General features: G+C 35.7%; 7 protein-coding genes and 2 long non-coding RNA genes across 9 annotated transcripts; 1 reads left to right on the top strand and 8 right to left on the bottom strand.

The window, feature by feature from the left end:
- Nucleotides 1–13,809: 13,809 nt before the first annotated feature.
- LOC107917199 (receptor-like protein 19) lies at nucleotides 13,810–20,830 on the bottom strand. The gene is made up of 3 exons (XM_041086317.1): nucleotides 19,753–20,830; nucleotides 14,171–14,367; nucleotides 13,810–14,028 (listed from the first exon to the last, which is right to left on the bottom strand). Exons 1-3 carry the CDS (start codon nucleotides 20,828–20,830, stop codon nucleotides 13,810–13,812), a joined length of 1,494 nt encoding a protein of 497 aa, XP_040942251.1.
- A 122-nt stretch (nucleotides 20,831–20,952) lies between these two features.
- On the bottom strand, nucleotides 20,953–22,283 carry LOC121213533 (receptor-like protein Cf-9 homolog). The gene is made up of 2 exons (XM_041086316.1): nucleotides 22,028–22,283; nucleotides 20,953–21,965 (listed from the first exon to the last, which is right to left on the bottom strand). The coding sequence occupies exons 1-2, from the start codon at nucleotides 22,281–22,283 to the stop codon at nucleotides 20,953–20,955; spliced, it is 1,269 nt and encodes a 422-aa protein (XP_040942250.1).
- A 7,923-nt stretch (nucleotides 22,284–30,206) lies between these two features.
- Nucleotides 30,207–33,399, bottom strand: LOC121213783 (uncharacterized). Its single transcript, XR_005909207.1, has 2 exons — nucleotides 33,191–33,399; nucleotides 30,207–30,681 (listed from the first exon to the last, which is right to left on the bottom strand). It is a non-coding gene; the product is annotated as an uncharacterized lncRNA (long non-coding RNA).
- On the top strand, nucleotides 32,552–33,728 carry LOC107917023 (uncharacterized). Its single transcript, XR_001689673.2, has 2 exons — nucleotides 32,552–33,107; nucleotides 33,393–33,728. It is a non-coding gene; the product is annotated as an uncharacterized lncRNA (long non-coding RNA).
- Nucleotides 33,729–35,559: 1,831 nt separating this feature from the next.
- LOC107917200 (receptor-like protein Cf-9) lies at nucleotides 35,560–46,211 on the bottom strand. The gene is made up of 4 exons (XM_041086315.1): nucleotides 45,299–46,211; nucleotides 41,518–43,473; nucleotides 39,306–39,477; nucleotides 35,560–36,697 (listed from the first exon to the last, which is right to left on the bottom strand). The coding sequence occupies exons 1-4, from the start codon at nucleotides 46,209–46,211 to the stop codon at nucleotides 35,560–35,562; spliced, it is 4,179 nt and encodes a 1,392-aa protein (XP_040942249.1).
- Nucleotides 46,212–49,252: 3,041 nt separating this feature from the next.
- Nucleotides 49,253–51,640, bottom strand: LOC121213532 (receptor like protein 26-like). The gene is made up of 2 exons (XM_041086314.1): nucleotides 51,286–51,640; nucleotides 49,253–51,057 (listed from the first exon to the last, which is right to left on the bottom strand). Exons 1-2 carry the CDS (start codon nucleotides 51,638–51,640, stop codon nucleotides 49,253–49,255), a joined length of 2,160 nt encoding a protein of 719 aa, XP_040942248.1.
- A 5,749-nt stretch (nucleotides 51,641–57,389) lies between these two features.
- LOC121213531 (receptor-like protein 9DC1) lies at nucleotides 57,390–57,743 on the bottom strand. Its single transcript, XM_041086313.1, has one exon. The coding sequence runs from the start codon at nucleotides 57,741–57,743 to the stop codon at nucleotides 57,390–57,392; it is 354 nt and encodes a 117-aa protein (XP_040942247.1).
- Nucleotides 57,744–60,112: 2,369 nt separating this feature from the next.
- On the bottom strand, nucleotides 60,113–60,565 carry LOC121213530 (receptor-like protein 9DC3). Its single transcript, XM_041086312.1, has one exon. The coding sequence runs from the start codon at nucleotides 60,563–60,565 to the stop codon at nucleotides 60,113–60,115; it is 453 nt and encodes a 150-aa protein (XP_040942246.1).
- A 2,929-nt stretch (nucleotides 60,566–63,494) lies between these two features.
- LOC107916841 (receptor-like protein 9DC3) lies at nucleotides 63,495–67,810 on the bottom strand. The gene is made up of 6 exons (XM_016846210.2): nucleotides 66,795–67,810; nucleotides 66,000–66,071; nucleotides 64,482–65,822; nucleotides 64,259–64,350; nucleotides 63,953–64,098; nucleotides 63,495–63,829 (listed from the first exon to the last, which is right to left on the bottom strand). Exons 1-4 carry the CDS (start codon nucleotides 67,489–67,491, stop codon nucleotides 64,289–64,291), a joined length of 2,172 nt encoding a protein of 723 aa, XP_016701699.1. The 5' UTR covers nucleotides 67,492–67,810; the 3' UTR covers nucleotides 63,495–63,829; nucleotides 63,953–64,098; nucleotides 64,259–64,288.
- Between the last annotated feature and the right edge of the window lie 3,524 nt (nucleotides 67,811–71,334).

Below are 71,334 nucleotides of genomic sequence, written 5' to 3'. Positions count from 1 at the left end.
CGGATTAAAGAATGCTGGGGCAACATATCAAAGAGCCATTGTGACATTGTTCCATGATATGATGCACAAAGAAATAAAAGTTTATGTCGATGATATGATTGTCAAATCTCAGGAAGAAATAGAGCATGTTGGGAATCTTAGGAAGTTGTTCGAAAGATTAAGAAAGTTCCAGTTGAAGCTTAATCCAACCAAATGTACGTTTGGGGCTACCTCGGGAAAACTGCTAGGGTTCATTGTCAGCGAGAGAGGTATCGAGGTTGATCCAGACAAGATAAAAGCTATACAAGAACTGCCTCCCTCGCGCACACAAAAAGAAGTCAGAGGATTTGTAGGAAGGTTGAATTACATCGCTCGATTTATTGCTCAACTTACCAATAAGTGTGATCCAATTTTTCTACTCCTTCGAAAACATAATCCGGGAGAATGGAACAAGGAGTGCTAAGTGGCCTTTGACAAGATAAAATAGTATTTGTCTAATCCTCCGGTACTAGTACTGCCAACCCCTGGAAAACCCTTAATATTATACCTGATCGTGTTTGAGAACTCAATGGGTTGTGTACTGGGATAACATGATGAGTCGGGGAAAAGAGAAAAGGTAATTTACTACCTCAGCAAGAAGTTCACAAAGTATGAGGCAAAGTACCCTTCAATTGAAAAATTTTGTTCTGCATTGATTTGGACAGTTCGAAGGTTCAGACAATACATGTTGTATCATACGACATGGTTAATTTCAAAACTGGACCCAATAAAGTACATGATGGAGTCACCTGCACTCTCAGGAAGAATGGCACGATGGCAGATCCTACTGACTGAGCATGGCATCGCATATGTGAACCAAAAGTCAATAAAGGGAAGCGCAATAGCTGATTTCTTGGCAAGTTGAACAACGGAGGAATACTAGCCTTTGAGATTTGATTTCCCAGATGAAGACTTGATGTGCATTTCAGAAAAAGAGGGTGAGCCATCAAAAGAGAAATCATGGAAGATGAGCTTTGATGGTGCATCGAATGCATTGGGGCATGGGATCGGAACAGTTTTAGTGTCGCCGGAAGGGGATCATTACCCGCTCACTGCTAGATTGAATTTTTTCTGTACCAATAATATAGCAGAGTATGAAGCTTGCATCATGGGACTTCGTGCAGCTATCGAGAGGAAAATCAAAATCTTAGAGGTATACGGGGACTCGGCATTAGTCATTTACCAAATCCGTGGAGATTGGGAAGTAAGGGATTCGAAATTAGTCAAATATCGCGATCTCGTTGCAGAGCTGATCAAGGAGTTCTATGAAGTGACTTTTATCTACTTTCCACGGGAAGAGAACCAATTGGCTGATGCTCTGGCCACATTGGCTTCAATGTTTAAAGTAAACGGAGAAACTGAAATAATGTCTATCCAAATGAGCATATATGAGACCCCGCACACTGTTTTAGCATTGAGGAGGAGTCGGATGGACGACTATGGTTCCAGGATATCTTGGAGTATATTAAGAATCGAAAGTACCCCGAGCAAGCAAACGAGAATGACAAAAGAACTCTCAGGAGAATGGCAATTGGATTTGTCCTTGACGGGGATACCCTATACAAAATAGGAAAAGATCAAGTGCTCCTGAGATGCGTGGACGCTGTTGAAGCTAGAAAGATACTTGAAGAGGTTCATGAAGGAATTTTTGGAACGCATGCCAGTGGCTTCACTATGGCCAGACAGATTATGAGACTTGGTTGTTTTTGGCTGATGATGGAAAGGGATTGCATTGGATACGCACGAAAGTGTCATAAATGTCAAATTTACGGTGATAAAATTCATGCGGCTCCTTCAACCCTTCATGTCATGACTTCTCGGTGGCCTTTTTCTATGTGGGGCATGGATGTTATAGGGCCAATCTCTCCAAAGGCGTTTAATGGGCGTCGATTCATCTTTGTGGTTATAGACTACTTCACAAAATGGGTAGAAGCCACTTCGTTTGCTAATGTGACAAAGGCTGCAGTCTGTAGGTTCTTAAAAAAATGAGATTATATGTCGATATAGTCTGCCTAAAAGAATCATTTCAGATAATGCTTTAAATCTGAACAACAAGATGATGAAAGAGGTATGTGAGCAATTTCAGATAAAGCATCATAATTCTTTACCCTATCGCCCGAAGATGAATGGAGCAGTAGAAGCGGCCAACAAAAATATTAAGAGGATTATCGGGAAGATAACTAAGACATATAAAGATTGGCCCGAAAAGCTACCATTTGCTTTGTATGCGTACCGCACCTCTGTACGGACATCTACGGGAGCAACTCCTTTCTCTCTGGTGTACGGAATGGAAGTTGTTTTGCCCATCGAAGTAGAAATCCCATCCCTACGCGTCTTGATGGAGAGAAAGTTAGAAGAATCAGAGTGGATTCGAGCTCGATATGACCAGCTAAACCTTATTGAAGAGAAACACTTGAAGGCAATTTTTCATGGACAGATGTACCAGAAAAGAATAATCACGGCCCATGATAAAAAGGTACGGCCAAGAGAATTTCACGAAGGGGAGCTTGTACTAAGAAATATCCTCCCAATACAAAAAGACTTTTGAGGAAAATGGTCACCAAATTGGGAAGGGCCATACGTTGTAAAAAAGACATTCTCGGGAGGGACTCTGATTCTTACTGAGATGGATGGGAAAGAATTATCTAATCCAATGAACTCAGATGTTGTGAAGAAATATGATGCCTAAAAAAAACAAAACAAGAAAAAAAATCAAGATGAAAACCCGAAAAGGGCGTCTTGATAAACAAAAAGATTAGGATGATGTAACACTCCTAACCCGTATCCGTCACTGGATTAGGGTTACGAGGCATTATCGAACAAGACACAGTTCAGCACAGTCATTTATCACATTTCATACACCAAAGAATAACGATACATTTATAACATTATCAAACTTGAATATCCTCAATTCACTTATTTTAAATTCAAATATATAAATGATAATTACAATTCAAATGAATCATACCTTACTAAGCATGTATCACAAATAAACACATTTCAAAATTCAAACTAATTCAATTTAAACATACATCAAAGCTCAATCGAACATATTCTATAATTAACAAATTCGAACCAAACTTGTATACATCAGAGTCATATTAAGTTATATAATACTTTCAATATTCGATTTCCCTAAATCCATCGTATTAATGACATTTTCATAATTAAATCATATTCAAGCATATATCTTCAATTTTCATATACAGAAAATATGTCCGTACATAATTTCACTATCTAAATATCAAACATTACATTTCATAACTTCTGTATATGTACATAATGAAATCAATATGTATACAACTTAATGTCCAATCACATATAAAACATTAGTAACATTATATTATGGTCGTACATACCTTTGATGTCATTATATTATACACATATGACCATTTCAATGAAATCATTCAATCATAAACTATACACGCTCAATACAAATCAACTTATCCTTTAATCGACTAATCCAATAAATTTATAAAAGCTAAATTCAAACTTGTATTACTCACTTAACTATCATTACCCGAATTTGTATGTATCTTATTCATAAATTTTAAGCCTACTCTAAAATCATTTTTATATATATCATTTAAAATACCAAAAACATGCATATTTATCTATTACAAGTCTGCACATATGAATACACCATTTTAGCCATATCCAAAAATCCATACAATTCATATAATTTTACAAATATAAAATCGAATATTAAGTCCACTTGCATAAGCAAATCGTACATTTATTAAATACTCCACATTCCTAATTTATTTCATAACAAATTGGCATCCATAAATAACCTCATAAATTGTACAAGATTTAGCCATTACCTAATCAAACCATATCGATTCAAATAATAAAATCATACATATCAATTCACATTTTCCAAACCTATATCCATACACCAATTTATAGCATAAAACACACTTCCAAAACAGGTCTAGATCATGACCAAATATACACATATTCTTCCATACCTGATAACCGTACATACATATGCACATTACTAGTTTCTTTCAAATCAATTTATTAATGCAAATATACTCTTACAAACCAAATTTAACTGTCATTTCATCTATGATTTACTTAGCATTTCACCTATATGCCATAACCGAGTTCACTTAATTACTAAATTACATAACAATACCTTAACAAAGCATATCAAACAAGATTCACATATATCTACTTACAAATAAACCATAGCCGAAACACCAAGACCAAAACCAAACATATCACACATATCATATATATATATCACATAACCAAGATTAATTAAGCTAGAATATCATTTACCTCATTACTGAAGCACATGACTAAAACACCATAACATATATATACCAAACTCACTTCACTTATATGCTTTAACTAAGCTCACCTATGCTGAATTATTTACCACCTTCTTAACAAAACATATCAAACATAATTCACATAAATAAATATGCCATAGCCGAAATACCAAAATCAACATATCTATCACTTGATCAAAAGCATAAAAACCATGCTTAACAAAATATATAAGCCATTTTCGCATGGCTCATGTTTACAACCCAAAAATCAAACATATTAACTAGACTATACATGCCATAAGTTTAAATTCAAACTTAGTAAAATACCGAAAACAATCGATAGTGTGATAGACTTCTTTGACGATCCCCGTGCTCTTAACCAACTTCCAAATCTATAAAATTGAAAGCAATTACACACAGTAAGCTATTAAAGCTTAGTAAGTCATAAGCAAATAAACATTTAATCATTTACGTAAATTAAGCTAGAAAATTAGTAATAAACCATTATAATTTCACATATAATTCAATTTATCAACTTATATATCAAAACTTATATAATTTGTAATAACTTCCCTTTTTACCGAATAATCAATTGAACATTAATATAACCAATCATCACTTTCCTTAATGCACATATACATCAAAGGTCGAATACATATATATTCAAATGTGCAATCACATAATTCATATTTCACATAACTTCATATCATCAATTCAAGTATACAACTTACCTTATTTTCAAATAGGTAATCAACTATCACATACCTGGTCACTTAGCCTGATTTATACATTCGTACACAACTTATCTTTGCCCGTTGAACCATTCAGAATAAAAAAGGATACTCGGATAGTCGGAAGACTCGTACAATGCCAACGTCCCAAACGTGGTCTTACATGTAATCACATATCGATGCCACTGTCCCAGACAGGGTCTTATACAAATCAAATACGATGCCAATGTCCCAGACATGGTCTTACACATAAACACAAGTCGATGCCAACGTCCCAGACGTGGTCTTTCATGAAAACACTATCGAAATCCTAGGTCATGACATATGTATCCTAACTACTCCTAAGGCTCATACGGGGCTTTCAGACGTCGTAACTCAGTCGAAACGAATTCATAAACATAGCTGCCAAGCTTGTACACATTCGGCTAATACATATATTTATTCACATAAATTAACATCGTCTATTTGCTTATCAACTTACCTCAATATCGACGGACAGAATAGACGACTTTTCGATTATTTTTGTTTTTCCCCGATCCAAATCTGTTTTCGTTGGTTCATGATCTAAACATATTCAAATTAAACTTATTTAAACATAATTCCATTCAATTTAATCCAAAAACACATAAATGAGAAATTTACCATTTTGCCCCTGACATTTTACACTTTTTACAATTTAGTCCCTATTACATAAAACACCAAATACACAAAATTTCATAATACCCATGCTTGGCCGAATATCACTCTAGCTCATCTAAGTCCATACATTTCATTTATTTCACATTTTAGTCCCTCAAAAATTTATTTTCACAATTTAGTCCAATTTACTCAAATTCATAAAAAATCCAAAGACAAAACATGATAATTTAACACATATATTTAATATTTCATCATCAAACAGCAAAAATCTCAAACATTCATCAATGGCACATTTCAAAATCACCATCAATTCACAAAATTAAGGCATGGGTTTTGAAGAACACGAAGCAACGATCTCAAAAACATAAAAATTATCAAAAACTAAAGTAAAACATACCTTGAATCAAGCTAGATAATGCCGAAACCTAAAGAAAACATGGATGGTTTCTTTATTTTCTCCATTCGGCCAACAAAGATGAAAATAGCCATATTTTATGTTTTATTTTATTATAACTTAATTTATTAACTAAGTTACAAAATTAACCTTTTAGTAATAAATATTTATAACATATAATATAAGGCTAATTTTGACCATTGCCACCCACTAACATTAAAATGGCCTAATTGCCACATAAAACCTCCATTTTATAAAGACAACAACAATTAAGCACTTTCATATTTAACCCTCAAATTTTTACTTTACGCGATTAAGCTATTTTCTCAAATTAAGCACACAAACAATAAAATTATTTCACGAAACTTTCACACATATAATTTCACACATATTTAACACAGAAAATAATATTAAAATATTTTTCAGACTCAAATTTTTGGTCCCAAAACTACTGTTCCAATTAGGGTCAAAATCATGCTGTTACAGATGAAAACCCGAAAGGGCGTCCTAATGAAGCATATTCAGACTTAAGGAGCAAGACGACTTGAACGGGGAGTCGAATGGTGAGGTTACAATATTTGAAGCATTCTCAGAAGCTCGAAATCTTCTACACAGGAAGCCATGCTCGAAAAGATCCTTGACGAAGAAACATGGAGAATTTCATGCGTTGGATGTCTAGAACATTCATGGCCATTAAATTCACTTTCCTTTCTTTATGATGCTTTCTTTGAACTTTTCCTTGTCAATTTTATTTGTTTGTTGCTTTTGAAAAATTGAATGTGAGGTATTTCTTTCATGCCTACTTTGCCATTTTTGTCATGCATCTCGTGCTTGATTCATTTAAATGATAAATAGTAAGATGACATACTCTAAACAAAAGGAATGTTGAACATTACTTGGATGAGAATTTGACAAGTACAAGGGCCCCAAAGCAAGAACAAAGTTTAACAAGGGGGCAGGAGGGTGATATACGAAGAAATGTGGGTTACTCACCAAACTTGAAGATGAGTACAAAACTTGAGAGAAAAGTCAAAGATTGAAGCAATGGATGCAGTCTCTCACGAAAAAGGGGGCATGTGACAAACAGCCCAATGTGCATGGCATGATCATGTAGGCATAAAAGCATTTAGAACAAACACGTGCATATCATGATAACATCATACATAACGTATACAGGTATCCCAGCAGAGAGAGGAATTTTGGGAGAAAGCTGCACAAAATCAATAAAAAGAAGGCTTTTAGTTTCACCCGATATTTTTTTGAAACCCTGTTTCTTTCAAGAATTAATTTTCAATTTTTGCAAAAATCAACTCATAATGCGAGAGGTGAGTTGAGCCTCGGGCGCACGCCGAGGTATTTTTCAAATTTCTATTTTTCAAAAAAATCAACTCGTATTGCGAGAAGTGAGTTGAGCCTCGGACACATGCCGAGGTATTTCTTTTAAATTTCTATTTTTCAAAAATCAACTCATATTACGAGAGGTGAGTTGAGCCTCGGACACATGCCGAGGTATTTCTTTTAAATTTCTATTTTTCAAAAATCAACTCATATTGCGAGAGGTGAGTTGAGCATCGGGTCACATCCTGAGGTATTTTTCAGTTTCTGTTTTTCAAAAAATCAACTCATATTATGAGAGGTGAGTTGAGCCTTGGGTCACATCCTGAGGTATTTTTCAGTTTCTATTTTTCAAAAAATCAACTTATATTGCGAGAGGTGAGTTGAGCCTCGGGTCACATGCCGAGGTATTTTTTTTAATTTCTGTTTTTCAAAAATCAACTCATATTGCGAGAAGTGAGTTGAGCCTCGGACACATGCCGAGGTATTTCTTTTAAATTTCTGTTTTTCAAAAATCAACTCATATTACGAGAGGTGAGTTGAGCCTCGGGTCACATCCTGAGGTATTTTCAGTTTCTGTTTTTCAAAAAATCAACTCATATTGCGAGAAGTGAGTTGAGCCTCGGACAAATGCCGATGTATTTCTTTTAAATTTCTATTTTTCAAAAATCAACTCATATTGCGAGAGATGAGTTGAGCCTCAGGTCACACGCCGAGGTATTTTTCAATTTCAGTTAAAAAAAAGATCGCATGCCTAGCTTTTCTCGATTTCTATTTTTCAAATAAAAAGGAAATTTTGGACAAACGAACAAAATTCAGTGCTTTTAAGTCTTTGCTTTATCCCTGTTTCACAGCGATGAGCAAAAAGGGACAGCTGTAATCATTGAATTTTGTCCGGGACAAATTTCGTGTTTCTAAAAAAAATTGCATTTTGACCCCTAACTTTTTTAAAATTACATTTCAACCCCTAAACTTTCTTAAAATTGTATTTTAACCCTTGAACTTTCCTAGAATTACATTTTGACCCTAAATTTTCCCAAAATTACACTTTGGCCACATAATTTTTACTGTATTTGCAATCTAGTCCTTCTGGCAATCGCCAGCGCAAGTTGCGCACCTGAACGGGGGCGGCCGACCTAGGCCCTCCCTAGCCACCTGTAACTTGCAAAAAAGGAAGAAAATTCAACAATATATAAGGGGTTTTCAACCCCAAAATTAAGAGGAGGAGGCAAAAAGAAAAAAAATAAACAAATTTTTGAGCGAAAAAAGAAAAAAATAGCCTACCGCCGGCCATCGCACCAGCACCGCTATACCCACCGCCGCAGCACTCCCATCGCCGACACCTCGCAAAGCAAACAAGAGCCAAAAAAAAAAGAAAAAGAAAAAGGCAAAGAAAAAAATTTCCAAGAAAAAAGAGAGAAAAAAAGCTTCGAAAAAGAAAAAAAGAAAAGAAGGAAAGGGAGGGGAAGAGGAGACCATCGTGCGCACCACCGCCGGCCGTCGCACCAGGAGGCGTCACCGGTAACACAAAAGGGGGCGCTGATCGTGAAAGAAAGAAAGAAAGAAAAAGAGAAGAAAGAAAAAAAGAAGAAGAAGAAAGAAGAAGGAAGAAGAAAGGGAAAGAAAAAATTTTAATTCAGTCGGGTCAAACTGACCCGACCCCGCAGGCCATACCACCAGCAGCCCCCAGGCCCAAAAAAAACAGCAAAGCCCAAAAGAAAAAAAAACAAAAGGGGTAAAAAAAAGGAGCAGGCCAACCCACCAAACAGCAGGCCCACTTTGCGCAGCCCAGCGCCAGTAGCAGGCCACCAGCAACAGGCCCATCAGTGCCCAAGCCCAGAGGCAGCAGTCCAGAAAAAAAAGAGGAAGAAAAAAAAAGAAAAAAAGAAAAAGGAAAAAACCAAGCTCGTATTTTGGACCTTTTCAGTAATTTCGCATATTTCATTTTTAATTTAATGCACGTATTTTTATGTTATTCCGTTTTAATATTATTGGTACTTATATGCATTTTTATATTTTTGTATTTATATTTTTAATTTAATTTAATTTTATTTTAAATAATTTCAATAAATAAGGCTACGAAACGATTTAACACTAAGCCGTTGATTTCATCGCTATGTTAGGTGAATATAATCAGTTTGTGTTAAATACGAGACGCCCTTCTCAAAATTGAGAAACTTAAAAGTTCTTGTGTTCCAAAAATTTCCGTGTTTTTTTTTATTTTTTGTATTTATGTTTTCTTAAATTTTTTTAAAAAAATTAATAAATAAGGCAACAAATCGATTTGACACTAATTCGTTGATTTCATTGCTATGTTGAGTGAATATCATCGGTTCGTGTTAAATACGATACGTCCTTTTAAAAAAATTCTCGTGTTTCAAATTTTTGTGTTTTCAAAAATTTTTTGTGTTTCAAAAGTTTCGTGTTTCAAAAAATTCCTGTGTTTCAAAAATTTCCTTGTCTTCAAAAAATATTGTGTTTCAAAATTATCGAGTTTTAAAAAAAATTTCGTATTTCAATCGGATCACGATTAAGTATTAAATTGAGCTCGTATTTTTGAAAATTAAGACAACGCGCGCTTAACAAGATACCAATTTTGGGAGTCGCAAGGGTGCTAATACCTTCCTCGCGCGTAACCGACTCCCGAACTCTAATTTTCTCTGAATTTCTACATATACCTAAAATTACCTCTTTTTTAGAAAAGTTTAAGAATAAATTTTTATTTTAAAAAAAATAATTTATTAGGTGTCCGGTCACACCTAAAAAAAAAGATCGGTGGCGACTCCTCTTTTGTACAAAATCGAAACTTTATTTTCAAATTTTCAACAATCAATTTGACTAGCGCCCGTACATAAAATTTTTAGTTCACTACAGTGGGTATCAACTTTTCAAACCATTAAGACTCATTTACCATCTACCCATATAGCAAGTTTGATTTGCTTTCGATTGTTTTTTTCGTGAAAATTACATTAATGCTAACAAAAGAAAAATAAATAAATAATGAGAAATATTCACCAATCGTATTTATTAAAGTGAAAGTTACAAGAAAAAAAATGAATTCCATTAGACTATCGACTGATTTAGTTAAGGATATATAAATGTTGCTCATCTCTATGAAACAGCATCACCATCATCCTTTAATTATTAATACATGGAGCATTGATTCATTATCTTTGATCAAATAGGCCCCGCTGTTACTTACTGTGTCTTGTTTTAGTCAAGATAAGGACAGAAGATTGAAATAGGTGGTTATAATTAAGTCATCCGAGTAAACGATATTTGGAAATATATACATGTACCGTGTAGTGCTGTGCATGTCCAACCTTCATCAATAATTGTGAGGCTCATGCAGATTCTTTTATCTGCCAGGAAAGAAGGCAGTCCAGCACCGATTACGAACACCTTGGAAAGGTTAGTCTTGTTATTATTGTAGCTTCATTTAGGCAAATTAAAGACTTAGTTTGATGAAAGTCGTTGACGTCAACAATACTTGGAAAATGGAAATCAATAATGACACAAGTTTGGTAGCTTTCGATTGGTTTCTTCGTGGAAACTATATTAATGCTGACAAAGAAAAGTTAAATTACATACGAGAAATGTTAATCAGTATCTCCCAGTTATTAAAGTGATACTTATTAAAAATAAATTAAGAATATATAACTACGACTCATCTTAACGACACAACATCGACATCGTCCCTTAATTATTATAATTAAATTTCATGAATATATGGAGCATTAATTTATATTGAACTATAAAGTTTAATAGAAAAAATTAAAAATAAATTTACTTAATACTTATTTATCTTGTATGACCACATCTTGTATCGTTGGAGTCGAAGGCAGGTAAGCATATGGCGAGTATTCCCCATGAAGTTTTGTGGAAATGGAACTTTGTGATCAGACGAAAAATTTTGAATTTAGATGATGGGAAAAATGGGTGCATACCAAAGTCTTAATGGCGTTGGCTCGTAAAAATATAAATTATTCCGAATACAAAAGGGATATATTATAGAAACAGAGTATCGTTATACAAAAAGGCATAAAATATTCCTAAAAAAACCATAGAATGAAAAACTCCCGAACAGTGGTGCCTAGTCTTCGTCAGCCATATACCCATCGCTTTAATTTTACGCCTTGTAATTCACCCTAAGTCATATCAAACAATATGAAAAAAAAAATAGTAATTGCAATAGTCATGGTCATTGATCCTAGCATAGCAGACATCGACCCTTTTGGTGTGGGGGTACGTGATTTCTTGTTGCAATTTCTAAGCATTCACACTAAATTGGAAAAACAACAAGAATAAAAAGAAGGGTGACGAAGATAAAGAGAACTGACAGTCTTTAAAGAAAAAGAAAAACATGGCTAGTGTGAACGAGTGTGCTAGGATGTACCTTGACTTTGTAAAAAAAAAAAAATATGCCAGTCAAATCTTAATTAAAAATGATGACCAAGTGTGCTATGATGTAATTTCTATTTTGAGAGATTTCAATTTTAGTCTCAATGTTTTGTAACAATTGTATAAGTTCCTCAACTTACAAATTGTGTTATATGAATTTTGAAAATGATACATGTGTTTTATGAATTCATGAGTATGATTTATTGATGTTTGAAGTAGAGTTCAAATGTTTTCAAGTATTCTTGAGCTCCATTTTGTGCTTGCATGTAAATGAGATGTTTTCGGGTGATTTTGGTGTGTTTTACTCTTGCTTTTAAGTTTCCTGCTTCAAATCTCTAGACATGCATGTTTTTAGACTCAAATTTTGCTTCAAAGGTCTAAGGTTTCGAGACTTGCACCCAAGTATCGAGATTCATAGTCCAAATCCTGAAACTTACAAACTAAGTCTCGATACTTTGTTAGCTAAGTCTCAAGACCTGCAACCCCTGCACCCATACAAAGATAGTAACATTAAGTCATTTCAAATAATATGAAACAAAGATAGGAATTGCAATAGTCGTGGTCTTTCTTCCGACCAAACATCAACCCTTTGGTGTTGGGATCTCTAACTTCTTATTACAATTTCTAAGCATTCACACTATATTGAAAAAACAAGAAAAAAAAAGGTGACAAAAATAAAAGAGTACTAAGAGTACTAGTACTCTTTAAAACAAAAGAAAGGCAACCTATATACTATAACCACAACTTTTGTCCATTTATCGAAAAATCATAAGTTTTTTCATTTTAATTTAATTCCAAAAAGAAAAAGTAAAAGAAATTAAAAGATAAAATAAATTTTCCTCTAAAAATTCAAAAATTTCTTATAAAAATTCAAAGTAATTTCCTACAAAACCCCAAATACTTCCTTCTTACTGAAAAACCTAAAACTAATTTTAATAAATGAAAAAGAAAAAATAAATTGATTTTTCCACTAAAAACTCTAGTTCTTCATATTAAAATCCAAATAATTCTCTGCAAAATCTTAAGTTTTTTCCCTTCCTTTTATTGAGAAAAAAATTGAAATTAATTCTAAAATTAAAATAAAAGAAATTAAAAAGATAAAATGATTTTTCTAACCCGACATAAGTTAATTCTTAAAAAAATATATAAAAAAATTAAAAATATAAAATGAGTGACTAAAATGAAATTTTATTTAAGTTGGATGACTAAAATAATTCTATGTAATGACAAATTAATAATAAGTGATTAAAATGATAAAAATATATAACATCAATACTCATATTACAAACTTTTTAGTTTTAGTACTAAAAATAAAATTGTATAAAAGTTGTGGAATTCGCCAAATTGATACCTTGACTAATGACTTTTAACAAATTAAGTTATGATTTGTCTCAACCGTCACTTTAATTACATGATCTTCACTTTCCTGTTCTTTTCTTTATTCATAAATTTCTAAGGGACATACGTACGAAGTCTTTTCAATTCTACTTGCCCTTTAAGGATGTGTAGACGAACACATGTGTATGAGTTTAATATGTTTTGTTTTATTTTTAATTCAAGAGGTGTTTCGGTATTTTCTCTAAAAAAATTGAAAAAAAAGATGATTTTCCCAACTTTTATTAGGGGGCCTAGAAATATTTAGATGCAATGGCTTAGTACAACCAATTGAAAAGTCCTACTTTTTTTTTTTTAATAACTATAACCATGCAAAATGGAAAGAAGACTAATTATATATAAAAATAAAATAAGTTCATTTATTAAAATAAATTACATTATCATTTTTGTGTCTGCTAACAAATTCTTCTTTATAGGTTATCTATTTAAGAAAATATCAAAGACAATAATATCAAAGGGCAAATACAATATTTCCTTTGAACATTGAACATTGTTTAAATTCAAACAACTCGAGGAAAACACACCAAAGCCATAGATTTGACGAAAAAAGGAAAAGAAAAAACTAAAAACTAAAACAGCATACAACGTCTCATAAACGTAACATAGCCCAAAAATACTAATTTACAAATGCAAACACTCGTATGATCAAATTGAACAAGAAGGAATGCAAGTTATCCTCCAAGTCCACCTTGAATCCTTTCTTCAAATCACTGGACACGAAAATGAACTCCAAAAACATGCTATTTCTGGCCAAAACATACAGTAGCAAGGCTGCATCTTCCTGATCTCGAACCACTACATATGACAAAAAGAAAGAATAAGGCTTGTCTGTAAACTACAAAATCAGAAAAAAAAAAAAACTAATAGATGGTCAAAACGTATCTTGGAATTTGGGTTCAGTGCTTGTTTCTTTTTCCTCTAATTCTGCAAATCCATCTTGTAACATTCGGTTTCCAATATCTCTCAACTATTCTTACAAACCACCATGGCCTTCCAGTGGTGAACACAAGGTAGCCAGTGCTCAATCCTAGCACTACTCCACATCCGTATCCCATCATCACAAGTTTCCATATAAAGGCTACTGGAGAACCTTTAGCTTCCTTACGCTTCGGTGCAGGTGGTTTCGATCCCTCACCATTGCCGCATTGCTTTGTCAAGGGGAAGCCACATAATCCTGTTGATAAGTTAAATTAAAAAGGGGTTGAAAAGTCAAAAATGGTGGGAGGTGCAATTGGCACCGAAAGAAAAAAAATAGTTGGCAAGTTGTTTAAAGTTGAAAGGGATAATTGCAATTTTGGTTCCTAATTTTTTAGGCCATTTGCAAGTTAGTCCCTGAACTTCAACTATAAATAGGCCTAACCATTTCTCATTTCAACCATCCCAACCAATCTTTCTCTCTTAGTTTTCTCTCTTCTCCCATTTGAGAATTCTTAAGGAATTCTATTTGTTTGTAATACTTTGAAGATAGTAAAGTTATCATCTGGTGTTAGTGCCCGAGGACGTAGGTATAATTTACCGAACCTCGTTAAAACTCTTGTGTTCTTTTTTTGTTCTATTTTTCTTTCAATATTTGAGGGTATAATAGTAGTATTTAATTGTGCTATTAAATTACTATAGAAGGGATATTCTGTCTAAGGAAAGACTTGGTATTTAAGAGATCCATGTGATCCACCTCTCTTTCCTGGGAATTGAACTTTGTGTGATTTTTTAGTACAATAATTTACACGCTTCCGACCCTATTGGAACAACAAGTGGTATCAAGAGCCGAAGGTTAATCGTAGTATGCTCTGTGGTTGCAGTTTAAACTGATCTTCCACATCAGAAAAGATTTCCTTAGGTATATTGAAAGATTATGGAGAAAACGGTCGGTGTAGGAGCTTCAACATCGTCCATGTGGACAAGACCGACAATTGCAAATGCAAGATTGGCCGTGGAGATCTTTGATGGCACGGGCCATTTTGGTATGTGGCAAAGTGAGGTTCTAGATGCCCTTTTTCAGTAGGGTCTAGACATTGCCATTGATGAAGAGAAACCAGATGATGTACAGGAGAAAGATTGGAAGGCGATCAATCGGTTGGCATGTGGCACAATTCGATCATGCCTTTCTCGAGAGCAGAGGTATGCTTTTTCAAAGGAGACTTCTGCAAATAAGTTGTGGGTGGCACTTGAAGAAAAATTTTTGAAGAAAAACAGTCAAAATAAGCTCCACTTGAAGAAAAGACTGTTTCGCTTCACATACGTCCCAAGTACCACAATGAATGATCACATCACCAAATTTAATCAGTTAGTCACTGATTTGCTGAATATGGATGAGACATTCAAAGATGAAGATTTGGCTTTGATGCTGTTGGGGTTACTTCCTGAGGAGTTTGAGTTCCTAGAAACTACTCTACTTCATGGCAGGAGTGATATATCTCTGAGCGAAGTCTGTGCGGCCTTATACAGTTATGAACAGAGAAAGAAGGACAAACAGAAAAACTCAATCAGAGATACAGAAGCTTTAGTAGTCCGAGGTCGTTCATACACTCGGAAGAAAACTCAAAAGGGGAGATCAAAGTCAAAGTCCAGACTCGGGAAAGATGAACGTGCTTTTTGTCATGAGAAAGGCCACTGGAAGAAAAATTGTCCAAAGCTGAAGAATAAGGGAAAAGCTGCTGTAGATGCTTGTGTTGCAAAGCATGATACTAGTGACTCTGAACTATCACTGGTTGCATCATCATCGTCGTTCCATTCAGATGAGTGGATATTGGATTCGGGTTGTACCTATCATATGTCCCCTAACCGGGAGTGGTTCTCTGATTTAGTAGAACTAAATGGAGGAGTTGTTTATATGGGCAATGACAATGCCTGTAAAACTGTTGGGATAGGTTCAATCCAATTAAAGAATCAAGATGGATCAACCAGAGTTCTGACTGATGTTCGGTACGTGCCCAGTTTGAAGAAAAATCTCATCTCATTGGGAGCCTTGGAATCCAATGGTTCAGTTGTTACTATGAGAGATGGGATTTTGAAAGTGACATCTGGCGCACTTGTGATATTGAAAGGCATCAGGAAAAATAACTTGTATTACTACCAAGGTAGTACAGTTATTGGAGCAGTCGCTGCAGCTTCCGGTAACAAAGACTTGGACTCAATGCAGTTGTGGCATATGAAGTTGGGACATGCCAGCGAAAAATCCTTGCAAATTCTGGCAAAGCAAGGATTGTTGAAAGGTGCAAAGGCTTGCAAATTAAAATTTTGTGAGCACTGTGTTCTGGGAAAGCAAAAGAGAGTGAAATTCGGCACTGCTATCCATAATACAAAAGGTATTTTGGAATATATTCACTCAGATGTGTGGGGGCCTTCCAAAACACCTTCGTTGGGAGGAAAACACTACTTTGTTACTTTTGTTGATGACTTTTCCAGAAGAGTTTGGGTGTATACCATGAAAACTAAAGATGAAGTGCTTGGAGTTTTTCTTAAATGGAAAACTATGATCGAAAACCAGACTGGCAAGAAAATCAAGCGGCTTAGGACGGACAATGGAGGGGAATATAAAAGTGATCCGTTCTTCGATGTGTGCCAAGAGTATGGTATTGTTCGACACTTCACAGTTAGGGATACACCACAACAGAATGGAGTGGCAGAGCGTATGAATCGAACATTGCTGGAGAAAGTTCGATGTATGTTGTCCAATGCTGGGTTGGGCAAGCAATTTTGGGCTGAGGCTGTGACATACGCTGGCCATCTTGTTAATCGTTTGCCATCATCTGCATTAGAAAGAAAAACTCCTATGGAGGTATGGTCTGGAAAACCGGCTACAGATTATGATTCCTTACATGTGTTTGGATCCACTGCATATTACCATGTGAAGGAGTCAAAGTTAGATCCGAGGGCAAAGAAAGCTCTCTTTATGGGAATCACTTCTGGAGTGAAGGGATTTCGTCTTTGGTGCTTAAGCACAAAGAAAATGATCTGTAGCAGAGATGTTACCTTTGATGAATCTGCCACATTGAAAAAGATAGCAGATAAAGATATTCAGACGAGCAATACTCCACAGCAGGTGGAGTGTACTCCAAAACAGGTGGAGTTTGAGCAGATGGGGATTTGCCCAGTTAATAAGTCTAATTCTCCAGCCACAATGGAGGAATTAGAGGTTGAAGAGGTTCTGACCCAAGAACCACTAAGTACACCAGAACCAGTTGCAGTTGCAAGGCCACGGAGAGAAATTCGTAAACCTGCTCGATTTACTGATATGGTGGCCTACGCCCTTCCCGTTGTTGATGATATTCCTATCACTTATCAAGAAGCAATGCAAAGCTTAGAAAGTGATAAATGGAAAAGCGCCATGGATGAAGAAATGCAGTCTCTCCTGAAGAACAATACTTGGGAGTTGGCGCAATTACCGAAAGGTAAAAGGGCAATCGGATGCAAGTGGGTATTCACAAAGAAAGATGGATCTCCTAGCAAGAAGGATATTCGCTACAAGGCAAGATTGGTAGCTAAAGGCTACGCTCAGAAGGAGGGAATTGACTACAATGATGTATTTTCCCCTGTTGTGAAGCATTCCTCCATTAGAATTTTGTTGGCCTTGGTAGCACAGTTGAATTTGGAGCTAGCTCAACTTGATGTTAAGACGGCTTTCTTGCATGGTGAGTTAGAAGAGGAGATCTATATGACTCAGCCAGAAGGATACACAGATGCTGGTGGTAGAAATTGGGTTTGTAAGCTTAACAAATCGCTATATGGATTGAAGCAATCCCCGAGGCAGTGGTACAAGCGATTTGATAGCTTTATGAGAAGGCAGAAGTACACAAGAAGCAAATATGACAATTGTGTGTATTTGCAGAAGCTGCATGACGGATCTTTCATTTATCTACTCTTGTATGTTGATGATATGTTAATCGCTTCGAAGAGCCAAAATGAGATAGATAAGCTGAAGGCTCAGTTGAATCAAGAGTTCGAGATGAAGGATCTAGGTGAGGCCAAGAAGATTCTCGGCATGGAGATAAGTAGAGATAGACAGAGAGGCAAGCTTTGTTTGAATCAGAAGCAATATCTGAAAAAGGTATTACAATGTTTTGGTGTAAATGAAAACACAAAACATGTAAGTACCCCACTTGCTTCTCATTTGAAACTTAGTGCTCAATTATCTCCGAAAACTGAAGAAGAAAGAGAATATATGGCGAAAGTCCCATATGCTAATGCAGTTGGGAGTTTGATGTATGCGATGGTGTGTACGAGGCCTGACATTTCACAAGCTGTTGGAGTTGTGAGCAGGTATATGCATGATCCTGGAAAAGGACATTGGCAAGCTGTGAAATGGATTCTACGGTATCTTCGAAAAACCGTAGATGTTGGTTTAATTTTTGAACAGGATGAAGCACTTGGTCAGTTTGTAGTTGGATATGTTGATTCTGACTTTGCTGGTGATTTAGATAAACGTCGTTCAACTACGGGGTATCTGTTTACTCTTGCGAAAGCCCCAGTGAGTTGGAAGTCTACCTTACAGTCTACAGTAGCTGTGTCTACTATAGAGGCAGAATATATGGCAGTTACAGAAGCTGTTAAGGAGGCTATTTGGCTTAATGGATTATTGAAAGACTTGGGAGTTGTTCAAAGTCACATTAGTCTATATTGTGACAGTCAGAGTGCTATTCATTTAGTGAAAAATCAAGTCTATCATTCAAGAACCAAGCATATCGACGTAAGATATCACTTTGTGCGGGAAGTCTTTGAAAAAGGAAAAATTCTACTTGAGAAGATTCCGACAACAGATAATCCCGCAGATATGATGACCAAGGTGGTAACAACAATCAAGTTTAATCATTGTTTGAACTTGATTAACATCCTGAGAATTTGAGCACCTTTAGGTGTATGGCGCTCGAGAGCGCATTTGGAGGCACTACAAAAGATAGCTTTATCGAATTTGGGGAGTTGAAGGAAGTGTGTGAAGATGTGATTATCCTAATCAAATCTTCAAGGTGGAGATTGTTGATAAGTTAAATTAAAAAGGGGTTGAAAAGTCAAAAATGGTGGGAGGTGCAATTGGCACCGAAAGAAAAAAAATAATTGGCAAGTTGTTTAAAGTTGAAAGGGATAATTGCAATTTTGGTTCCTAATTTTTTAGGCCATTTGCAAGTTAGTCCCTGAACTTCAACTATAAATAGGCCTAACCATTTCTCATTTCAACCATCCCAACCAATCTTTCTCTCTTAGTTTTCTCTCTTCTCCCATTTGAGAATTCTTAAGGAATTCTATTTGTTTGTAATACTTTGAAGATAGTAAAGTTATCATCTGGTGTTAGTGCCCGAGGACGTAGGTATAATTTACCGAACCTCGTTAAAACTCTTGTGTTCTTTTTTTGTTCTATTTTTCTTTCAATATTTGAGGGTATAATAGTAGTATTTAATTGTGCTATTAAATTACTATAGAAGGGATATTCTGTCTAAGGAAAGACTTGGTATTTAAGAGATCCATGTGATCCACCTCTCTTTCCTGGGAATTGAACTTTGTGTGATTTTTTAGTACAATAATTTACACGCTTCCGACCCTATTGGAACAACAAATCCCAAGTTACCGTAATAGGAATCATTCTCAAAAGTGTTGAATTGGTTTCCATGGGGGATGGGTCCCACAAGATTGTTGTGTGAAAAATTTAACACTTCGAGAAACGTCAATTTTGTCATTTGAAAAGGAATCTCGCCACTGAGGTTATTTGATGAAAGATCTAAAGATTCAAGTTCTACTAAGTTCCCCAACGATGGTGGAATATTACCGGTGAAGCTGTTGTGAGACAGGTTGAGCACCTCAAGTGTACGAAGCTCTCCAATTGCCTCCGGGATTTTTCCAGAGAATCTATTATTTGAAAAATCAATGGCACTGAAAATGGGTAACGTTCTTATATACTCCAACTCCATTTCTGACTTTTTCCATGTTACATTGACCGAAACTTGATCATAGAAATGTAATGCGTAAAGCGGAGTCAGTCCTTCCTTATCGGATTCTTGTACTAGTTCACTTAGGTTTCTTGCATGCTTCAGAGAATTTAGATCTTGGAAGAAAGTTGTAGGTAAGACTCCATTAAATTCATTCCCAGAGAGATCAACAATTTGCAATGATGAAAAGGATGGTCTAATATCTCCGGAAATGTTCAAGAGACCATGAAACCTGTTGAATCGTAGGATTAAAACTTGCAGAGCTGGAAGTGCACCCAACCAACGGGGAAAAGTATCATTTAACTTGTTATTTGCCAAATTTAAAAACTTTAAAAAGGTACAATTGATCAAGGATCGTGGCAATGGCCCTTCCAGCTGGTTGTCATTAAGGGCAAGATTTATCAAACCATTGTAATCAGCACAAAAATCAGGGATTTTTCCTTTAAAGATATTCTTTTGTAGGTTGATGATTCTGGAACCATAACTCGAACTTCCAAGACATTTCAGAATTATTCCACCCAAGTAATTTTTAGATAAATCAAGAATCTGAGGGAAAGTCAAATTACAAATAGGAGGAGGGATTTCTCCTGTAAAATTGTTATTTGAAATCCAGAATTCTTCCAATGAAGGTGGTAGTGGAGCTAGAAGGGGACCCTGGAGTAGGTTAGAACGAAGATCCAGGATATGAAAATTCTCCCCTGGAAATTGCTTTAAACTCATCAGTAAATTGTGGGAAAGATTTAACTAGGACAATTGTTCCCAACCTTCTGATTCCCATTTGAAAATTGAACCCTTAATTGCATTATTAGAAAGATCAAGATAACGCAAGCTTTTGGCTGATCTCAAGATATTCGGAAATTGTTGTACATTGCAAGAAGAGAAGTATAAAGTCTCGAGTTTTGAAAAGTGGAGTTAACACCATCGTCACTACTCAATGATAGCAACTTGTTATGTGAAAGCTCAAGCATTGAAAGATTCTTCAGCTTTGAAAGCACATCTAACTTGATGGCACCATTAAAATTATTTGACGAAAGAACGAGTGTTTCAAGGTTCTTCAACTTTAAAAGCATATCTGACTTTATGAGACCACTAAAGTTATTTGATGAAAGATCAAGTTCGATCAGATTTGCAAGATTGAAGAACGAACTTTGTATTTCCCCATGCATGTGATTATATGCCAAATAAACCTCTTGAACTGAATTAGGCTTTTGAATCTTGTCAATTGGACCGGTTAGACTGTTATTACTAAGGTCTAAATATTTTAGAGATGGCAAAGTAAAAGGCCAAGATGTAATTCCTCCGGTTAACGAGTTATCATTTAGAAAGAACTCATTCAAATTCTGAAGCCCTGTTACATGAGTTGGGAGGGAAGCTGAGGGAAGCTGTTTAAGGATGAACAGAATTGAGGGAAGCTGACCTTCGAATTCATTGAGGGATAAATCTAGAAAGGTGATTTTTGTGAGGTTTCCAATGGACGCAGGAATGGACCCTCCAAAGTGATTATTGTAAAGTTTAAAGTACTTGAGGGTACTGCTCCAATTGGACTTAGGGAGATAACCTGTTAAAGAGTTCCAACTTAGATCAACATGCTCAAGGTACGCTAGCTGGAATATTTCACTAGGGAATTCCCCCTTTAAATCACAAAACTCGAGACGCAAACGCTTTAAAGACGAAGGCAAGTTGTTGAAGGAAGTAGGCACAACATCAAACATATTTACACTGTTAAGAAAAAGGTTTTGTAATTTAGATAAGTTGCGTGTAAGCATGGCCAAACTATGGCTATCAAATTTCAAATGGTTATTTTGAGAAAGATCAAGTGAAATCAGTTTTGCTGGCAAAGAAATATCCGATGGAACTGAACCGGAGAAAGAAGAATCAAAAAAGATCAAGATGTATCAAATTAACTTAATAACTGACTAAACCCGGACTGAATCGGAGAAGCATTGAAATCATTGGAAGCAAGGTTGAGCCGTTTGAGTCCTTGAAGGCGGAAAGGGCTAGTGTTTGGAGAAAGAGAGCCAACAAGCAAAGAGCAACTAAGGTCGAGTCCAAACACTTGACCACTTGCCTTATCACAATTGACTCCTTTCCATGAACAGCAATTGGTGCTTTCATTCCAGTAACTTGTTTTGGGATAGCAAGAGGAATCATCACTAGAATAATCAATGGACATGGTGTTCTTGAATTGGAGGAAGGCTGAGGCGTCTTCAGGTAGACATAAAGGAGTTGGCTTAAGAGAAGAGATAGACAAGCCCAGACAACAACCGACAACCGAAAGAAAGAACAGCACTAAGAGAAGACTACGGATTTGACACAACCATATAAATTTTCCCATTTTAAAAATATTTGAAGCAAGCGATGGCAGGAGACAAAGTTTTAAGGAGGTGAACTTGGAAATGTGCTATGGGTTGAAGGCTTAAGGTATGAAAGTAGAATAAGGAGTGTCGAAACCGTTTTTTGAAAGCAAAAATTTCAGTTGTCGACTTTAAAAATAAAACTGGAGTCACCACCGATCCTTTATTAAGGTGTGATCGGCTCACCTTAAAAATTATGTTGGTCTACGAATTTTGAGAAAACGAGTTCGTGAGTCAGTTACGCACGAGGAAGGATTAGCACCCTCGTAACGCCCACAATCGGTATCAAATTGATCATTTAATGTCTTAGTGTCGAAAGTTAAAAAGATTTTAAAATCAGCTCAGATGATAAAATTTGCAAAAGGATAATCAATTGTTCAAGTCATGTAAATAAATCGAGTCCCAATGCGTTAGGGTACAATTCCTCATAATTCTCGAACTTTGAATATCACTTTAATTTTATGCGAAAATCTTCATTTTGAGAAAGTAACATGCCACACCCAATACGTTAGGACACAACAAGTTAAGTTCCCAGAAATGATTTTTATACTCATGCGTTTTGAATAAAGAATATCCTCGGTTATTTAAGATTAACAAAGAAAATCCGAACTCAATATGTTAGGGCTCAATTTCCCTCGAAAATCCCAAACTTCGAATATTGCTTTTATTCAAAAAAACCTTTGAAGCAAGAAAATAACTTTGATGTATGGTTAAAACCAAAACATATTTTCAAAAAGGGTATGTTAAAAAGGTAATATAGAATATGATACAAATGCTTTGATTTAAAACATATATGACTAAATATTTACAAATATATATATACAAGTACAATATACAAGTAAACTTGCAAATATGTGTACACATATGTTAAAACACATATATAAGTGTACATATAAAAAGGCAAAATTTATAATAATTTCTAAAAAAATGCATATGCGCCAGAATAAGGAAAATTCGTATGTACTATAAAATAAAAGTGTATGTACATGTATATATATATACTTGTTTATAAAAACTAGTATGTACTATAAAATAAAAGTGTATGTACATGTATATATATATACTTGTTTATAAAAACTATGGAATCAAAATTTATAAAATATAAAAAAATATGTGTGTATGAGAATTTAAATATGTATGTATGCACGTATATATGAATGTAAAAAAAAAATTATGGGAGTAAAATAATATAAAAGTATGTGGATATGCATATATTTACAAAATAAAAATGCTTATGGATACATATATAATATAAAGTATATGAAAGCTAAAACAAAAAAAAAACTATATATAAAAAGAAAATTTTAACACGTATGAATGCATGTATTTATAAAAGCTTAAAAAATATTAAATAAAGAAATATGTATATATATATATACTATATAAAAAATGCATGTATGAATATAGAAATAGTAATAAATGATAATAAATAATATAGTAATAAATTTAAAAATAAAAATTAAAAAAAAATGAATTGCAAAAAAAAGAACAAAATAACCAAAAAACGAAATTAAAATAGAACAGGGACCAATTTGCAACGCACGCATTATATGAGGGGGCCCTAATGGAAATAATCTGCCTCCCTAAAATGCTGCGCCTCAATGGGGACTGATTTGAAACAAGGTAAAAGAATTTGGGCCAAATTAAAAAGAAATAACTGACTTAATAAAACATGGCGCAAAGGGGGAGGACTTATTGCGAAATTCTACCATTTAAGGTTGATATGCGCAGACCCCCAAACCAAGCGGTGCCATCTTTGTGTGCTGCATAAATGAAACAAAACTGAAAAAAAAAAGAAAAAACAAAATCATTTGGTTCCTTTTTAAAAAAACAAAATGTGGCTCTGCTAGGGTTCTTTTAACCCATCCTTGCACCGCCGTTTGAAGCGATTCGGTCGGTCGAAATTCCGGCACCGATTCCGACCCCGACTCAGGCGTGGCAGACTTGGATCCCCACGGCGTAACCACGAAGGTAGTATTTTTCCCCTTGGTTCAATATAAAAGCAGTAAAAAAACAACAAAAATAAATAATGAATAATCAAAGATGCGATTCACCTCTTTCGACTTTATTTCACTGTTTTTCTTTCAATTTTCAGTATTATCCTCTATTTCTTTTTTTTCCCCTGGTATACAGATTTTAATTGGCTTTTTATAGCCAAAGCGAAAAGGAAAATAGATATATAAAAATATTTCTTTCATTCCATTTTGCTATGAATCCCTTTCTTTTCGCTATTTGCTCCTTGTTTGTTGTATTGCAGGTATGCGGCCAGTCAATGTGGAGGAGAACGTGGGTGCTGTTGTGCGTGGGAGCGGCGCGCGTGTAGGGGAGGCCGGTTGAGGATTTCAGCAAATTAATTTTGCTTGGCTAGGGTTTGAAAATTGGCTATTGGGCCTGCTAGTGTTGGACTGTTTATTTTTTCTGTTTTAATTTATTATGTGGGCCCGGGTAAATAATTGGTATTACAGTTGCCCCTCTTTGCTCGTTGTCGTGTGACGGGAACAGAGCAAAGACTAAAATACCCAATTATGCCCGGTTTTACTAAGCCTCGATTTCTTCATTGCTTCTCTACTTCCAATAGCTTCATTCCTTCCTACTGCATCCTGAGAGGTATAGGAATTGGTGTTTCTATCTACTCCACTGCAATGTCGGGGAGATAGGATTTCTACGTTGTAGCTCCTCAAAAGAACAAAATTTGCTATCTTTAATCTGCTCCACTGTAAACTCATGGAGATGAGACTTATAGCTTTAACTTGTTCTGCCACAACTTAAAGATAAATCTGATGCGATCTGCTCTACTGCAACTTCGGGGAGATAGGGTAACTGGCTTCAATGTACTCCACTGTAACCACAGGGAGGTAAAATCCATTATCTTTGATCTACTCCACTACTGCTTAGAGAGATAAGATCTGAAATCTTCAATCTATTCCACTGCTGCCTAGGGAGATAGAATTACTGGCTTCAATATACTCCACTATAACCACAATGAGGTAAAATTCACCATCTTTGATCTGCTCCACTACTGCTTAGGGAGACAAGATCTGAAATCTTTAATCTATTTCACTGCTGCCCAGGGAAGTAGAATTACTGGCTTCAATGTACTGTAACCACAGGGAGGTAAAATTCACCATCTTTGATATGCTCCACTACTGCTTAGGGAGACAAGATCTGAAATATTCAATCTATTCCACTGCTGCCCAGGGAAGTAGAATTACTGGCTTCAATGTACTCCGTTGTAACCACAGGGAGGTAAAATCTGCCATCTTTGATCTGCTCCACTACTGCTTGGGGAGACAAGATCTGTTTTCCTCAATCTATTCCACTGCTGCCCAGGGAGATAGAATTACTGGCTTCAATGTACTCCACTGCAACCTCAGGGAGGTAAAATCTGTCATCTTTGATCTGCTCCACTACTGCTTGGGGAGACAAGATCTGAAATCTTCAATCTACTCCACTGTTGCCCAGGGAGATAGAATTACTGGCTTCAATGTACTCCACTGCAACCTCAGGGAGGTAAAATCCACCATCTTTGATCTACTTTCTTCGATCTACTTCGCCACCAGTATGGGAAGACAAGATCTGCTATCTTTGATCTACTTCACGCCAACAGGGGAAGTAGAATTACTAATATACTCCACTGCAACTTCAGAGAGGTAAAATCCGCCATCTTCGATCTGCTCCACTACTGCTTAGGGAGGCAAGATCTGAAATCTCCAATCTATTCCATTGTCGCCCAAGGAGATAGAATTACTGGCTTCAATGTACTGCACTGTAACCTTAGGGAGGTAAAATCTGCCATCTTTGATCTGCTCCACTACTGCTTAGGGAGGCAAGATCTGTAATCTTCAATCTATTTCACTGTTGCCCAGGGAGATAGAATTACTGGCTTCAATGTACTCCACTGTAACCTCAGGGAGGTAAAATCCGCCATCTTCGATCTGCTTCATTGTCGATGCAAGAAGGCAAGATCTGAAATCTTCAATCTATTCCACTGCTGCCCAGGGAAGTAGAATTACTGGCTTCAATGTACTCCACTGTAACCACAGGGAGGTAAAATCTGTCATCTTTGATCTGCTTCGCTGTCTATGCAGGAAGGCAAGATCTGCTATCTTCAACCTGCTCCACTGTCTCTGAGGGAGGCGAGGTTGGTGTCTTCGATCTGCTTCACTCTTTCGATGCAGGAAGGCAATATCTGTTAGCATCACTGATCTGTTCTCTGGGGAACATGACCTGTATAGTGAACCTAATTATGCCTAATGATTAGGATGACATGATCAAAAATGAATCAAATGCTCCTAACTAGACAGATGTGAATGGTGTTTGCATGAATACATAATTTTATTTTATATTTTTTCAAGAATGATCCTTCTTAGGCTATCATTGCTCAAAGTTTATTAAGGCTTTATCACTGACGTGCTACAACGCCTTCTTGCTTAGCTGGCTTTTCTGAGGAAACATTTAATCAGGTTGCCCCCACTGTAAACCTTCAAGTTCGATCCACTGAGATGTAAAATTTGTACCATCTTTCTCCCGTTGTAACCCATGAGAAAAAAGATTTGGCCTTTCTCAATCCTCTACTATCACAATTCAAGGATACAGGATGTAAAACTCTTTGGTCTCTTACACCATTCCCAGGGTGTCCTACCAAATGCTCATGCGAAAATGAAGAATTATTTTCTCCAAGAACAACTTATTCTTATTATTCGGTGATCATTGCTTGCTTGTTCATTTAAGCTTTGTCACCAACACAACATCTTGCCGTATTGTTCAATCGATGTTTTAGACAGTAAAACTCAAAGGGATAGTCTGAATTTAGACTTTTCCTTATCAGATTTCCAACCTGGTTCGTTCTAAACAATAGTCCTGTTTCAAGTTCCTGTATTATTTAGAAACTTCTAGAGTAATATACAAAACTTCTGTTGTGAAAGTTTTATTAGTCTATTCATCATTATTCTAATGCAACATGCTTGCAAGAGATTATAACAATGGGTAGGATTTGAATTGATTTAGAGCATGGCTCTGAAATGAATAGATTATCAAAGATAATAAAGATGGATAACAAAGAAATTGATTTAGGAATGCGCATCTTGGAAATGAATGAAGTGTTCCAAGAATAACAGAAAATGGTATAAGGATTAGGTGCCCCAGATATCGCAGCTTGAACTTCTTTGTACAAACTTTCTGAAGACCATTCTGAGTTTAACATGTGTTTAGAAGTACTTTGTCGATGCCCCAAGATGTCGCCTACCATTTCCTGTTGATTCAAGTATAGCAAGACCACTGCATGCCCCATTGTGATCAGTATTTGAGCTGCTCTGATTACCTCATGCCTCATTCTGATCAATATTTGAGCCGCCCTTTTCGGGTTTTCAACTCAAATCCCCTTTGGTCTCAAGGTGCCCTTTATGGGTTTTCACCTTGGCCTCTCCATTTTTCTCTTTTTCTCTTTTTCTCTTTTTATTTTTTTGGACTCAAAGTACCCTTTGTGGGTTTTCACCTTGGTCATCTCATTCTTTAAGCGGAGTATTTCCTGACTGAACCTGAGTTTATAGGACTTTGCAGGTTTATCATCCAACTCGCTCAAAATCAAAGATCCTTTGGAAAAGACCTTCTCTATAACATAATGTTTTTCCCAATTTGGCATCCGTTATATTTTTTTTGTAGAGTGAGGATCTTCTTCAGCATTAGGTTGCCATCGTGGAATTTTCTGGGACAAACCTTTTGCTATAGGCTCGCATCATTCATTTCTTGGTACATCTGACCTTGATGAATAGTTTCTAGCCTTTTTCTTCAATTAAGTTCAACTAATCGTGTCGGGATTGGATCTTTATCCTACTTCAGCTCAGTCAAAACTCGAAGAGAAGGAATTTCAACTTTAATGAAACAACGTGATAAACTAAAAAGAGTGGCATTGCCCCGGTAGAGTTTTCACTGCACCATTCATGATATTCACCTTGAACATACTGCAAATTTCTGATATCGGGCTGTTGTTCAAATTGCAATGACAGCGCTTAAACTGGGTACATCCTGGTATGACCATGCGAAGGCATCTTTGAATGCTTGAAATAACTCAGCAACGCCTTGCTTTATTTTTTCGATCATGCATGTTCCCTCAAGGTCACAGTTTCTATTGTCTCCACATGAGGTAAAATTTCCTTCCTGCTCTACCATCCTTAATAAGTCCAGAAATAAGCTACAATCCAAGTCATCTTCAAAGTTGTGAGATCCCTCTAAACACATGTCTCACTCAAAATGAGATTCTGGGTCTGCTGCAGCATCACTCATGTCATTGATATTTGGGGACCCATAGTGGGTACCGAAGAATATACAAAAGAATGTATGAGTAATATGAATAAATGAATGAATAATTTGGCAGAAAAAATTTGAAAGAATGGAAAAAAACGTAAAGAATGAAAGAACATTTGCTCAAAGATGATTGCAATAATGTATTTCATTAAAATAATAATGTTTAGACGTGAGCCTATCTCACAAAGAAATTCTTATTGCTTCTAGGCTGAAAGCAACAAGTGTGTTCTGAACATTACTCTAACAGACTCTAAATACTACAGGGTTTCCTCTGCAGTCCAACTATTTAGAACATTCCCAGGTTTATAAAGGGCGAACATCTAACAAGATCTCTTCTCCAGTTGTTTCTTTGTGTTCGGCACTGATGTGAACGTTTCCCAACATTTCTTCATTCATCGCAGTCCCTTCATTATCCGTATGATTGAATAGCGGGTTTTCTGTACTGAAAGGATCCTCAAATTTGACAATGCCCATATTGATAAACCTTTCGACCAGCTTTCTAAAGGCAGTGCAATTTTCTATAGAATGCCCCGTAATTCCCGCATGATAGTCACATTGCGCATTTGTGTCGTACCATTTGGGGTACGAAGGTTGTAAAGGCTTCAAGTAGAAAGGGGAGACAACATGTGCGTCAAATAAACTTTGATACAGCTCCTGGTACGACATTGGGATTGGTGTAAATTGAGACTTCTTAATGTTTTGCTTTGTGCCAGATTCTTGTCTTGGAGGGATCTGATGGCCAATAGTAACCGTCTTTGGCTGGTTTGCGGTAATCGACTTTGAATAACTCTCGTTATACCTACCCACATTATTCACCTCATTTTTCCTCTTCCTCGAGACTTTTGAAGTATTGTCTTGGGAGTTCCACTCTTGCCCATTCCGTTTGCAACGATCTTCAAATTGTTTTGAAAACTCTACTTTCGCCTGTTTTGTTTCTGCTAGATCATCGAGGACAACAGGATTAGTTAGATTGCCCCTAAGATTGGAACCTGAGCCTGTAGTGAAATTCACCGGTGTCGAGGTATTGGTCTGGTACTGTGGTCGAATGTTAACAGTTACCCTTTGTGGATATGTGTTTGGTTGTACTTGGATGTTTGTTGGGGTAAAGCCTGGAAGATATGCAAGGCCTTCATTATCATTCCCAAAGTGGACCATTGGGTTTTTTCCTTTTCCTAACCTCATATCCAATAACTGGGTTAATTGGCTCATCAAATTTCTTTGGATTTCTAGCATCTAATCCTTCATATCTTGTTGAAATTTGGCCAATTACTCTAGCATCTGTATTTGCATCAGCTCTAATCTCTCCAACCTTTGGTCCATTCCTTTAGTTTCTGTTCGGGTACCGCAGGAATGTTGGTTTTTTAGCTGAAATAAATTTACTCAATTAGGGTCTTTTAATGGTCCTTAATGCACGTAATGTTGTGTAATGCAAATGCATGAAGTGAATGCGAAAAGAGACATTGATTCTTGGTTCAATTCTATTAGAACAACTTTACTAGAAAACAAATCTCTTTACATAAAGCAGATATATATACGATTTTGCCCTTATAGGCGGAGTCATTCGATCCTCTTCTTTATTCAAGCATTAAGATAAATCTCACGAACACTTCAAAAGGGATGTTTCTTCTATCTGCTTTTTACTTGATCCGGGTCGTGACTCGTTGCTCTTTTACCGTCGTGATACTCGTCGGCTTCCCTTTAAAAAAAAGTTCAGCGGCTCTCGAATAATCTTCGTCAGCTTGAGTCTTCGGGCAACGGAGCAATGGTTGTGTAGTCCTCCATTAAACTATTATCTTTCTCTTGTTGTGTTTTCTCGGAACATATTCGGGCAACCGTATTATTTTCCACTTTATCAAGAAACCCATTTCCTTATGACAAGCTCTCTATTTAACAATCTAACGTGAATCAACACCTCTTTTTATGATGAAAATGCAATGCAATCATGATGTCATGCAATCAAAACAAAATAAACCCAAGTCAGTATCACACCAAAAAGATATAATCCAATACAAACATGAAATAGCAAGAGCATTTATTTAGGAATCCACTAGGGTTTGGTATAGCTCTACCTAGGGCAAGTTCCTAAAACTCACTATATGGGGCTTAGTTTCTAGAGTAAGGGAACCCGAACCAGCAGATTCCTCGATCCTCACCCATTATAGGCTCATGTGGATCGACTTCAGTTCAGGGGGATACATTTCCCTATGGTTGCACGGAGATGAAAATCTCATGAAGACATAGGTACGGATGTATCCCGGAAGCGGTCCACTACCCTACACGGAGGTGAAGACCTCACGAAGGACTAGTTTCTCGCTCCCACTTAAAGGGTAAAACTGACCATGTAATGCAAAATGTAAATGCAAATACAAAGTTGCTAACACCATGATGGGAAAGAAAAAAAATCAATGAGTATGAAGGGAACTCATGAATTTTTTTTAAAAAACTTTTGATTTCCGACACAAAGACAAACATAATCAGTTTATAGCTCGACTCTCTAAAGTCCCCAGTGGAGTCGCCAAGCTGTCGAAACCATTTTTTGAAAGCAAAAATTTCAGTTGTCGACTTTAAAAATAAAACTGGAGTCACCACCGATCCTTTATTAAGGTGTGATCGGCTCACCTTAAAAAATATGTTGGTCTACGAATTTTGAGAAAACGAGTTCGTGAGTCAGTTACGCACGAGGAAGGGTTAGCACCCTCGTAACGCCCACAATCGGTACCAAATTGATCATTTAATGTCTTAGTGTCGAAGGTTAAAAAGATTTTAAAATCAGCTCAGATGATAAAATTTGCAAAAGGATAATCAATTGTTCAAGTCATGTAAATAAATCGAGTCCCAATACATTAGGGTACAATTCCTCATAATTCCCGGACTTTGAATATCACTTTTATTTTATGCGAAAATCTTCATTTTGAGAAAGTAACATGCCACACCCAATACGTTAGGACACAACAAGTTAAGTTCCCAGAAATGATTTTTATACTCATGCGTTTTGAATAAAGAATATCCTCGGTTATTTAAGATTAACAAAGAAAATCCGAACTCAATATGTTAGGGCTCAATTTCCCTCGAAAATCCCAAACTTCGAATATTGCTTTTATTCAAAAAAAACCTTTGAAGCAAGAAAATAACTTTGATGTATGGTTAAAACCAAAACATATTTTCAAAAAGGGTATGTTAAAAAGGTAATGTAGAATATGATACAAATGCTTTGATTTAAAACATATATGACTAAATATTTACAAATATATATATACAAGTACAATATACAAGTAAACTTGCAAATATGTGTACACATATGTTAAAACACATATATAAGTGTACATATAAAAAGGCAAAATTTATAATAATTTCTAAAAAAATGCATATGCGCCAGAATAAGGAAAATTCGTATGTACTATAAAATAAAAGTGTATGTACATGTATATATATATACTTGTTTATAAAAACTATGGAATCAAAATTTATAAAATATAAAAAAATATGTGTGTATGAGAATTTAAATATGTATGTATGCACGTATATATGAATGTAAAAAAAAAAATTATGGGAGTAAAATAATATAAAAGTATGTGGATATGCATATATTTACAAAATAAAAATGCTTATGGATACATATATAATATAAAGTATATGAAAGCTAAAACAAAAAAAAACTATATATAAAAAGAAAATTTTAACACGTATGAATGCATGTATTTATAAAAGCTTAAAAAATATTAAATAAAGAAATATGTATATATATATACTATATAAAAAATGCATGTATGAATATAGAAATAGTAATAAATGATAATAAATAATATAGTAATAAATTTAAAAATAAAAATTAAAAAAAAACGAATTGCAAAAAAAAGAACAAAATAACCAAAAAACGAAATTAAAATAGAACAGGGACCAATTTGCAACGCACGCATTATATGAGGGGGCCCTAATGGAAATAATCCGCCTCCCTAAAACGCTGCGCCGCAATGGGGACCGATTTGAAACAAGGTAAAAGAATTTGGGCCAAATTAAAAAGAAATAACTGACTTAATAAAACATGGCGCAAAGGGGAGGACTTATTGCGCAATTCTACCATTTAAGGTTGATATGCGCAGACCCCCAAACCAAGCGGTGCCATCTTTGTGTGCTGCATAAATGAAACAAAACTGAAAAAAAAAAAAAAAAACAAAATCATTTGGTTCCTTTTTAAAAAAACAAAATGTGGCTCTGCTAGGGTTCTTTTAACCCATCCTTGCACCGCCGTTTGAAGCGATTCGGTCGGTCGAAATTCCGGCACCGATTCCGACCCCAACTCAGGCGTGGCAGACTTGGATCCCCACGGCGTAACCACGAAGGTAGTATTTTTCCCCTTGGTTCAATATAAAAGCAGTAAAAAAACAACAAAAATAAATAATGAATAATCAAAGATGCGATTCACCTCTTTCGACTTTATTTCACTGTTTTTCTTTCAATTTTCAGTATTCTCCTCTATTTCTTTTTTTTCCCCTGGTATACAGATTTTAATTGGCTTTTTATAGCCAAAGCGAAAAGGAAAATAGATATATAAAAATATTTCTTTCCTTCCATTTTGCTATGAATCCCTTTCTTTCGCTATTTGCTCCTTGTTTGTTGTATTGCAGGTATGCGGCCAGTCAATGTGGAGGAGAACGTGGGTGCTGTTGTGCGTGGAAGCGGCGCGCGTGTAAGGGAGGCCGGTTTAGGATTTCAGCAAATTAAATTTGCTTGGCTAGGGTTTGAAAATTGGCTATTGGGCCTACTATTGGGCCTACTAGTGTTGGACAGTTTATTTTTTCTGTTTTAATTTATTATGTGGGCCCGGGCAGATAATTGGTATTACAAGGAGGTTTATATCATTTAAAGTCCACTATAAGTCTTTTAAAATTCTTTAAATTCCTAACGTGGAACTTGCAAGCTGAGATTTTTTTTTCTTAATTGGATCCTTTTGAATTCAATCTTTTCTAAATCTCTTAACATATGGGTTAACATATGGGTTATGACATAGAATTTCATGTAACCTTTTGTTAATATATGAATATTAAATTATTGTAGAATAATTAAATTACTGCTAATAATTTTTATTGTAAAATAATTAAATTATTTGTTTCACTAATGATATTTTATCACATTAAATATGTATTGCAATTTAAAAATAATAAAGTAGATTATATATTATTTTTATATTATTATATATTATGATTTTACTAAATTCATATAAGAATAATTATATTAAGAATTTTATTAAATTATATTTAATAATTATTATTTTAAATTATATTTTATAGTATTATAGATTATGATTTTAGTAAATTCATATAAGAATAATTATAGTAAGAATTTTATTAAATTATATATTTTTATTAAATTATATTTAATAATAATTATTTTAAATTATATTTTATAGTATTATAGATTATGATTTTAGTAAATTCATATAAGAATATTTAATATTAAGATTTTTATTAAATTATATATTTTTATTAAATTATATTTAATAATAATTATTTTAAATTATATTTTATAGTATTATATATTATGATTTTAGTAAATTCATATAAGAATATTTAATATTAAGATTTTTATTAAATTATATATTTTTATTAAATTATATTTAATAATAATTATGTTAAAATATGATTAAATTATTTATTATTTATATTAATAATCTTATTAAAATTTAATAACAGTAATAATAATTATCTACCTAAAAAAAAATTCTGCTAAGGGTATTCTATTCATTTTAGTTTTTTTCCTTATACTATTACAACATCATTCCATTCAACCAAACACAAGAATATTATTACAGTTCTATTTCATTCCATTAAACCAAACAATTGAATTACTATTACGCCTTTATTCTATTACAGCTTTATTCCATTAGACCTCTATTCCATTACGGCGAATTAAACGTGGCCCTAGGATTTTTTTTTGTTCTATTTTCAGTTTAGTAATTTGGGCTCATATAACTGGGCTTTGGGTTAATAGTTGTATTGGGCTAGGTAATTGACTATATTATTAGACTTTTCTATTTAGTTTTATTTATTTTCTTAAATTAGGCCGGGTAAATTTGGGTATTACACTATCCACGTAATGAGCGGTCATAAATTTTAAAATACAATAGGACTAACTAGTAAAGCGGTCATTAATTATTATTAATCTTTTTCTTTTCTGTTTTTAGCAGGAACTTAGTCTTTGGTGCGTGCTTCATAATTAAGAAAAAATACAATACCACTAGCATTATATAAAATATTACTTCTTTTAATTTTTCTCATTATAATATAATTACATTTTAATTTCCCTATATTTGATAATATTTAAATGTTGCATTTTGGCTAATCACATGAAACTAAAAGACAAGGGGTCTTAAATTTCAAAATAAACGTGTGTGAACGCCAACTTGAGGGTCGAAGCCAAATTCCTTTAAACAGGGGAAGGTGCAGGTGGATCTGTATGTCTTCCAATTTGTCATCAAAGGCCAACTCAAGAGCCAAAGTTGAACAACAAGCCAAGAAAGAGCAAGCTATCCTCTAACAACACCTTAATCATATCTTTAAACCACTGCCTTGAAAATGAACCCAAAAAGTAAGAACAGAGGCTTCGACCCAAATCTTACAGAAGCAGTTCTGCATTTTCCCTCTAATTCACCTCAGGTCCAACTATGACAAATAGAATGGAAAAATTAAGTCTAAATTACTATATATGCATCATCAATTAAAAAGTAAATACAATTTTTGGTCCAAGTTTAAGCAAAACATATTTGAATCTTACCTATGCAATTTGGATGAAGTGCTAGTTCCTTTTTCTTCCAATCCTGCGGGCCCATCTTGTAAAATTCCTCTGCCAGTCTCTCTCAACCATTCTAACCAACCACCACGGTCTTCCAGTTGTGAATACTATGTATCCCGTACTCAATCCCAACACTACTCCGCAGCCATACCCCATCATTACAAGTTCCCAAATAAAGGGTATTGCAGAATCTTCATCTTCCACAAGCTTTGGTGTTGGTGGCTTTCGTTCCTCCTCACTACCACATTTCTTTGATAGTGGGAAGCCGTATAAACCCAAGTTTCCAGCATAGGAATCAATATCGAAAGTATTGAATTGATGTCCAACCGGAATTGTTCCGAAAAAATTGTTTTGCGACAAGTTTAGCACTTCCAGAAATGTCAGTTTCGTTAACTCGGAAGGAATTCTACCACCAAGCTTGTTAGATGACAGATCTAATGATTCAAGTGCTGCCATATTTGCCAATGACGGTGGTAGGGTATCGTTTAATCTGTTGTGTGAGAGGTTGAGCACTAAAAGAGCATGAAGTTCGCCGAGTGCCTCAGGGATTCGTCCATTGAATCGATTGTTTGAAAAATCTATGAGTGTGAAATTAGTTAATGATTTGTCTAGATCTAGCTCTAGCTCCAACCTTTTCATGGTTAGTTTCACATAGTTTTTATAGTTTTCGGGACCTCGAGGACTACGAAGACAAGATACATTACCAGCGTCTCTACCACAGTTACTCACTTGTTGTGGTTGTAGTTGTGAAGCTGCAACTAATTTTGAACGTCTAAAACTTTGGAAGAATATTTTCGGAAAGGGGCCAGTGAACTCATTTTTAGAGAGATCAAGGATTTGCAAGCTTATAAAGCTAGATGTAGCCATGGGATGGTCTAGGCGACCATAAAATCTATTAGAGCGTAAGATAAGAACTTGCAGGACTGGAAGTACACTGAGCCAACGGGGAAAGAGATCGTACAAGGTGTTGTTTGCTAGGTTCAAAAAACGTAGCACGGTACAATTAACAAAGGACCGTGGCAATAACTGATGAAGTTGGTTCAGCATGCAGCAAACTCGACAGCATGCAGGCCATGAAGACCAAGTCGTGCAGGAGCTGCTGGAACGAGCTGAACTATTCCTATTTTGTTCATCTAGTAATCTTAAGTTAATGTAATGTACTTTAGTTCATTTAGAACTATGTTAGGTTTATGATTGATGTAATTTTGATGACAATTGAGCTGTTAAGTCAGCTTTGTTTAAGTGTGTAAGCTTAGTTTTTCAAGTTTCAATGTATTAGTGGTAGTAGGTGATGATTAGGTATCATTATGCAGATTTTGACAAGCAAATTGCTTGGTTTATGTATTGGCATTATGCCATTGTTCAACATATGAATGAAATCAACTTTGTTCATCAATATTCTCTCAAATTTCCTCAGCTTATTTTCTTCTTTCTTTAACTCGAGATTGTTTGTTTGCTCAGCAAGATTCGAGGCTTGCTCGACAAGATACTTGCTGAGTCTGTTTGATTCTGCTGTTGCACCAACAATTGGTATCTAGAGCTTATTTCTTAAGGGACCTATTATACAAATCCATGGCTTCATCAAGCTTTTCACCAGCTGCACCTCAAGTCTTCAATGGAGAAGGCTATCACATATGGGTGGTCAAAATGAAGACCTATCTGTAGGCTTTCGATCTGTGGGAGGTGGTCAACTCTGATGTTGAACCAGAGCCACTTAGAGCTAATCCAACAGTGGCTCAGATCAGGCAGCATGCTGATGAAAGGACCAAGAGGCACAAGGCTATGTCTTGCATCCAAAACTCAGTGTCTGATGTGATTTTCACAAGGATTATGGCTTGTGAATCACCAAAACAGGCCTGGGACAAGTTGCAGGAAGAGTTTCAAGGGACTGAGAGGACAAGGCAACAACAGTTGTTAAACTTGAGGAGAGATTTCGAGAATTTGAAGATGAAGGAAGAAGAAACTGTCAAGCAATATTCTGACAGGATTATGGCTGTGGTTAACAGCATCAGGCTCCTTGGAGAGCAGTTCAATGAAGCTAGGATAGTGGAGAAGGTTATAGCAACTCTGCCTGAGAGGTATGGGGCAAAAATCTCATCTCTCGAGGACTCAAGGGACCTGTCCACCATCTCCCTGACAGAGTTGATCAATGCTCTATATGCTCAAGAGCAGAGGAGGGCAAGCAGACTGGAGGAGCACCAAGAAGGTGCCTTTCAGGCAAGAACAAATACTGCCTACAAAGGCAAGAAGGCCTGGAGAGACAAGCCAAAGGATGATGCTGCAAGGAGAGAAGGTCAGACTTGCAAGCACTGCAGAAAAGCTGGTCATTCAGAAGAAAAATGCTGGTTTAATCCAGATGCTGTGTGTCAGCATTGTAAGAAAAAGGGTCATGTTGAGAGAGTCTGTAAGAGCAAGGCCAAATCAAGGCGCAATCAGTCTCAACAGATGAAAGCTGAGGCTCGAGTAGCTAAGGAGGACAGTGACCAAGAGGAGCAAGTCTTTACTGTGTCATGCTCAGCTGCTCAGGAAAGGTCTTCATCTGGTTGGCTCCTAGACAGTGGATGCACCAACCACATGACACCTGATGCTGCAATCTTCAAGTCTGTAGACAGAAGCTGCAGAACTAAAGTCAAGATAGGAAATGGTCATTTTATTCAAGCTGAAGGCAAGGGTGATGTTCTGATATGCACCCTTACAGGTACCAAAGTGATTTCAAATGTGCTGTTGGTGCCTGAAATTGACAGAAACCTGCTCAGCATAGCTCAGTTGCTAGAAAAAGGTTACTCAGTTGTGTTTAAAGACCACTAATGCCAAATCAGTGATCCAAGTGGATCCAAACTGATGGCAGTCCCTATGGCTGATAAGAGCTTTGTGGTTGACTGGACAAAAAAGTCAGACATTGCCTACACAGCCACTTCAGATGAATCCAAGCTGTGGCATCAAAGACTGGGACATGCCAACTTCAGATCGATGGCCCGAATGATCAGAGAAGACCTGGCTGAAAACTTCATCAACTCAGTAGACCATGATGATGTATGTGAAGTATGTCAGCTAGGAAAGCAGGCCAGACTCCCATTTCCCTCGAATCAAGCCTGGAGAGCCTCTGAAAAACTCCAACTGGTGCATACTGATGTGTGTGGACCTATGAAGACTGAGTCATTGAGTGGAAATAGGTATTTCATACTGTTCATTGATGATTTCTATATTGTTGGATTTACTTCTTAAAACAGAAATCAGAGGTGGCCACTGTGTTTTGGAAGTTCAAAACTGCTGCTGAGACTGAAACAGGCTGCAAGGTGAAGACCATAAGGTCTGATAATGGGACTGAGTACACCTCAGCTCAGTTCCAAGCCTTCTGTGATAAGGCAGGCATCAAACATCAACTTACCAACACATATACACCTCAGCAGAATGGGGTAAGTGAAAGGAAGAATAGGAGTTTGATGGATATGGCCAGGTGCTTGATGATTCAGAAGAATCTGCCTAAAGCACTATGGGCAGAAGCAGTTAACACTGCAACATACATTCAAAATAGACTTCCAACCAAGGCTTTGGATCAAAAGACCCCATTCGAGGCCTGGTTTAGCTTCAAGCCATCACTGGCTCATCTGAAGGTCTTTGGATGCATCTGTTATGCACATGTACCTGCTGTTAAAAGGGACAAATTGTCTGAAAGGGCTCGACCTGGTGTTTTGGTGGGCTATAGCACTGTTAAGAAGGGCTATAGGATTTTAGATCCTTCAACAAACAAAGTGTCAGTAAGCAGGGATGTGGTATTTGATGAGAGGTCATGTTGGAACTGGAAAAGACATGAACCTGAAGAAGTTTCTGAAGAACTTGCAGCAGACCAAGCTGAGCCAGACCAAAATGTCCCTGAAATGGATATTGATGATGAACCAGTCAGAGGAACAAGGCCATTGGCTGAAATTTATGAAAGGGCTCATGTAGCCATAGCTGAACCAAGCAACTTTGAAGAGGCTGAGGCTCAGCAAGGGTGGAAGCAGGCAATGGCTGAGGAGATCAGCATGATTGAGAAGAACCAGACCTGGAAATTGGTTGAAAGGCCAGTCAAAAGGAAGGTGATTGGGGTGAAATGGGTGTACAAAGCCAAACAGAATGCTGATGGTACCTTGAACAAGCTGAAAGCAAGGCTAGTTGTCAAGGGGTTCAGTCAGAGGTATGGCTTGGACTACCTGGAGACCTTTGCACCAGTGGCCAGGCTCGACACCATCAGACTGTTGATTGCCTTAGCAGCACAGCTTGAATGGAAGATCCATCAACTTGATGTGAAATCAGCCTTTCTGAATGGTTTCTTAGATGAAGACATCTATGTTGAACAACCACAAGGGTTTGAAATAGCTGGCAGAGAGCATATGGTCTACAAACTAAAGAAGGCCCTATATGGATTAAAGCAGGCTCCAAGGGCCTGGTATAGCAGAATTGATGGCTACCTGACTGATCTAGGATTCGATCGAAGCAAGAGTGAGCCAACACTGTATGTCAAGAAACAAGGGACACAAATACAAATCATTGTGTCCCTGTATGTTGATGATCTTCTGGTGACAGGAGGAGATCGAGTAGTGCTGGCTGATTTTAAGACCAAGATGCAGGAAGTGTTTGAAATGTCTGATCTTGGGGAGATGTCATACTTTCTTGGAATGGAGGTGTCTCAAGTACAGAATGAGATATTTCTAAGCCAGAGAAGCTTTGCCACAAAGATTCTGACCAAGTTCTCCATGCAAAACAGCAAGGCAACTAAAACACCTGTTGCTGTTGGAGAAAAACTATCGAGCCAAGGTGATTTTAAGAAAGTTTGTGAAACAACCTACAGGAGTCTAGTTGGTTGCTTGCTATACTTGACTGCCACTAGACCAGATATTATGTATGCTGTAGGATTGCTCTCAAGGTTTTTGCATTGCTGCAATGAGAAGCATTTCCAAGCTGCAAAGAGAGTGCTGAGATATGTCAAAGGCACTTTAAACTATGGTTTGAAGTACAGCAAAGAAGGAAATCTAAAGCTGGTTGGCTACACTGATAGTGACTGGGCTGGCTCGATAGATGACATGAAAAGCACATCAGGGTATGCTTTTAACCTTGGTTCAGCCATGTTTTGTTGGAGCTCAAAGAAGCAAAGTCTAGTAGCTCAATCTACTGCTGAAGCAGAGTATGTGGCAACAGCAAGTGCTGTCAACCAAGCCATATGGCTAAGAAAAATATTGGCTGACTTGAATGTGCATCAAGAGGAAGCTACTGAGATCTTCTGTGACAACCAATCTGCAGTAGCAATTGCTAAAAATCCAGTATTCCATGGAAGAACAAAACATTTCAGCATCAAGTTGCATGTTGTTCGAGAAATGGAGCAAGCTCAGGAAGTAAAGCTGATCCACTGTAATTCAGAAGATCAACTTGCTGACATTTTAACCAAAGCTCTTAGTGTCACAAGGTTTGAATATCTAAGAAAGAAGCTAGGTGTTTGCTCCATGCAAACCAAGGAGGAGTGATGAAGTTGGTTCAGCATGCAGCAAACTCGACAGCATGCAGGCCATGAAGACCAAGTCGTGCAGGAGCTGCTGGAACGAGCTGAACTATTCCTATTTTGTTCATCTAGTAATCTTAAGTTAATGTAATGTACTTTAGTTCATTTAGAACTATGTTAGGTTTATGATTGATGTAATTTTGATGACAATTGAGCTGTTAAGTCAGCTTTGTTTAAGTGTGTAAGCTTAGTTTTTCAAGTTTCAATGTATTAGTGGTAGTAGGTGATGATTAGGTATCATTATGCAGATTTTGACAAGCAAATTGCTTGGTTTATGTATTGGCATTATGCCATTGTTCAACATATGAATGAAATCAGCTTTGTTCATCAATATTCTCTCAAATTTCCTCAGCTTATTTTCTTCTTTCTTCAACTCGAGATTGTTTGTTTGCTCAGCAAGATTCGAGGCTTGCTCGACAAGATACTTGCTGAGTCTGTTTGATTCTGCTGTTGCACCAACAATAACCCTTCCAATATGTTGTCATTAAGAGCAAGAGTTGTCAAACTACTTAATTCAACACAAAAATCAGGGATTTTGCCACTCAAGTTATTCTTTTGTAGGTTTATGATACTGATCCCCCGACTAAAATTTCCAAGACATGATGGAATAATTCCACCAAAGTAATTCTTAGACAAATCAAGAATATCAAGTGAAGTCAAATTACAAATTGAAGGAGGTATTTCACCTGTCAATTTGTTATCTGAAATCAGGAATTTTTGCAATGAAGGTGGCGGAGCTGGAAGAGGACCTTGGAGTTGGTTGGAACGAAGATCTAGGGTAAGAATATTCTTCCCTGGAAGTTGCTCTAAACTCGTCAACGAATTGTTGTAAAGATTCAAATCAATCAATTGTTCCCAACCTTCCGATTCCCAATTGAAAATTGAACCCTGAATATTGTTTTTGGAAAGATCAAGACTTCTCAAGCTTTTCGCAGATCGCAAGAAACTCGGGAATTGCCTTAACTTGTTATTGGAAAGATTAACTTCAGTGAGATTCTTCAATTTTGATGGAACATCTAAGTTGATAACACCACTAAAATTATTTGTCGAAAGATCGAGCGTTTCAAGACTCTCTAGCTTTGAAAGCATATCCGATCTAATGACTCCACTCAAGTTGTTTGATGAAAGATCAAGGTGGGTAAGCTTTGAAAGACCAAAGAAAGAACTTGGTATTTCACCATGGATGTCATTATCCGCCAAATCAACCCATTGAATTGAATTAGGCTTTTGAATTTGATTGATTGGACCTGTGAGACTGTTATTACTGAGGCCTAAGTATTCTAAAGATGGCAAAGTAAAAAGCCAAGATGGAACTCCTCCTGTTAGTAAGTTATCAATTAAACTGAAGTCCTTCAAATTCTGAAATCCTGTTACATGAGTTGGAAGGGGACCTTCTAGCCTATTGGCTGATAAGTCTAAATAAGTAAGTTGTGTGAGGTTGAACATCGATGGGGGAAGTTGACCACTAAAATAACAATCAAAGAAATCCAAAGTAGTAAGTTTGTTAAGGTTTCCAAAGACATCTGGAATTTTTCCCTCTAATTTGTTATAAGAAAAACCGAGATAGGTGATTTTTGTGAGGTTTCCAAGTGAAGAAGGAATTGACACTCTGAAATAATTACGGGAAAGGTCGAGGAATTTGAGGGGACTACTCCAATTGGACTTTGGGAGATAACCTGTTAAAGAGTTCCCACGTAGATCAACATACTCTAGGTACCCAAGCAGGAATATTTCACTAGGGATATCCCCCTGTAAATCACAAATCTCGAGACTCAAACGCTTTAAAGACGAAGGCAAGTTAGTGAAGGCTGTAGGCACAACATCAGACATATTTAATAAGTTAAGGGATAAATTTTCTAATTTAGATAAGTTGCGCGTAAGCATGTCAAAACCTTGACTGTCTAATTTCAAATGATCATTTCCAGAAAGATCAAGTGAAATCAATTTTGATGGCAAAGATATATCTGATGGGACTGAACCACTGAGTAAAGAATCAGAAAGATCAAGATGTGTCAGACTTACTAACTGATTAAACCCAGATGGAATCGAAGAAGCACTGAAATTGTTCGAAGAGAGGTCAAGTTGTTTGAGTCCTCGAAGGCGGAAAAGGGTGGTGTTTGGAGAAAGGAAGCCAACAAGCTTAGAGCAACTAAGGTCTAGGCTAATCACCTGACCGGTTGCCTTATCACAAGTGACTCCCTCCCATGAGCAACAGTTGGTGCTTTCATTCCAGGAGTTTGTCTTGGGATAACAGTAGGAATAAAAAGCAGAATCATCAATGGACATAGTGTTCTTGAATTGGAGCAAGGCTGAAGTGTCTTCTGGTAGACATGGAGGAGTTGGATTAAGAGAAGAGGATGACAAACTCAGACAACAATCAACTACGGAAAGAAAGAACAGCACAAAGAGGAGACTACGGATTTGACACAACCATATAAACTTTCCCATTTTTAGAACCTAATAAGGAACAAGCTATGAAAGGGGGCAATGTTATAAGGAAAACGGAATTGGAAATTTGCTATAAGTCTTTAGAGATGCTATGCCAAAGTTGATTCATTGGCCTATATTTATATTCTCTAATTTCATGTGGACTGTTATAAAGTCTTTCCCGAGTGTTTAAAAAAACTTATTTTACTTATTCAGAAAAGACCTTTCCTTCCAGCTGTTGTTTTATTATATTATTTCAATTATAGAATATCATTTTGTCTTTTATGTTTTATTTTACTCTTTTAATTACGCGTTAACGTACATGATATACTTTCTCTATTTTAATTTGATTGTATATTCACCATTATAAATGTTGCAGAGTGATCATTCATTAAATGATGAAACCAGATCGCGTACCTACTAACTCGTTCAAATCTGTGAGTTCATCCACAGTTGCGAGCTCATCAAGACGCAAATTTAATCAAAGATAAGAGCTCATCAAAGATGCAAATTCAACTGTTAAAGGTTTTGGCGAACTGCAAGATAAAGTGTGAATAAGATTCACATGTTCTAAAACCAATGTTTTTTTTTGTTTAGTCTGTTTGTTAAATTACCGTTTGTCTTTTTTGAGTTTTATTTTACTCTATTTTAGTTTGATTGTATCAGATTTCTTGAATGTCAATGTCAGTAAGTGTAGTGAGTTTGTTGATTCATTTGGCAATTAATATATGTCCTATATATACACTGAATTAAGAGGAAATGGCAGTGGCCGTCCTAAAGGGGATGGCTAGTGTGAACAAGTGTGCTATGATGTAATTTCTCCTTTCACTGTGAGACAAATAGATGAAAATAAAAGTAGTAGTGGAGAGCAGTAAATTGACTTGGTATGGTCTTGGTCAACCATGTCCACACTCCACAGGATAAAAACTAATTCATTTAAAAGAATGGTTACTGTTTTTTATGTTATTGCCGGCTTAGCTGCTATGGAAAGAGTAATGTGATCTTGGGCTAATGTGAAAGTAGCTTGAAATTAAAAGACTATAAACATAATTTCGTATTTAATATCTGCACCAAATCAAGATAACAGTTTCTCAAATAAAAGATTTCCATCCACCCTGCTATTTTATACTAAAGAATCGATAAAATTAAAATATCAAGGTCACAATTTTAAATTTTAAATAAATGAGAAAAAGTTAACCCTAATTTTTGTTTCAATTCATTGCCACTAGAGTTAATTATGGTTTTTATTTTAATTTATTTTCACTCGAGTTAATTGTTATTTTTGACCTTTGTCATCAAGGTTAAGGGTGATCATAGCGATATAATGAGAGTTGATTTCTTTTATCTATTAGCGATATAATTTAGGCTGTTAAACAAGCACAAATGTGAGGATTTGAGCATTACATTGGCTAGGTAGTTTCGAAAACAATCCCTATTTCATAATTTTCTCAAGTTTCGAGCGAGGTTTTGGGTTAGTTTCACACACCTGATTGCTAATTTGACAAGTCACACGTTTGGAACCCACGATACGTGCATTCACTCATTAAGTCACACTGATCAATGTCAAAACCTTTTTTTCGAAAATCGAATTTTTATTTTTTTTAGAAAACAAAAAATATAGTCGCCACCAATCTTCTTTTAATTAGGTGTGATCGGATCACCTCAAAATTTGATATTTTAATAAAATGTTAGATTTATTAAAATGATTTTCTAGTCTATTGGATGATAAGACTAAATGAGTAAGTTGTTTAAGGCTGAACAGCGTTGAGGGAAGCTGACCTTCGAATTCATTGAGGGATAAATCTAGAAAGGTGATTTTTGTGAGGTTTCCAATGGACGCAGGAATGGACCCTCCAAAGTGATTATTGTAAAGTTTAAAGTACTTGAGGGTACTGCTCCAATTGGACTTAGGGAGATAACCTGATAAAGAGTTCCAACTTAGATCAACATGCTCAAGGTACGTTAGCTGGAATATTTCACTAGGGAATTCCCCCTTTAAATCACAAAACTCGAGACGCAAACGCTTTAGAGACGAAGGCAAGTTGTTGAAGGAAGTAGGCACAACATCAAACATATTTACACTGTTAAGAAAAAGGTTTTGTAATTTAGATAAGTTGCGTGTAAGCATGGCCAAACTATGGCTATCAAATTTCAAATGGTTATTTTGAGAAAGATCAAGTGAAATCAGTTTTGCTGGCAAAGAAATATCCGATGGAACTGAACCGGAGAAAGAAGAATCAGAAAGATCAAGATGTATCAAACTTACTAATTGACTAAACCCGGACGGAATCGAAGAACCATTGAAATCATTGGAAGCAAGGTTGAACCGTTTGAGTCCTTGAAGGCGGAAAAGGCTAGTGTTTGGAGAAAGAGAGCCAACAAGCAAAGAGCAACTAAGGTCGAGGCCAATCACTTGACCAGTTGCCTTATCACAACTGACTCCTTTCCATGAACAGCAATTGGTGCTTTCATTCCAGTAACTTGTTTTGGGATAGCAAGAGGAATCATCACTAGAATAATCAATGGACATGGTGTTCTTGAATTGGAGCAAGGCTGAGGCGTCTTCTGGTAGACATAAAGGAGTTGGCTTAAGAGAAGAGATAGACAAACCCAGACAACAACCGACAACGGAAAGAAAGAACAGCACTAAGAGAAGACTACGGATTTGACACAACCATATAAATTTTCCCATTTTAAAAATATTTGAAGTAAGCGATGGCAGGAGACAAAGTTTTAAGGAAATGAACTTGGAAATGTGCTATGGGTTGAAGGCTTAAGGTATGAAAGTGGAATAAGGAGGTTTATATCATTTCAAGTCCACTATAAGTCTTTTAAAATTCTTTAAATACCTAATGTGGAACTTGCAAGCTGAGATTTTTTTTCTTAATTGGATCCTTTTGTAGTCAATCTTTTCTAAATCTCTTAAATTTTCATTTATTTCTATTCGAATTTTTGTTATCTATTTTAAAAATCAATTGTTACTTAATTAGGGTTGGTCATTTACCTTTGCTTTTGCTTTTGTTAAGTCTCATGGTAATTGCCTCAGTTTTTGTTGAGCCTTCTGTTTTAATTACGCGTTGATCTTTCAAATGATATGCTTTTGTTTTTGTACGTAAACTGAATAAAAAATAATGAAAGGACATCACTTAAGGTCCCAATACTTGAAGCTATTTAATTTACTATCTCAACCTTTATTTTTCTAATATTTTAGTGATGATGAACATATGAATTTTAATTTCTTGAGCATATATAATAAGAAAGATGAAAAATAAAAGTAATTTTTATCTAAATAATAAGTTAATATTTAGAGTAAAACCAAAAATCTTGAGCACTTGCTTTCTTTTTTTGCATTAAGAAACTTATTGCATCTTGGCTTTAACCTTGCAATCTGAGAATTGTTTGTATTAAAAAATTTATTTTGAGAGTAAGAGATATATGTAACTTTAAAGATCATTTCAAACAATATTAAATAAAAAGAGTAATTGCAGTAGTCATTGGTCTTTGTTCTTATCACATATCGATCCTTTTGATGTGGTATGTTGTTGAAATTTCTAAGCAATCTATATATTATAATTATAGGTAAATTATATTGATACTCACTTAATTTTGTAAAGGTATAAAATGTCACTCAAGTATTAGTAAATTTATTTTTTAATTAATCAATTATAAAAAATTATAACATAATCACTCAGTTATTCAGTTTTGCCTTTTTTTCATCATCAGCGGATTAAGAGTAGTAACTTTTAACATTAGCATAATAATAATTTTAATCTTTAATATTTATATATAGTATCAATTTAACCTTTTTCTTTTATCAACAATCAAGCGAGTTTTATAAAGGAACTAGGTACCAAAATTCCATTACAACGACAAAGAAAGACACCAAAGCATGCTGCAAGCATAAAAAAGAACAAAAAACTGATGCAACATCAAAACAAAACAACACAATCAACACCAATCCTGAAACATAGAAAATCCTATCTCCCCAACTTTATCAAGAGCATCCACCATGAAACTTCAAAAGTGTTTTACAAGTTGAAAAATTGACCGAATCAAACTTTACATTAAAAAGAAGACCTTACGCAAAACATTTGCCATACTAACAGCAATGCGATTTCCATACAATCTAAAATTGTTCAGTCTCTATATTGCTCTAGTAACATCTCTCACACTTTCGTATCGAATGAACCCAAACCTATTCCCACTCTTTCCCCTATTTCGCGGAATAAAAGCAGCAATGACTTTACCATGGAATTGGAAAATATGCCATAAACCTTTCCAGTGGATTTTCGGTGGTAAAATATTGATAAAAATGGTTTGACAATGACTCATCTGATGGCCGTTTTTAAGTGGTTGTGTAGTGGTGGTTTCTTTCTCCGTCAAGCATTCATCTTGTTCTGTGGTTCACAAATTGATTTTCTCTTGAACCAAATAGATTATTACGTATTGACCAAAAATATTTTTTCCAGTTTAAATAGAATGACCAAAAGGGTAAAGAAAAACCAAGTTATAAAAGCATCATGAGAAAATTGTTTTCGACATTTACGTATTATATATAATTGGTATTTTTACAGATTTCTTTTAATCTTTCCTCTAAAAAGTTATAAAAAATTATTAATTAAGTTTAATTTAAAATATATAAAAAATGAAAACACCCAAAAATAAGATAATTTTTATTTTTTTTCATTTTTTAAAATTAATCCTAAATATTATAAAAAATAAAACTGAAAAAGAAATGTACACAATATATATATTACAGGTTAAATTTATTTTTAAAATAAAAATAAAATTAAAGTAATTTATAAATATTGAGAGTTAAAATTATTATTTTTTTAATTTTAAAAGCTATCACTATTAGTTTGTTGGTGATAAAATGATAAAATTAAATAATTAAGTGATATTTTATAATTTAAATTTACCCTATAAGGGACCACAGACAAATAGTGAATAGTGGAGAGCAGTCTATTGACTGGAAATGGTCTTGGTCAACCACTTCCAACCAACAAAGTAAGTCTTCGTCAACCCTATCCACGTAATGAGCGGTCATAATTATTAAAATACAATAGAACTAACTAGTAAGCGATCATTAATTATTATTAATCTTTTTCTTTTCTGTCTTTAGCATGAACTTTGTCTTTGGTGCATGCTTCATAATTAAGAAAAAAAATACAATACCACTAGCATTATATAAAATATTACTTCTTTTAATTTTTCTCATTATAATATAATTACATTTTAATTTCCCTATATTTGATAATATTTTAATGTTGCATTTTGGCTAATCACGTGAAACTAAAAGACAAGGGGTCTTAAATTTCAAAATATGTGTGTGATCGCCAACTTGAGGGTCGAAGCCAAATTCCTTTAAACAGAGGAAGGTGCAGGTGGATCTGTATGTCTTCCAATTTGTCATCAAAGGCCAACTCAAGAGCCAAAGTTGAACAACAAGCCAAGAAAGAGCAAGCTATTCTCAAACAACACCTTAATCATATCTTTAAACCACTGCCTTGAAAATGAACCCAAAAGGTAAGAACAGAGGCTTCGACCCAAATCTTACAGAAGCAGTTCTTCATTTTCCCTCCAATTCACCTCAGGTCCAACTATGGCAAATAGAATGGAAAAATTAAGTCTAAATTACTATATATGCATTATCAATTAAAAAGTAAATACAATTTTTGGTCCAAGTTTTAGCAAAACATATTTGAATCTCACCTATGCAATTTGGATGAAGTGCTAGTTTCTTTTTCTTCCAATCCTGCGGGCCCATCTTGTAAAATTCCTCTGCCAGTCTCTCTCAACCATTCTAACCAACCACCACGGTCTTCCAGTTGTGAATACTATGTATCCCGTACTCAATCCCAACACTACTCCGCACCCATACCCCATCATTACAAGTTCCCAAATAAAGGGTATTGCAGAATCTTCATCTTCCACAAGCTTTGGTGTTGGTGGCTTTCGTTCCTCCTCACTGCCACATTTCTTTGATAGTGGGAAGCCGCATAAACCCAAGTTTCCAGCATAGGAATCAATATCGAAAGTATTGAATTGATGTCCAACCGGAATTGGTCCGAAAAAATTGTTTTGCGACAAGTTTAGCACTTCCAGAAATGTCAGTTTCGTTAACTCGGAAGGAATTCTACCACCAAGCTTGTTAGATGACAGATCTAATGATTCAAGTGCTGCCATATTTGCCAATGACGGTGGTAGGGTATCGTTTAATCTGTTGTGTGAGAGGTTGAGCACTAAAAGAGCATGAAGTTCGCCGAGTGCCTCAGGGATTCGTCCACTGAATCGATTGTTTGAAAAATCTATGAGTGTGAAATTAGTTAATGATTTGTCCAGATCTAGCTCTATCTCCAACCTTTTCATGGTTAATTTCACATATTTTTTATAGTTTTCGGGACTGTCATAACGATCTCGAGGACTAGGAAAACAAGATACACCAACTCTACCACATTTACTCATTTGTTGTGGTTGTGAAGCTGCAACTAATTTCAAACGTCTAAAACTTTGGAAGAATATTTTCGGAAAGGGGCCAGTGAACTCATTTTTAGAGAGATCAAGGATTTGCAAGCTTAAAAAGCTAGATGTAGCCATGGGATGGTCTAGGCGACCATAAAATCTATTAGAGCGTAAGATAAGAACTTGCAGGACTGGAAGTACACTGAGCCAACGGGGAAAGAGATCGTACAAGGTGTTGTTTGCTAGGTTCAAAAAACGTAGCACGGTACAATTAACAAAGGACCGTGGCAATAACCCTTCAAATTTGTTGTCATTAAGAGCAAGAGTTGTCAAACTATTTAATTCAACACAAAAATCAGGGATTTTGCCACTCAAGTTATTCTTTTGTAGGTTTATGACACTGATCCCCCGACTAAAATTTCCAAGACATGATGGAATAATTCCACCAAAGTAATTCTTAGACAAATCAAGAATATCAAGTGAAGTCAAATTACAAATTGAAGGAGGTATTTCTCCTGTCAATTTGTTATCTGAAATCAGGAATTCCTGCAATGAAGGTGGCGTAGCTGGAAGAGGACCTTGGAGTCGGTTGGAACGAAGATCTAGGCTAAGAATATTCTTCCCTGGAAGTTGCTCTAAACTCGTCAACGAATTGTTGGAAAGATTGAAATCAATCAATTGTTCCCAACCTTCCGATTCCCATTTGAAAATTGAACCCTGAATTTTGTTATTGGAAAGATCAAGACTTCTCAAGCTTTTCGCAGATCGCAAGAAACTCGGGAATTGCCTTAACTTGTTATTGGAAAGATTAACTTCAGTGAGATTCTTCAACTTTGATGGAACATCTAAGTTGATAACACCACTAAAATTATTTGTCGAAAGATCGAGCGTTTCAAGACTCTCTAGCTTTGAAAGCATATCTGATCTAATGACTCCACTCAAGTTGTTTGATGAAAGATCAAGTTGGGTAAGCCTTGAAAGACCAAAGAAAGAAGTTGGTATTTCACCATGGATGTCATTATCCGCTAAATAAACCCTTTGAATTGAATTAGGCCTTTGAATTTGATTGATTGGACCTGTGAGATTGTTATAACTGAGGTCTAAGGATTCTAAAGATGGCTAAGTAAAAAGCCAAGATGGAACTCCTCCTGTTAGTAAGTTATCAATTAAACTGAAGTCCTTCAAATTCTGAAATCCTGTTACATGAGTTGGAAGGGGACCTTCTAGCCTATTGAGTGATAAGTCTAAATAAGTAAGTTGTGTGAGGTTGAACATTGATGGGGGAAGTTGACCACTAAAATTACAATCAGAGAAATCCAAAGTAGTAAGTTTGTTAAGGTTTCCAAAGACATCTGGAATTTGTCCCTCTAATTTGTTATAAGAAAAACCGAGATAAGTGATTTTTGTGAGGTTTTCAAGTGAAGAAGGAATTGACCCTCCGAAATAATTACTGGAAAGGTCAAAGAATTTGAGGGGACTACTCCAATTGGAGTTAGGGAGATAACCTGTTAAAGAATTCCATCTTAGATCAACATACTCTAGGTACCCAAGCTGGAATATTTCACTAGGGAAATCCCCCTGTAAATCACAAAACTCGAGACTCAAACGCTTTAAAGACGAACGCAAGTTCTTGAAGGAGGTAGGCACAACATCAGACATATTTGTTGGGTATGGGTCCCACTATGTGGGAAACCCATATTTTATGCTATAATGTTTTGTCCCTTCTTTGGTTTTGTCAAAAAGCCACTTTGGGGGTTTTTTTAACGGGTGTTGGGCAAAAATTTTAGCAGAGAGCTAAAGAAAAAATAGAGAGAAAGAGAATAGAAAAAATCAGATTTTCAAGCTTGGTGCAGCAGTGATCAAGTCTTCGATCGAAGGTCCATCCGTGGTTCGATTGAGCTGATTTTTGGACAGCAGCTAGGTGATAAGGTGTTCTTGACTTTGTACGGTCGGATTTTTCATCCGAGTCTTGTAGCGTCGGAAATACCCATTTTTCAGCAGCTACGTTTTTGGTGATGTTCTCTCATTTTTCTCTCTTTTGCTAAAGATTACATGTTGTTAGCCTTGTCGGAGTTGAATGCTTGTTGTAGGCTTGATATTGTGATCTTGTAGTTGAACATTTGATGATAGTGGAGCTCTTTATCGGACTCTAAAGTCCCGTGGTTTTTACCCTTAATTTAGAGGGGTTTTCCACGTAAAAATATTGGTGTCTCTATTTATTTTTGTTGTGGTTGCATTAGTTGATTTGTGGTTGATTAAGGTTGCTAGAGAACATATCTTGTGCTATTGTGCTTGCCATAATTTTTGACAGGAGTTATAAGGAGAGAAAGAACACCGGTTGTGCTTTCGCTTTGTTTCGGTTGTTCGGTTTCTTCCCAACAAACTGGTACCAGAGCTTGGTTATTGTGTCAGATAATTATGGAAATTAATACGAGCAAGATGATTATGTTGAATGGCACAAATTATCAACTTTGGCGGAATAAAATGAAGGACTTGTTGTTTGTGAAGGCTTTGCATCTTCCGGTCTTTACTACTCAAAAACCCGATTCGAAAAGTGATGAAGAATGAGAATTTGAGCATCAACAAGTGTGTGGCTTTATTCGGCAATTTGTTGAAGAAAATGTTTACAATCACATTGATCAGGAGACACATGCTCGAACATTGTGGGAGAAGCTTGAAAGCTTGTATGCTTCGAGGTCAGGCAATAACAAGTTATTTTTGCTGAAGAAAATGATGGCGCTGAAATATAAAGAAGGAATGTCTATAGCTGACCATGTTAGTGAATTTCAGAGTATGATGAATCAGTTGCTTGGTATGGGTGTCAAATTTGATGACGAGATTTTAGGACTTTGGTTGCTTGCTACTCTACCAGACTCTTGGGAGACCTTTCGAGTCTCACTCATTAATTCTGCCGCACAGGGTATTATTACTTTGGATTTGGCTAAGAGTGGTGTGTTGAATGAAGAGGTTAGAAGAAGATCTCAGGGTTCTACATCACAGTCCGAGGTGTTGGTTATCGAGAACAGGGGGAGAAACAGAGACAAAGATGGAAAGGGTAGAGATAAAAGCCGAAGCAAGTCAAGATCGAGATACAAGAATCTTGAGTGTCATCATTGTGGTAAGAAAGGTCATATCAAGAAATATTGCTTCAAGTGGAAGAAAGAAAACAAAGGTGGTGGTGATAAACACGACCGGAATGACGATGAAAAATTCGAGCGTGTTGCTACTGTTACTCGTGAAGATTTGTTAGTTATTTGTGATCAGAATTTGGTCAACCTAGCATGCGACGAGACTAGTTGGGTGATTGATACTGGTGCATCACTTCATGTCACGTCGAGGAAGGAATTCTTCACATCTTATACTCCTGGTGATTTTGGGGTATTGAAGATGGGTAATGATGGTTTGGTTTCGGTTATTGGTATGTGAGATGTTAGCTTGGTAAGTAACAATGGAACAAAGTTAACTCTCAAGGATGTCAGACATGCACCGGATGTCCGTTTGAATTTGATTTCTGCAGGAAAGCTTGATGATGAGGGATTTTGTAACACCTTCAGTGAAGGGCAGTGGAAGCTGACTAAAGGCTCCTTGGTTGTGGCTCGAGGAAAGAAGAGCTCAAATTTGTACTTGATGCAAGCTTTGACTTCTCGAGAGACGGTGAATGTGACACTGAATGACAACTCAACTGAGTTGTGGCATAAACGACTCAGTCACATGAGTGAGAAGGGGCTTAACTGTTTAGCGAAGAAGAATCAACTTTCAGGTTTAAAGAATGCTACACTGAAGAATTGTGCTCATTGTCTAGCAGGAAAGCAGAAAAGAGTTTCATTTAGAAGCCATCCTCCTCATAGGAAATCAGAGTTGCTAGAGTTGGTCCATTCAGATGTTTGTGGTCCGATAAAAGTAAGATCACATGGTGGTGCACTTTACTTTGTGACTTTCATTGATGATTGTTCAAGAAAGCTATGGGTTTACACTTTGAAGTCTAAAAATCAAGTCTTTGAGGTGTTTAAACAGTTTCAAGCATCAGTTGAAAGGGAAACTGGGAAGAAGTTGAAGTGCATTCGTACTGATAATGGTGGCGAGTACACAGGGTCGTTTCATGAGTATTGTCTGCGACAGGGAATCAGACATCAGAGAACACCACCAAAGACTCCACAGTTAAATGGGTTAGCTGAAAGAATGAACCGAACATTGATTGAGAGAGTCAGATGTTTGTTGTCAGATGCAAAGTTACCAAGATCGTTTTGGGCTGAAGCTTTGAATACAGTGACACATGTGATAAATCTGTCTCCTAGTGTTCCTTTGAAAGGTGATGTGCCAGATAGAGTTTGGTTTGGTAAAGACGTGTCATATGATCACCTACGTGTGTTCGGTTGTAAAGCATTTGTTCATGTTCCAAAGGATGAAAGATCCAAGTTGGATGCCAAGGCTCGACAATGCATTTTTATTGGTTATGGTCTAGATGGTGAGTTTGGTTATAGACTCTATGATCCAGTTCAGAAGAAACTCGTGAGAAGCAGAGATGTTGTCTTCATTGAGGATCAGACCATTGATGACATTGATAAGACGGAGAAAGTGGATTCACAAGGTAGTGGTGACTTGATCGATGTGAATCCGGTTCCCCTAGACTCTTCACCAGATCCTATCCAGGATGATGTGCATGGTGATGTTAGTGGTGACCATCAGACTATAGGTGACTTTGATACTCCCATAGATGATGTTGTGAATGATCAACAACAAGCACCTATAGCTCCACCAGCAGTTCCACTTCGAAGGTCTTCCAGAGATCGACGATCTTCTGTCAGGTATTCTCCTGATGAATATGTTCTTTTGACTGACGGGGGAGAACCTGAATGTTATGAAGAGGCTATGGAGAGTGAATGCAAAGATCAGTGGGTTGAAGCGATGAAAGACGAACTTCAATCCTTGCATGAGAACCATACTTTTGAATTGGTGAAACTGCCTAAAGGCAAAAGAGCTTTGAATAATCGGTGGGTTTACAGGTTGAAGCAAGAAGATAAGTCTTCATCTCCACGATACAAAGCTAGATTGGTCGTTAAGGGTTATACTCAGAAAAAAGGGGTTGATTTTGAAGAAATATTTTCTCCGGTTGTGAAGATGTCCTCTATCAGAACTATACTGAGTTTGGTAGCTTGTTATGACCTAGAGGTTGAACAAATGGATGTGAAAACTGCTTTTCTTCATGGTGACTTGGAAGAAGAGCTTTACATGGAGCAGCCAGAGGGTTTTGTTGCACAAGGGAAAGAGGACTATGTGTGCAGATTGAAGAAGAGCTTGTATGGTTTGAAGCAAGCTCCAAGGCAATGGTACAAGAAGTTTGAGTCTGTTATGGGGGAGCAAGGCTACAAGAAGACTACTTCTGATCATTGTGTGTTTGTTAAGAGATTCTCTGGTGATGATTTTATTATTCTTTTGCTCTATGTTGATGATATGCTTATTGTTGGTCAGAATGCTTCTAGAATTGAGAAGTTGAAACAAGAGTTGAGTAAATCCTTTGCAATGAAGGATTTGGGGCCGGCAAAGCAAATTCTTGGCATAAGACTGACACGTGATAGAAAGGCCAAGAAATTATGGTTATCACAAGAGAGGTACATTGAGAAAGTACTTCAAAGGTTTAGTATGGACAAAGCTAAAGCGGTGAATACTCCCTTTGCTATGCACTTTAGATTGAGTGTTAAGCATAGTCCTTCCACAGAAAAGGAGAAGGAAGAGATGCAGAAAATTCCTTACTCTTCAGCCGTGGGTAGTTTGATGTACGCAATGGTTTGCACGAGACCAGACTTGGCTTATGCCGTTGGTACAGTTAGTCGGTTTCTTTCTAATCCAGGCAGAGAGCATTGGAATGCAGTGAAGTGGATTATGAGATATCTTCGTGGCACTTCCAACATGAAACTTTGTTTCGGCAATGAGAAACCTGTTCTTGTTGGGTATACAGATTCAGACATGGCCGGAGACATTGACTCGAGGAGATCTACTTCAGGTTACTTAATCACTTATGCAGGGGGAGCTGTGGCATGGCAATCGAGACTGCAAAAGTGTGTTGCATTGTCCACCACCGAATCAGAGTTCATTGCAGCAACCGAAGCGTGTAAGGAGATGCTTTGGATGAAGAAGTTTGTGCATGAGCTTGGTTTTACTCAGGAGAAGTATGTCCTGTACTGTGATAGCCAGAGTGCTATTCATCTTGGTAAGAACTCAACTTTTCATGCTAGATCTAAGCATATTGATGTGAGGTACCATTGGATACGAGATGTTCTTGAAGCTAAGCTGTTAGAGCTTGAGAAGATACACACTAATGATAATGGTGCTGATATGTTGACGAAGGCCTTACCAAGAGGAAAGTTTAAAGCATGTTGTTTGACCTCCGGTATGGAGGCATTCCCCACATAGTTGGAGGGGAGATTTGTTGGGTATGGGTCCCACTATGTGGGAAACCCATATTTTATGCTATAATGTTTTGTCCCTTCTTTGGTTTTGTCAAAAAGCCACTTTGGGGGTTTTTTAACGGGTGTTGGGCAAAAATTTTAGCAGAGAGCTAAAGAAAAAATAGAGAGAAAGAGAATAGAAAAAATCAGATTTTCAAGCTTGGTGCAGTAGTGATCAACTCTTCGATCGAAGGTCCATCCGTGGTTCGATTGAGCTGATTTTGGACAGCAGCTAGGTGATAAGGTGTTCTTGACTTTGTACGGTCGGATTTTTCATCCGAGTCTTGTAGCGTCGGAAATACCCATTTTTCAGCAGCTACGTTTTTGGTGATGTTCTCTCATTTTTCTCTCTTTTGCTAAAGATTACATGTTGTTAGCCTTGTCGGAGTTGAATGCTTGTTGTAGGCTTGATATTGTGATCTTGTAGTTGAACATTTGATGATAGTGGAGCTCTTTATCGGACTCTAAAGTCCCGTGGTTTTTACCCTTAATTTAGAGGGGTTTTCCACGTAAAAATATTGGTGTCTCTATTTATTTTTGTTGTGGTTGCATTAGTTGATTTGTGGTTGATTAAGGTTGCTAGAGAACATATCTTGTGCTATTGTGCTTGCCATAATTTTTGACAGGAGTTATAAGGAGAGAAAGAACACCGGTTGTGCTTTCGCTTTGTTTCGGTTGTTCGGTTTCTTCCCAACAATATTTACCCAGCCAAGTAAAAGATTTTCTAATTTAGATAAGTTGCGCGTAAGCATGTCAAAACCGTGACTGTCAAATTTCAATTGATCATTTCCAGAAAGATCAAGTGAAATCAATTTTGATGGCAAAGATATATCTGATGGGACTGAACCACTGAGTAAAGAACCAGAAAGATTAAGATGTGTTAGACTTACTAACTGATTAAACCCAGACGGAATCGAAGAAGCATCGAAATTGTTCAAAGAGAGGTCAAGTCGTTTAAGTCCTCAAAGGCGGAAAAGGGTGGTGTTTGGAGAAAGGGAGCCAACAAGCTTAGAGCAACTAAGGTCTAGGCTAATCACCTGACCGGTTGCCTTATCACAAATGACTCCCTCCCATGAGCAACAGTTGGTGCTTTCATTCCAGGAGTTTGTTTTGGGATAACAGTAGGAAAAAATAGCAGAATCATCAATGGACATAGTGTTCTTGAATTGGAGCAAGGCTGAAGTGTCTTCTGCTAGACCTGAAGGAGTTGGATTAAGTGATGAGGAAGACAAACTCAGAGAACAATCGACTACGGAAAGAAAAAACAGCACAAAGAGGAGACTACGGATTTGACACAACCATATAAACTTTCCCATTTTTAGAACCTAATAAGGAAGAAGCTATGAAAGGGGGCAGTGTTTTAAGGAAAACGGAATTGGAAATTTGCTATAAGTTGAGGGTTGTAGGCTTTAGAGATGCTATGCCAAAGTTGATTCATTGGCCTCTATTTATATTCTCTAATTTCATGTGGACTGTTATCAAGTCTTTCCCGAGTCTTTAAAAAAACTTATTTTACTTATTCAGAAAAGACCTTTCCTTCCAGCTGTTCTTTTATTATATTATTTCAATTACAGAATATCATTTTGTCTTTTATGTTTTATTTTACTCTTTTAATTACGCGTTAACGTACATGATATACTTTCTCTATTTTAATTTGATTTTATATTCACCATTATAAATATTGCAGAGTGATCATTCATTAAATGATGAAACCAGATCGCGTGCCTACTAACTCATTCAAATCTGTGAGTTCATCCACAGTTATGAGCTAATTCAAAGGTGCGAGCTCATCAAGACGCAAATTTAATCAAAGATAAGAGCTCATCAAAGATGCAAATTCAACTGTTAAAGGTTTTGGCGAACTGCAAGATAAAGTGTGAATAAGATTCACATGTTCTAAAATCAATGTTTTTTTTGTTTAGTCTGTTTGTTAAATTACCTTTTGTCTTTTTTAAGTTTTATTTACTCTATTTTAGTTTGATTGTATCAGATTTCTTGAATGTCAATGTCAGTAAGTGTAGTGAGTTTGTTGATTCATTTGGCAATTAATATATGTCCTATATATACACTGAATTAAGAGGAAATGGCAGTAGCCGTCCTAAAGGGGATGGCCTAGTGTGAACAAGTGTGCTATGATGTAATTTCTCCTTTCACCGTGAGACAAATAAAATTTTAAGTTATTTCAAAAAATATGGAACAAATATATTAATTTACTAATTTCATGGTCTTTGTTCCCAGCTACTGTAATTTCTAAGCATTCACACTAAATTGGAAAACAAAAAAATAAAAATAAAATAAAGAGAAAGGTGTGGAAGACAATTATGCATGATTGATGAAAATAAAAGTAGTAGTGGAGAGCAGTATATTGACTTGATATGGTCTTGGTCAACCATGTCCACAATTCATTTAAAAGAGTGGTTTCTGTTTTTTATATTATTGCCCGCTTAGCAGACTATGGAAAGAGTCATGTGAAAGTAGCTTGAAATTAAAAGACTATAAACATAATTTCGTATTTAATATCTGCACCAAATCAAGATAACATTTTCTCAAATAAAATATTTCCATCCACCCTCTATTTTATACCAAAGAATCGATAAAATTAAAATATCAACGTCACAATTTTAAATTTTAAATAAAATGAGAAAATATTAACCCTAATTTTTGTTTCAATTCATTGCCACTAGAGTTAATTGTGGTTTTTATTTCAATTTATTTTCACTCCAGTTAATTGTTATTTTTGACCTTTGTCATTAAGGTTAAGAGTGATCTTAGCGATATAATGAGAGTTGATTTTTTTTATCTATTAGCGATATAATTTAGGCTGTTAAACAAGCACAGAAGTGAGGATTTGAGCATTATATTGGTTAGGTAATTTCGAAAACAATCCCTAGTTCATAATTTTCTCAAGTTTCGAGCAAGGTTTCGGGTTAGTTTCACACACTTGATTGCTAATTTGACAAATCACACGTCTGGAACCCACGAAACCTACATTCACTCATTAAGTCACAATGATCAATTTCTAAGCAACATAAATTAATATATAAGGATATCAAATCATTATTTGAGCATAGTATAGATATCAAAATCAAATTTTAACCATTGTCTAATATAAAAAAAAAAACAGCAAATAAATCTTGTTAATATCCAAAAATAAATCTTAACAATCCTGACAACAGAAACAAAGCAAGAATTGGCAAAGTATAAACAATTCAAACAAAGATGACCAAAACTACTAAGTTTTCTTTGAATATTCAAGAAAAGTTGTATTCAAACACATTAAGGATAAAACATACCTGAAAACAGGAATTAAAACAGTACATATTCTTACAAAAGTAGAACATAAATCCATAAATGTAAATTTACAAATAAAAACACCCATATTATCGAAGTTGAATAATAAGCCAAGAAAGAGCAAGCTATCCTCAAACAACACCTTCATCTTATCATTGAGCCACTGCCTTGAAAATGAACCCAAAAGGTAAGAACAGAGGCTTCGACCCAAATCTTACAGAAGCAGTTCTTCATTTTCCCTCCAATTCACCTCAGGTCCAACTATGGCAAATAGAATGGAAAAGTTAAGTCTAAATTACTATATATGCATTATCAATTAAAAAGTAAATACAATTTTTGGTCCAAGTTTAAGCAAAACATATTTGAATCTCACCTATGCAATTTGGATGAAGTGCTAGTTTCTTTTTCTTCCAATCCTGCGGGCCCATCTTGTAAAATTCCTCTGCCAGTCTCTCTCAACCATTCTAACCAACCACCACGGTCTTCCAGTTGTGAATACTATGTATCCCGTACTCAATCCCAACACTACTCCGCACCCATACCCCATCATTACAAGTTCCCAAATAAAGGGTATTGCAGAATCTTCATCTTCCACAAGCTTTGGTGTTGGTGGCTTTCGTTCCTCCTCACTACCACATTTCTTTGATAGTGGGAAGCCGCATAAACCCAAGTTTCCAGCATAGGAATCAATATCGAAAGTATTGAATTGATGTCCAACCGGAATTGGTCCGAAAAAATTGTTTTGCGACAAGTTTAGCACTTCCAGAAATGTCAGTTTCGTTAACTCGGAAGGAATTCTACCACCAAGCTTGTTAGATGACAGATCTAATGATTCAAGTGCTGCCATATTTGCCAATGACGGTGGTATAGGGTATCGTTTAATCTGTTGTGTGAGAGGTTGAGCACTAAAAGAGCATGAAGTTCGCCGAGTGCCTCAGGGATTCGTCCACTGAATCGATTGTTTGAAAAATCAATGAGTGTGAAATTAGTTAATGATTTGTCCAGATCTAGCTCTATCTCCAACCATTTCATGGTTACTTTCACATTTTTTTTAATAGTTTTCGGGACTGTCATAACGATCTCGAGGACTGTCCAATCTTTTTTTTTCTTTTCTTTTCTATACTTTTTTATCACTTTTTTTTGAAAAATATTTTTTATATTCTAAAATAGTGTCAATAAATAGTATGTAAAATTTCAGATCAAAAAACGTTTACCCACTGAAATATATTTTTTTTCCGAAAATTGTCTAAGTAAAAAAAAATTGTTTTGATGTTATTTGCTGGAAACCAATTTTATAAGAACATAAAAAACACCTAAAATGTCCAAATCTGATACCAATGATAAAGAATGAGGCGGATCAATGCGAAAGTGGATTGTAAAGTTTATTCAGGTCACGAATTTGACTTAGGGCTATAGACGTTCAAAAATAAATTTGGATTTCAACTTGAAATGCAATAGAATCCAAGTCAAAATAAATAAATAAATCAAATATTAGAACAATGAAAATAAAGAAGATAGATGGAAAGAAAGAACATGGTAGGTAGAAATCCTAAGAAACCTGGAAATACGAAAAATTCACAATCCCTTTAAGCGACTCTAATTTCCTCTCCAAAATAGAAATCTTGACAAGAAAAAGTTTCAAAATGACCTTCACAATCTAAAAAGATTGTTAAAAACTCTTCTAAAAAGAAACTCAAAAGGAATTTCTGAAAAGAAAACATAAAAGGAATTTATTAACTCAAAACAGAAATAGAATAATAATAAATTGTCTCCATTGTGTACAATACAAAGATAGCTAAATAAATCTAAATAGAACTCTTAACTATACTAGAGCTCTAATTTAATCTAAATAAGAAGTAATTTTAAACTAAACTTTCTTATTATCTTAATCAAGAATTTTGTGCTACAAAACTATAAGACTCTAAAGTAAGTTGAAATTGTTAACACAGATAAATCTAGATAACTATGATGATTTCTTATGTTTTAAATTTGGAAATTGATTTTAATAAAATAAATTTTTTAGTTTTAGTATTAAATTTTTTTATTCAAAATCATGTTTTTGCTTTGTAGAAATACCAAGTAAAATTTGAGAATGGCTTCAACAAAGCCAAATCATCTCGATGTTTAGGACGATTTCAAAATTTTTGAAAATTTGATTTTTAATTATTTTTAAAAATATTTATTTGTTGGAAACTATACTAAATTGATTTTTATTAATATATTAAAATTTCTTATAATATGCATGTATTTTATTAAATTTAATTTACTTAATTTTGAGGTAAAAGATAGTCTTATTAAATTGTACAATTGTCTTAATTTATTAAGGGAATTGATCCACAACTGAAATGTCTTAGGATTATCACGAAAAGTCATAGCTTTTAAGTCTATGCTTTGTTGATCAAATTTTGATTTTTAAGTTCTATTGTTAAATTTTAAGTTATTAGGAGACTTATAAAAATTATTGTTCAAGTGATGATCCAGTACGCCACACAAGTCAATATTTCTTTGGTGTTTAATTTTAAAAAATCGACTTAAAATGTTCTATGGTATTTAAGTAATATATGATATTTTATTCATGTTTTATGAAAATTAGGTTAAACATGCCAGTATGGTTTTAAATTAACAAAGTGAAATTTTGAATTAGTTAAGTGTTAATATTTTTCTATATTTAAATTGGATTATGTGATTATTTTTGAGAAATGTGTTTTTGAATTATGCTTTTGGTATATTTATGCTATTCAAATAATGTTTTGGTATATTTATATATAATATGTTTTGAGGGAATATAATATTAAATTACGTCTTGTTATATGAAGTATGTTTTATATGTATATTTGAGACATTACAAGAAATTCAATTTTTTGATTTTAAATTTGCTTTCGGTATGCTATGTTCCAACCTTACCAATGGGTTAAATATGGTTTGTATTGACATGTATTTTGTGCTTAGAAATAAGTTTCAACCGTGCCAATAGTGGTTTTTGAACCATTACTGTTGGGGGAGATTTATGGCTTTTGTTTTGACCCATTTCTACTAGGGTGAATTGTGGTTTTTGACCTTTGCCATCAAGGTTAAGAGTGATCATAGCGATAAAAAAAGAGTTAATTTTTTTTTATCTATTAGTGTATTTTGAAATTATTATTTTTTATTAATTACTGTTTTAACATGAAATATGTTTTGGATTATATCATTACGGGTTACTTATAAAGTTTGCGATTACGTATTTTCAATAAGATATTTGGCCTAAATATTTTTATGTTTGTTTAATCCAATTAAGAGAAATGCTAGTTACTCAATGAGTAGTTAAACTCGCTCCTTTTAATATTTTTACAAATTTTGATTTTAATTATAAACTTGAGAAATTTGAGTTGTGATGATTTAAGATATTATTTCATTTCTTTGAAATTTTCAAAACATTTCAAAGTTTTATATTTTCGATACTGTCGAAACTATTTTTTAATAAAAGGGGATCAACTTTTAAAAACAAAAATAGGAGTCGTCACCGACATTTTGTAAAGGTGTGATCGGTGATGACTTTTTATTCATGATTTTATTTATTATTCTGGGCCCGGGCAATTGGGCCTGCTACAGATACTACTAAGACAAAATTTTATTTTGAACTTCCTTCATTTACTACACAATTTGAAAGTTATCTTCAAAACAAATTTTGATCTCTATGATTTTTATATTAAATGTTTTAATTTATTTGAATTTCATTAAATAGTGATAGTCTTGTATATTGGTGAGATTTTATCTAACGAGTGAGGGATGTCGAAGTATCAGAGATTCGGTCCCATTACCAGCTGCCTTGAAGAAAATTGTTACCATCCCTACTAAAATTTTGCAAACAAACACCTATCCAAAACAGAGAACTGCTTATAGGGGGTGTTGCAATTTATTTCTACACTTTAAAACAAACTTTTTGACAAATTGTCAAAATTCCAGACCATGAAAGCTGAAAAACTTTGGAAAAATTTTGAAAAACTGGAGCAAGCTACCAGCCAGAACATTCCATGAAGAGAAGCAGCTATGGATGCAGAACATACATGTCAGCTCGCTCTTATAAAGGTTGTGGAACTTCATCTTTTCTTAGACTCATCTCGGAAGTTACCTGATGAATGAGAATAAAAATGGTCTAATTTTGATTTTACAAAATTATTGAGATCTATCTACTTATAATTAATTTCGCATGCCAAAGAAAGGACATTTATTTTAATGATGTACGGTAACTCACATAATGAAGATGGATTTGCAGGACTCCTTTCTTTTCTTCCCAAACCAGCTTCAAACTTTGTTTTGCATATCTCTCTCAACCATTCTTACAAGCCACAAACACCCATGAATACGGAACAATACATCTACCGGTACAGAACTGATTGCCTTGAAAAAAAAAAACATTACGATCATTAGTAAAGTTTAGCACACGCAAACTTCTTGCGAAAGGCGAAAATCCCAGACCATGAAAGCTGAAAAACTATGCAAAGAAAAGCAGAAAAACCAAAGCAAACTATCAGTAAGAACTCCCATTATCAGAACATACATTCCATGGAGAGAAGCTGCTATGGATGCATTACATACATACACCTTGCTCTTGTACAAGCTGAGGAACTTCATCTTTTCTTGGACTCATTCCTGATGGATGAAAATAAAAATAATCAATTTGTGATTTACCTAATTATTCATTTAGCATGGAAAAAGTTGAATGTTTATTTCTATGAAATACAATAACTCACATATAAAGATGGATTTGCAGGACTACTTACTTTTCTTCCCAAACCAGCTTGAAACTTTGTTTTGCAAATCTCTCTCAATCTTTCTTACAAGCCACCGCGGTCTTCCTGTCGTGAATACAATGTATCCTATGCTAATTCCTAATACCATTCCAGATCCATACCCCATCATTGCAACTTTCCAAATAAAAGCTATTCCATTTCCATTTCCATTACCGTTACCATTATCTTCCTCATCTTGTGCTGGTTCTGCTATTTCATCATTGTTACATTCTTTTGATAATGGGAATCCACACAAACCCAAGTTTCCTCGATAAGAGTCGTTTTCAAATGTATCAAATTGCTTCCCATGGGGAATGGGCCCCACAAGATTATTGTTCCAAAACCTTAACACTTGAAGAAATGTCAAATTTGTCAATTGGGAAGGGATTCTGCCACTCAGCCTGTTAAATGAGAGATCTATTGATTCAAGTGCTGCCAAAGTCCCAAATGACGGTGGGATAGGACCAGTCAGGCTGTTATGAGAGAGATTGAGTGCTTGAAGCAATCTAAGCTCTCCAACTACCTTAGGAATTTCTCCATGGAATCCATTCATCGACAAATCTATGCATGTTAATAAGGGCATACGTACTTTTAGCGTAAACTCTAGCTCCAAGCCTTTAATAGTTAAATTAACAACAAGGGAGTACCAATTACCATTGTCTACGTATTCAGCTTCTTTCATAGCCATGAGATTTTGGAAGAAATTGGTTGGCAATAGGCCAGTGAAGTCATTATGAGAGAGATCAATAATTTGCAATTTGGAGAAAGAAGATGTGGCTATGTAACTTTGAATGGAACCGTGAAATCTATTAGATCTCAAAATAAGAACTCGAAGCTGTGGAAGAATACCTAACCAATGAGGAAATGTATCGCTTAGATTGTTGTCTGCAACATTCAAAAATACTATTTCACTGCAATTAGTTAAAGACAACGGTAATGTTCCTTCCAATTGGTTGTCATTAACGGCAAGATATCTCAAATCATTATTCCGCTTACAAACTCTGTCTGAGATTGCACCTGAAAAATGATTTCCAGAAAAATCCAGATATGTAGCAACATTCCAGTTACCAATTTCCCCTGGAATGCTACCACTAATGCTGCAACTCGAAGCATCGAAATATTGAAGAGAAACCGAGAGATTTGCTATAGAAGGCGGAAGGTAACCACTGATTAATGGATTACTTCCAAATGCCAAGGTTGTCAACCCACTACAATTAGCTAATGATGACAGGAAGCTCCTTTCCGAGGATGAAAGTGTTCCACTTAAATCATTATCCGATAGGTCCAGCAATTCTAGATCTCTTAGATTGCCCAAGGTAACTGGAATATGTCCTGCATTATCGATACAATGAACAAATTCAACCTAACCATATCATCCCTTTCCCAATTTTCTAATTCATTGGGTTGGGTTCTATTCCTAATTCTCACAATCAGGCGCATATATATATATATATGCATACTAAACTACTAATTAGTGAAATTGAAAAGTGAAGAAATATTATATAATACCTGTTAAAAAGTTATGGGATAAATATAGAACTTTCAGACCTGTTAGATTACTAATTTGCTGTGGGATTACACCTGCACCATAGAATTAATTTGTTAAACAAATGTAAAAAAAAAGGTTTGTTATCGTACCTCTTTTTTTCTTTAATTTAAAAGAGGTATGGTCCAATAATCCAAATTTTATTGCCTATAATTTATTCTACATCTATTATACAGTCTTAATCAAATAAGGCCCAATTTGTAATTTTCCCTTTTTATTAATTCCCATTTACTTTTGTTCTCTTTCTTTCCTAATCAAATAATTATTATATGTGAGTTAAGCAAGTCAGAACTTATAATTTGGATAGAAATCTAATATTTTAATAAATAAAAATTTATTTGGGTAAAGATATATAAAAGTTACTTTTAAAAAAATGAAATAATTCAGCATTTTATTTTTCTATATTTTAGTCCTTGAAATATTATTATAAAAATTATGAAATGCACAAGGTTAAAATATTAAACAAATTTGTAGAAATTAAACATAAATTTCATTAAGAAATTTAAAAAATCAATATAAATAATGAAGAAATGCGATATAGTACTTATTAAATTATTACTGGGTCAACCAAAGAGATTCAAACGTTGAAGTGCAAGATATTAACAAGCTATTATGATTGATGAAAAGCATGATGATTTTTATTAAAAATAAATTACTTGGTAAAAGAAAATTTTTGGCTTTCCTGTCGAACAAAGCAGACAATTGCAGTCGGAGAAAGACAACAAAATAAGCTAAAATTGAATCCAAATGCTTTTTACCTTGGATCTGGTTGCCGCGGAGATCTAGAGTCCTAAGCGTCGTCAAGTTCCCTATTTCTTCTGGTAGAATCCCCTCCAGACTATTGAAAGCCAAAGATATGTTCTGTAACCCTTTGCACTTGAATAAACCTATTGGAATTTTCCCAGAAAGCTTGTTGTCAGACAAATAAAGCTCTTTCAGTGTGGGTAGACGATCACACATATCAGATGGGATAGGACCGGTGAAACTGTTATTGCTCAAAGACAAATACTGAAGCTCAGGGAAGTAACCAACCCATGATGAGATTTCTCCGTGGAAATTGTTATCAGACATGCTGATAAATTTCAATCGATACAAATTAGTCAACTGGACCGGTAATAGATCATGAAAATTGTTGTACCCGATATTGAGCCGAGTAAGAAAAGATAGATTTCCCATGTCAGGTGGTATGGTGCCAGAGAGACTCATGTTAAAAAGATCGAGAGCTATGACTCTTTGATTACGAGATTCACAGGTGACACCGACCCAATTACAAATCGAGATATCAACAGACCAATTGGTTGTCAAAAAATTTCGAGGATCACTAACATGGGCTTTCAGTGCAAGAAGAGTCGACCGATCTGTGTTGATATCAGTTGTTTTGGTAGAGAATGAAACGACAAAATGAAGCAACAGCACCGCCATCATAAGAGCCATAATTAACCCAGTGTTTCCCATCAAGTTCTGTGGAAATACAACTTGTGAGAGGGAATTTTTTTTTAATTATACATGATGGAAAAAAAAAGGGGGGGGGGGTCTACTCCAAGTGGAGAAATTTGTGTTGAGATCCTTGTTCTAACGTTGCTTTTAAGAAGTTGACTTTTCCTACAAAATTTGGCTACATCTATGATTTACTGACGACTTCTAGCTTATAAAAATTGTGGTCGACTTGACTTATAATTTCCTATTCAATATTTTCAATAGGTACGTCATGGTAAGGAACTAATTTCATGACTGACTCAAGCATTGATGTATTAAATTTCAAATGATTTGGCTCCATCTTCTCTTTCCTAGTCGCTTCCAAACTTTAAAAGTCATTCTGAGAAATCACTGGAATTGCGTCCATCTGTTGCGGAAGCGACGATAATATTAATAACAATATTATCAGAAATATTTAGATAATTATTATGCCAACAATTATACTAAGAAAATGCCCAGTTAAATTGGAGGGGTCACAATGGTCCCGCTTAAAACCCAACAACTAGACAGAACTCACTTAGATATTTATAGCAATAATAACTAAATAAATATAACCAACATAAAGCTATTAAATAAAAGCAAACAAATAAGAAATAAAATACCAGAGTTTTAACGAGGTTCGGCCAATTTAGCTTACGTCCTCGGACACTACCAAATTAATATTTCCTCTAGAAATATTACAAAGGAGAAGATTTTGGGATAATACAACCAAAGGGGGAGGGGTTCTATATATAACAAACCAAACCCCCTCCATTTCTATCTTTTCCTAATGTGGGATATTGCCAATATTCAACAAATCTCCACCTTGGCGATATTCCACATCTTCGAACATCTTCTCATAACACAAACTTCAATAGTGTCTTAAATTTTGCAACCAATCGCCTTCTTCCCTTTTGGTAGTTGTGCCAGCTTCCACATCTTGTTTTTCTCTAGAGATTGCATTTCCTCTTCCATTGCACCTAACCATCTATAATTCTCTAAACTCTGAATGGCTTCGGTGTAAGTGGATGGAATATTATCAACAACTGGAAGTGCATAAGCTACCATGTCAGTGAAACGAGCAGGTTTCTGAATTTCTCGTCTCTGCCTTCTGACTGCAATTGGCTCTGATTGCTGTTGAGGTTCTTGGGTAGAAACCTCTTCCTCATCTGACTCTGCATCTGCCAATGAAGAATCACTAGTGGTACCTTTTGCTGGAATTACCACACTCTGCTCAAACTCCACCTGCTGCGGAGTACACTCCACCTGCTGCGAAGTACTACTCACTCCTTCTGGATTTACCTTATTCAACATGGCAGATTCATGAAAGGTAACATCCCTACTGATTATCGTCTTCTTTGCCTCTAGACACCACAAACGATATCCCTTAACACCAGTATTGAAGCCCATGAATAGAGCCTTCTTTGCTCTTGGATCTAACTTTGATTCTTTCACATGATAATATGCAATAGAACCAAAAATGCGCAAGGTGTCATAATCAGTAGCAGGTTTTCCATACCATTTCTCCAAAGGAGTCTTGCCATTTATAGCAGATGATGGCAAATGATTGATGAGATGTTGAGCGTACGTCACAACCTCAGTCCAAAACTTTCTATCTAATCCAGCATTAGATAACATACATCGAACTTTCTCCACAAGCGTTCGATTCATACGCTCTGCCACCCCATTCTGTTGCGGTGTTCCACCTACGGTGAAGTGCCTTACTATGCCACAATCTTGGCATATCTTCAGGAAAGGATCGCTTTTATATTCTCCACCGTTGTCTGATCGGAGAACCTTAATCTTCCTTCCTGTCTGATTTTCAACTTTAGTTTTCCACTTAAGGAAAACTTCAAGCACCTCATCTTTGTTCTTCATAGGAAACACCCAAACTCGTCTGGAAAAATCATCAATAAAGGTGACAAAATAACGTCTTCCTCCAAGTGATGGAGTCTTGGACGGTCCCCATACATCAGAATGCACATAATCCAGAATACCTTTAGTATTGTGAATCCCAGTGCCAAATTTCACCCTTCGTTGTTTTCCCAGAACACAATGCTCGCAAAATTCAAGTTTGCAAGTCTTTGTACCTTTCAATAATCCTTGCTTGGCTAGAGTTTGCAAGGATTTTTCACCAGCATGGCCCAAACGCATATGCCACAGTTGTGTTGCCTCAGCGTCCTTCTTGGTACTCGTAATTGCTGCTGCTGTTGTCCCGACCACTGTACTACCTTGGTAGTAATACAGATTGTTCTTTCTTATGCCTTTCAACATCACCAATGCTCCTGAAGTTGCTTTAAGAACTCCATCTCGTATTGTCACAACTAGGCCTTTAGATTCTAACGACCCCAAAGAGATGAGATTCTTCTTCAACTTTGGGACATATCGTACATCCCGCAAAATTCTAGTAGATCCATCATGACTCCTCAGTTTAATTGAACCTATCCCGGCTATTTTACATGTGTTATCATTACCCATGTAAACAACCCCTTCATCTAGTTTTTGAAATTCAAAGAACCATTCCCGAATGGGACACATATGATAGGAACAACCAGAATCCATGATCCACTCATCTGCATATAATGTTGAAGATGTCATACTAAGAGAAAAGTCTGACTCTGCTTCACTATTGCATTCTGCAACATTTGCATCTTGCGGAGTCTTCCCTTTTTTCTTCAATTTTGGACAATCTTTCTTCCAATGTCCTTTTTCTTTGCAAAAAGAACATTCATCTTTGGCAACAGCTCGACCTTTGGACTTTCTTCTCTTCCCCTTAGACTGACTTTGCTGACGACCTCTTGTTACCAATGCTTCCACTGCTGCTTCACCTGAACCTTTCAACTTATCCTTTCGGCGTAGTTCATAGCTATACAATGCAGCAGTTACTTCATTGAAAGTTACTTCCGATTTTCCATGAAGTAGAGTAGTTTCAAGGTACTCAAACTCCTCAGGAAGCGATCCCAACAACATTAACGCCAAGTCTTCGTCTTCAAAAGTCACATCCAAATTCAACAAATCAGCCACCAGCTGATTAAAATTGGTAATGTGCTCGTTCATCGTGGTACCAGGAACATAACTGAAACGAAACAGTCTTTTCTTCATATGTAACTTATTTTGACTGTTCTTCTTCAGAAATTTCTCCTCCAATGCTTTCCACAATTTACTTGCAGAAGTCTCTTTACTGAATGTATACTTCTGCTCTCTGGAAAGACATGATCGAATTGTACCACATGCCAATCGGTTGATGGTCTTCCATTCTTTATCATCAACCCCTTCTGGTTTTTCTTCCTCAATGGCAATATCTAGACCCTGTTGAAAGAGGGCATCTAGAAGCTCACTTTGCCACATGCCGAAATGACCTGTTCCATCAAAAATTTCCACTACAAATCTTGTATTTGCAGTTCCAATCCTCGGCAAAATGTACGAAGTGGAAGTTGTTGATATGGATGGTTTTTCTTCTGTCATTTTTGCCATAGCTTCTACTTAATAGCCACCAAATGCAGAATACCCACAAGCTTTAGGAAATGTTTCTGATGTGTAAGATCAGACTAAGCTGCAAACACAGAGCATACTACAAAACCTTGGCTCGGATACCAATTGTTGCGGAAGCGACGATAATATTAATAACAATATTATCAGAAATATTTAGATAATTATTATGCCAACAATTATACTAAGAAAATTCCCAGTTAAATTGGAGGGGTCACAATGGTCCCGCTTAAAACCCAACAACTAGACAGAACTCACTTAGATATTTATAGCAATAATAACTAAATAAATATAACCAACATAAAGCTATTAAATAAAAGCAAACAAATAAGAAATAAAATACCAGAGTTTTAA

The sequence above is a fragment of the Gossypium hirsutum genome, chromosome D01 (genome assembly GCF_007990345.1).
Source record: "Gossypium hirsutum isolate 1008001.06 chromosome D01, Gossypium_hirsutum_v2.1, whole genome shotgun sequence".
NCBI lineage: Eukaryota > Viridiplantae > Streptophyta > Magnoliopsida > Malvales > Malvaceae > Gossypium > Gossypium hirsutum.
Note: the sequence above shows the minus strand (reverse complement) of the source record. Positions and strands in the feature narration are given on the sequence as shown.

Coding starts and splice junctions, on each gene's coding strand:
- LOC107917199 (XM_041086317.1), bottom strand. CDS start 20,830: ATGAGTTTAAAGCAATTTCCAGGGGAGAATTTTCATATCCTGGATCTT. Junction 14,368..19,752: donor TGAGAATGATTCCTATTACG/GTAACTTGGGAT, acceptor ACTTATCAACAG/GATTATGTGGCTTCCCCTTG. Junction 14,029..14,170: donor CTGGAAGGCCATGGTGGTTT/GTAAGAATAGTT, acceptor CTGATTTTGTAG/TTTACAGACAAGCCTTATTC.
- LOC121213532 (XM_041086314.1), bottom strand. CDS start 51,640: ATGTCTGATGTTGTGCCTACCTCCTTCAAGAACTTGCGTTCGTCTTTA. Junction 51,058..51,285: donor TACTTTGGATTTCTCTGATT/GTAATTTTAGTG, acceptor ACAATCTCACAG/GTCCAATCAATCAAATTCAA.
- LOC107916841 (XM_016846210.2), bottom strand. CDS start 67,491: ATGGGAAACACTGGGTTAATTATGGCTCTTATGATGGCGGTGCTGTTG. Junction 66,072..66,794: donor CCGCGGCAACCAGATCCAAG/GTAAAAAGCATT, acceptor TCTATGGTGCAG/GTGTAATCCCACAGCAAATT. Junction 65,823..65,999: donor ATCCCATAACTTTTTAACAG/GTATTATATAAT, acceptor TCGATAATGCAG/GACATATTCCAGTTACCTTG.
- LOC107917200 (XM_041086315.1), bottom strand. CDS start 46,211: ATGGGAAAATTTATATGGTTGTGTCAAATCCGTAGTCTTCTCTTAGTG. Junction 43,474..45,298: donor ATCCCTCAATGAATTCGAAG/GTCAGCTTCCCT, acceptor TTCTTTCCGTAG/TTGATTGTTGTCTGAGTTTG. Junction 36,698..39,305: donor TCCCTGCTTACTGACACTTT/GTTTGTTGAAGG, acceptor CATTAACTTAAG/ATTACTAGATGAACAAAATA.
- LOC121213531 (XM_041086313.1), bottom strand. CDS start 57,743: ATGGGAAAGTTTATATGGTTGTGTCAAATCCGTAGTCTCCTCTTTGTG.
- LOC121213533 (XM_041086316.1), bottom strand. CDS start 22,283: ATGTCCATTGATTATTCTAGTGATGATTCCTCTTGCTATCCCAAAACA. Junction 21,966..22,027: donor TCCGATTCAGTCCGGGTTTA/GTCAGTTATTAA, acceptor TCTCCGGTTCAG/TTCCATCGGATATTTCTTTG.
- LOC121213530 (XM_041086312.1), bottom strand. CDS start 60,565: ATGGCAGCACTTGAATCATTAGATCTGTCATCTAACAAGCTTGGTGGT.